The sequence below is a fragment of the Rhinoderma darwinii genome, chromosome 2, assembly GCF_050947455.1.
Source record: "Rhinoderma darwinii isolate aRhiDar2 chromosome 2, aRhiDar2.hap1, whole genome shotgun sequence".
NCBI lineage: Eukaryota > Metazoa > Chordata > Amphibia > Anura > Rhinodermatidae > Rhinoderma > Rhinoderma darwinii.
This window is the reverse complement of record NC_134688.1, coordinates 134,297,673-134,369,761: the sequence shown is the minus strand read 5'-3', so window position 1 is coordinate 134,369,761 and position 72,089 is coordinate 134,297,673. Positions and strand designations below refer to the sequence as shown.

At 42.3% G+C, this 72,089-nt stretch overlaps 1 protein-coding gene across 1 annotated transcript; it reads right to left on the bottom strand.

Annotated features, from left to right (window-relative positions):
* Positions 1–17,653: 17,653 nt before the first annotated feature.
* LOC142741756 (protein FAM200C-like) lies at positions 17,654–61,698 on the bottom strand. The gene is made up of 2 exons (XM_075851093.1): positions 59,912–61,698; positions 17,654–18,362 (listed from the first exon to the last, which is right to left on the bottom strand). The coding sequence occupies exons 1-2, from the start codon at positions 61,696–61,698 to the stop codon at positions 17,654–17,656; spliced, it is 2,496 nt and encodes an 831-aa protein (XP_075707208.1).
* Between the last annotated feature and the right edge of the window lie 10,391 nt (positions 61,699–72,089).

Sequence of the window (72,089 nt, the reverse complement as noted above, 5' to 3'; positions counted from 1 at the left end):
AGTTCCCGGTAAGTGTGAACGTCTTTTTTTTTACAGGTTACTCTATATTGTGATCGGTAGTCACTGTCCAGGGTGCTGAAACAGTTACTGCCGATCAGTTAACTCTTTCAGCACCCTGAAGAGTGAGTATTTACTGACGTCGCCTAGCAACGCTGCCGTAATGACGGGTGCACACATGTAGCCACCCGTCATTACGGGGGCCTCATGCACACGACCGTAAAAACACCCGTTATTAAGGGTCGTAATTACGACCCGAAATAGCGGGCCCATAGACTTCTGTTAGCCACGGGTACCTTCCCGTTTTCTCACGGGAAGGTGCCCGTGCCGTTAAAAAGATAGAACATGTTCTATTTTTTTATTTTACGGGTCGTGCTTGTAATTACGACTCGTAATTACGAGCACGGCCGGCCACGGGCAGCCGGCCGCTTTTACGAGCCGTGCTGTAATTATAAGGGCATGTTCACACAACAGCGTCCGTTACGGCTGAAATTACGGGGATGTTTCCGCCTGAAAACATCCCCGTAATTTCAGCCGTTACGGCATATGCAGGCGCTTGAACGCCGCGTCCATTACGGACGTAATTGGCGCTGCTATTCATTGGAGTCAATGAATAACGGCTCCAATTACGGCCAAAGAAGTGACAGGTCACTTCTTTGACGCGGGCGTCTATTTACGCGCCGTCATTTGACAGCGGCGCGTAAATTACGCCTCGTGTGAACAGACAAACGTCTGCCCATTGCTTTCAATGGGCAGATGTTTGTCAGCGCTATCGAGGCGCTATTTTTGGACGTAATTCGGGGCAAAAACATACCCTGTGTTCACACGCACTAATTACGGATGTAATTCGGGATTTTTTGCCCCGAATTACGCCCGAAAATAGCGCCTCGATAGCGCTGACAAACATCTGCCCATTGAAAGCAATGGGCAGACGTTAGTCTGTTCACACGAGGCGTAATTTACGTGCCGCTGTCAAATGACGGCGCGTAAATAGACGCCCGCGTCAAAGAAGTGACCTGTCACTTCTTTGGCCGTAATTTGAGCCGTTATTCATTGACTCCAATGAATAGCAGCGCCAATTACGTCCGTAATGGACGCGGCGTTCAAGCGCCTGCACATGCCGTTACGGCTGAAATTACGGGGATGTTTTCAGGCGGAAACATCCCCGTAATTTCAGCCGTTACAGACGCTGTCGTGTGAACATACCCTAAATTTTATAGCAGCACATGTTCTATTTTTTTAACGGCACGGGCACCTTCCCGTGAGAAAACGGGAAGGTACCCGTGGGTAACAGAAGTCTATGAGCCCGTTATTGCGGGTCGTAATTACGACCCGCAATAACGGGTGTTTTTACGGTCGTGTGCATAATGGGAGCACGGCTTGGAAAAACGACCGGCTGCCTGTGGCCGGCCGTGCTCCTCTCCTGAAATACTCTGTGCTGCCTTAAACTCTGTGGACAGGTCAGGATCCTGTTTCTTTTAAATGCTGCTAGGGAACCCGCTCGATCCACTATATAAGGCTGCGCTACAGTGCAGCATTTAAAAGAAACAGGATCCTGACCTGTCCACAGAGTTTAAGGCAGCACAGAGTATTTCAGGAGATGAGCGTGCAGATTCAGTGCTGCTGTGAACTCTGCTCTTACCATTACGTAGCTCTCAGTCTGTTACCTCTCCTCCACTACTGTCCTCAATAACACCTTCATGATTGGCAAGTCACCACGTAACGGTAAGAGCAGAGTTCACAGCAGCACAGAGTATTTCAGGAGATAAGCGTGCGGATCTTGTGCGCAGTGGTGACTTGCCAATCAAGTGAAGGTGTTCTTGAGGACAGGAGTGGAGGAGAGGTAACAGACTGAGAGCTACGTAATGGTAAGAGCAGAGTTCACAGCAGCACAGAATATTTCAGGAGAGGAGCGTGCAGATTCTGTGCTGTTGTGAACTTTGCTCTTACCATTACGTAGCTCAGTCTGTTACCTATCCTCCACTCCTGTCCTCAATAACACCTTCACATGATTGGCAAGTCACCACCCCGCACAAGATCCGCAAGCTCATCTCCTGAAATACTCTGTGCTGCTGTGAACTCTGCTCTTACCATTACGTGGTGACTTGCCAATCATGTGAAGGTGTTCTTGAGGACAGGAGTGGAGGAGAGGTAACAGACTGAGAGCTACGTAATGGTAAGAGCAGAGTTCACAGCAGCACTGAATCTGCACGCTCATCTCCTGAAATACTCTGTGCTGCCTTAAACTCTATGGACAGGTCAGGATCCTGTTTCTTTTAAATCCTGCACTATAGCGCAGCCTTATATAGTGGATCGAGCGGGTTCCCCAGCAGCATTTAAAAGAAACAGTGTGTGTGTTTGGGTATGTGTCTTTGTCTGTTTTTGTTTTTATATGTGTGTTTGTGTTTATGTGTGTTTGTGTATATATGGGTGTGTTTGTGTATATATGGGTGTGTATATATGGGTGTATGTGTATATGTTTGTGGGTAGATGTTTGTGTGTGTGTGTTTTTGTATATGTGTGTGTTTGTGTATATGTGTGTGTTTGTGTATATATGGGTGTGTTTGTGTATATATATGGGTGTATTTGTATATATGATTGTGTGTAGATGTTTGTGTGTGTGTTTTTGTATATGTGTGTGTTTGTGTATATGGGTGTGTGTTTATGTGTGTGTGTTGTGTATATATGGGTGTTTGTTTATATGTGTGTATATGTGTGTGTTTGTGTATATGTGTGTGTTTGTGTATGGTTGTTTGTGTGTGTGTGCGTGTATATATGTGTGTAGGTGAGTAGAAGTATTGTTATTGTTCACATTGATAACTGTTTTTTTATGTTGTTGCAGATTTTGATGTACCGATTGGACTACATCTTCGATTTGTTGGACTACTGCGTAGATCTACGTTTTTTCAAATTTTAATAAAATGGTTAACGAGGGTTTTGTTGGGGATTTCTTATTTCAATAAAAAAGAATTGTCTTTGTGGTTTTTTTTAAAACTTTATTAGTGCCTAGATAATGGCAGTTGGCTGATTGACAGCGTCCATTATTAAGGCGGTACTTAGTGTTAGCCGGTGCAGAGGCTAGCACTAACCACCAATTATTACCCCGGTACCCACCACCACCAGGGGTGCCGGGAAGAGCTTGGTACGATCCAGTACCCGACCATCTGTTGTGATGGTCGGGTACTGGGGCGGCCGTAGGCTGGTATTATGAGGCTGGGAAGGGCCAAAAACAGTGGACCTTCCCACCCTTGTAATGCTAGGCTGCTGCTGCTGTGTTGTATCGGGCTGGTTATAAAAATGGGGGGGACCCCACGTCGTTTTGTTTTTTTAATTTAACAATAGACGTTGGGTCCCCCACATTTTTAATAACCAGCCATATACAAGGCAGTCTGGCATTACATGGGTGGGAAGGGCCACTGGTTTTGTCCATTCCCAGGCTAATAAGGGTATGTTCACACGCTGAGAGGCAGTTACGTGTGAAAAGACAGACTGTTAACAGCTGCCTCGTTTCACACGTAAAAGCTCCTCGTAATTTACGAGGCGTCTGAGACGCTCGTAAACCTTAAGCCGTGCTTCATTGATTTCAATGAAGAACGGCTCAAATTACGTGGCAAAGAAGTGCCCTGCACTTCTTTGCCGAGGCAGTAAATTTACGCGTCGTCGTTTGACAGCTGTCAAACGACGACGCGTAAATAACAGGTCGTCTGCACAGTACGTCGGCAAACCCATTCAAATGAATGGGCAGATGTTTGCCGACGTATTGCAGCCCTATTTTCAGACGTAAAACGAGGCATAATACATAATAATTTGGCCGTGTGAACATACCCTAACACTGTGTTGTATGTGGCTGGTTATGATAAATTGGGTGGAACCCCATGTCTTTTTAAAAAAAAAAATAAAAAAATAAAAAAAAAATGACGTGGGGGTCCCCCCCACTTTTATAACCAGCCAGATACAACACAGCAGCAGCAGCCTAGCATTACAAGGGTGGGAAGGTCCAGTGTTTTTGGCCCTTCCCAGCCTCATAATACCAGCCTGCGGCCAGCCCAGAGCCCATCACAACAGATGGTCGGGTACTGGATCGTACCTGGCTCTTCCCGGCACCCCTGGTGGTGGTGGGTACCGGGGTAATAATGGTGGTTAGTGTTAGCCTCTGCACCGGCTAACACTAAGCCTCGCCTTAGTAATGCATGTTGTCACTCAGACAGCGGCCATTACTAAAGTGGTAGTAATAAAATTTGAAAAGAAAAAGACAAAGATATAGATAAAATATTTTATTGAAATAAAGCACCCCCAACACAACCCTCATTAACCATTTTATTGTAGAAAAAAAAACCGTCATCGAAGTAGTCCTCGAAACCGACGTAGTCCAAACACCAAACCTGTAAAAAAAAAAAAAATTAAATAAAACATGTCGTAGGCTTAGATTCAGTTTAATGTGTGATACTGACTGTTATACCATGTATAGAAGCCTGCCACGAAGTTGACTTAGATACAGGGCGCCAGCAGACAGTATCATACATGGCCATACAGACATATATACAAACAAACATACATGCAAACATACATACATATATACAAACATACACACATGCAAACTATCATACATACATGCATACACACACACATGAAACCATACATACAAACATGCAAAGATACATACATATATACAAGCATGCACAAATATACATGCAAACATAAATACATGCAAACATAATTACATACATGCACATATATATAAACATACATGCAAAAATAAAAACATGCAAACATACATGACAACATACATACATACATGTATACATACATGACAACATACATGACAACATACATACATACATACAGTTCATTAGTTCAGTTATTTCTGTCCCCCTTTTCATAATATTCAGAGAATCTCTAGTGACTGGTATAGTGCCAAGGGATTGGCGCGGGGCAAATGTGGTGCCTATTTTCAAAAAGGGCTCTAGGTCTTCCCCGGGTAATTATAGACCAGTAAGCTTAACATCCATCGTGGGGAAAATGTTTGAGGGGCTATTGAGGGACTATATACAGGATTATGTGACAATAAATAGCATTATAAGTGACAGCCAGCACGGTTTTACTAAGGACAGAATTTGTCAAACTAACCTAATCTGTTTTTATGAAGAGGTGAGCAGAAGTCTAGACAGAGGGGCCGCTGTGGATTTAGTGTTTTTGGACTTTGCAAAGGCATTTGACACTGTCCCCCATAGACGCCTAATGGGTAAATTAAGGACTATAGGTTTAGAAAATATAGTTTGTAATTGGATTGAGAATTGGCTCAAGGACCGTATCCAGAGAGTTGTGGTCAATGATTCCTTCTCTGAATGGTCACCGGTTATAAGTGGTGTACCCCAGGGTTCAGTGCTGGGACCACTATTATTCAACTTATTTATTAATGATATAGAGGAAGGGATTAATAGCACTATTTCTAGTTTTGCAGATGACACCAAGCTATGTAATATAGTTCAGACTATGGAAGATGTTTGTGAATTGCAGGCAGATTTAAACAAACTAAGTGTTTGGGCGTCCACTTGGCAAATGAAGTTTAATGTAGATAAATGTAAAGTTATGCATCTGGGTACCAACAACCTGCATGCATCATATGTCCTAGGGGGCGCTACACTGGCGGATTCACTTGTTGAGAAGGATCTGGGTGTACTTGTAAATCATAAACTCAATAACAGCATGCAGTGTCAATCAGCTGCTTCAAAGGCCAGCAGGATATTGTCGTGTATTAAAAGAGGCATGGACTCGCGGGACAGGGATGTAATATTACCACTTTACAAAGCATTAGTGAGGCCTCATCTAGAATATGCAGTCCAGTTCTGGGCTCCAGTTCATAGAAAGGATGCCCTGGAGTTGGAAAAAATACAAAGAAGAGCAACGAAGCTAATAAGGGGCATGGAGAATTTAAGTTATGAGGAAAGATTGAAAGAATTAAACTTATTTAGCCTTGCAAAAAGACGACTAAGGGGGGACATGATTAACTTATATAAATATATTAATGGCACATACAAAAAATATGGTGAAATCCTGTTCCATGTAAAACCCCCTCAAAAAACAAGGGGGCACTCCCTCCGTCTGGAGAAAAAAAGGTTCAAGCTGCAGAGGCGACAAGGTTTCTTTACAGTAAGAACGGTGAATTTATGGAATAGCCTACCGCAGGAGCTGGTCGCAGCAGGGACAGTAGATGGCTTTAAAAAAGGGTTAGATAATTTCCTAGAACAAAAAAATATTAGCTCCTATGTGTAGAAATTTTTCCTTCCCTTTTCCCTTCCCTTGGTTGAACTTGATGGACATGTGTCTTTTTTCAGCCGTACTAACTATGTAACTATGTATGTAACTATGTAACATGACAACATACATAAATGCAAACATACATACATACATGCAAATATATACATGCAAATATACATACAAACATGCACATATATACATACATGACGACATACATACATACATGCAAACATACTTACATACATTCATGCAAACATACATACATGCAAATATATACATGCAAATATACATGCACATATATACATACATGCCAACATACATACATACATACATACATGCAAACATACATACATGCAAATATACATACATGACAACATACATACATGACAACATACATACATGACAACATACATACATACATGCAAACATACATTCATGCAAACATACATTTATGCAAACATACATTCATGCAAACATACATTCATGCAAACATACATACAAACATACATTCATGCAAACATACATACATACATACAAACATACACACATGCAAACATACATACATGCAAATATATACATGCACATATACATACAAACATGCATGCACATATATACATACATACATGACAACATACATACATACATACATACATACATGACAACATACATACATGCAAACATACATTCATGCAAACATACATTCATACATTCATGCAAACATACATACATACATGCAAACATACATGCAAATATATACATGCAAATATACATACACACATGCACATATATACATACATGCCAACATACATGCATGCCAAAAAAAATAATAATACGTTCATACTTACTTTCCTCCTGTCCGGCCTCCAGCGATGACGTTTCATCCATGTCGCCGCTGCAGCCTGTGATTGGCTGCAGAGGCGGTCACGTGGGATGAAGCGTCATCCTGACGTGCGTGACCGCCACTACAGCCTGTGATTGGCTGCAGCGGCGAAAGGGATGAAACGTCATCGCTGGAGGCCGGACAGGAGGAAAGTAAGTACGAACGTATAATTTTTATTTTTTTATTACATTTAAATTGTATTTTCCGCGCGCCGAGCATGTACTGTCAAGGTTGCTGAAAGAGTTAGTGCAGCCCATTAACTCTATCAGCACCCGAGACAGTAGCATGCTCGGCGCACGTAAGTGACAGGTTCGGTCCGAACTAGTTCGGTCCGAATCGAACTTTTTTGTGAAATTCGGCGAACTAGCCGAACCGAACTTTTGAAAAGTTCGCTCATCTCTAATCCTAAACATTCATCCTATCCTTATAAATGTAAATTGTAATATTTATGTAGGTTGTGAAGTATATGTCTCTGTATAGAACATCTCATAGCCAGAACATCATATACATTTTTTTCTCAACTAGCCGAAAGCTTTCCAAGAACCCTTTAAATCTTATCATTCAAATATTAGCCAGTTAATAGATTATACTGGAAATACAGCTCCTTATCCATATGTTCCATATCAAGAAACAATTTAGAATATATTTAGAACTATGATTGGTCATTTATAACTAGGAATCAGTATGCTGCAATACCAGGAGCCTTACTCCCCATTCTTGCAGAAATTTTCCTTTCCCTCCATCGTCCACAGGCTTTATGGCTTAACATTGTGGAGACATTGCTTGCATCACTTGATTAAAGGACACTAATCTTGTCATTTTCATGCAAGAATGTACTTGAAAATCATTAGCTATAATCTAATACAGTTGAACAGGTTCATCTCTGCAAACATCAAACATGTGTAAAACCCAGAATACTGAAATGCTGCTTCTTCTCTGCTAACCGTCAGGGCTGAACACTTCTTGACATTTCTCAGTTTGTGCATGCTCCAAGTCCGTACACTGCAATATGTACTGCAGATTTAAATACATTACACTACACGCCAAAGGTAAATTGTCACAGATTATTCTGTGCTCTTCTTTAAAAGCAGCAGGGTATGAATCACATAGACATCTGTCAGTCCCCTTTGTGTTCTTCCCCTGCTATTAGCCATAGCTACTGATATTTTTTGTTGTTATTATTAAACTGAACATACATTTTTTTATATTACTTTAAAAAGAAAAGTTTATTGTTCAGGATTAGAAAAAAATATCTGCTTTTTCCCCCCAGAATCAGCAGCCCATTGGTAATACATGGTAATAGTACAGTATGCAGCTTTTATTTCCTTTTCCCCTGCAGGAATTAAACATAATTTGCAGATTAAGATAAAATGTATATTTGTATATAACATTTATATAGAAAAAACATAGAAATAGTAGAAGTATATGAAATAAACTTTTGTAAATTGACTACTAAACTACATCACCCATGGTGCTGTGTGAAACCATTTATTAGGTCATGATTCCTTTGTAAAGTAGAAAACAATCGACATAGGACCTGCACCACTTTTTTCCTGACACATTTTAATGAGTTGGCAACAGACGGCGGAGCTTCAGCGTCACACACTGTGTGACTCAATTTCAATTATTAATTTCCCTACGATGGTTACTGGTTGATATGGCACTGATGGGAAAGCCAATGTGCTTACAGAGTAAGGCCTTATTCACACGACAGTGAAAAAAAATGTCCATTAAAAACTGATCAACTGTCAATTTTTCATGGCCATTTTGCATCAGTTTGTCTCAAAATTTTCATCCATTTCCAGTCCATCTGTCCGTTTTTAATGGCTGTTTGACATCCATTTTACATCAGTTTTTCATGGCCGTTAAAAAAACGGATGAATTTCATTGGTCAGGTTTTTTTTTGTCCCAGGTCCCTGAAAACACCCAAAGGAAGGTCACATGTTCACCTAGACACTATTTACAGCCCCCCCCCGTATATGGTGCCACACAGCTCCTGTATATGATGTCACACACCTCCCTGTATATGGTGCCACACACCTCCTGCATATGGTGCCACACAGCCACCCTGTATATGGTGCCACACACCTCCCTGTATATGGTGCCACACACCTCCTGTATATGATGCCACACAGCCGCCCCGTATGTGGTGCCACACCTCCCTGTATATGATGCCACACACCTCCCTGTATATGATGCCACACACCTCCCTGTATATGGTGCCACACACCTCCCTGTATATGATGCCACACAGCCGCCCTGTAGATCATGCCACACACCTCACTGTATATGATGCTACATGATGCCATATGATGCCTTTAGATCATGGCACAGAGCCTCCCTGTAGATAATGCCACACACCTCACTGTATATGATGCCACACACCTCACTGTATATGATGCCACACAGTCTCCCTGTAGATCATGCCACATAGCTTCCCTGTAGATCATGCCACACAGCTTCCCTGTAGATCATGCCACACAGCTTCCCTGTAGATCATGCCACACAGCTTCCCTGTAGATCATGCCACACAGCTTCCCTATAGATCATGCCACACACCTCACTGTATATGATGCCACACAGACCTCCTGTAGTTGATGCCACACAGACCTCCTGTAGTTGATACCACACAGACTCCCTGTATAAGCGACACAGACCCCCTGAAGTTGCTGCCACACACCTCCCTGTATATGATGCCAGACAGCCTCCTTGTAGATCATGCCACACTGACCCCCTGTATATTGCGACACAGACCCCCTGTAATTGATGCCACACACCTCCCTGTATATGATTGCCTTCATACTCAATACAACAATGCCATAAATACTCACTGTTGCAGCGCCGTCTCTCATCTTCTTCAGGTGTGGTCACTCGTCTGCACGGGATCTGTCAAGGCAGCGCGACGGCGCGATGACGTCATCGAGGCGCCTTCAAACCGGTGAAGACGAGTGACCACACCTGAAGAGGTCAGCGCTGCAACAGTGAGTATGCCAACGATAGCCAGCAAGGGAACTAGTAGTTCCCTTGCCAATCCCCATGTAACAGATCCGTTTTTAACGGTTGTTACATGTATTGACAGCCGTTAAAAACGGATCCATTGACTTCTATGGGGGCCATCAGGCCGTTAAAACGGCCCAAAAATAGGACATGTACTATTTTTTGACGGCCATTATTCACGGGCCGTTAAAAAAACGGCCGTGTGAATGCACCCATAGAATATCATTGTTCTGAAAACGGCCATGTGAAGGCCGTTAAAAGGACGGCCATCACACGGCCGTTTTTCACTGTCGTGTGAATAATGCCTAAGGGCTTGTCCACATGTAATGTAATTGCTGCGTATTTTCCGGCCAGAATTGCGGAAGGAAAATATGTAGCAGAATACAGTAGCAGCAAAGTGAGTGAAACTTAACAAATCTCATCCACACGCTGCGGAAAACTTCAGAGCAGAAATTCACCTGCGGTGCATATTTTTCGTACCGCAGCATGTCATTTCCTTCTGCGGAAAGTGGACTGAAGTAAAAAACGCAGAAAATGATGTGTTTTTTCTGCAGCTGATTTTCTGCTAGTTTTTACGGAATTGCTGCAGAAATTTTATGCAGCAATTCCGTTACGTGTGGGCAAGCCCTTACCACATCAGCTCTTAAACATGCCCAGTTCAGGGACACCCGCTATCCTCCCCTGTTGTGCATCTTGCCTCTGCCTCTGCTGTGCGTGTCCTGCCATTCCCCTCATCATGATCCTCCTCCTATACAAGTTAGTCGTATTGTTATGGGGGTCTGGGTTCTGTAGTTTTTAGGGAGTCTGTTCTGGGGTCTGTAACTATATATGGGATCTGTGTACACAAGGAAGCTTTGTGCTGCGTCCTGAGCTATTTTTCCTATCAAACCTAAAGGAACTGCTGATGGAGGCTTCAAATAGAGTCTATATTGGCAATATGAGCATAGCCTTATTTTGTTAACATTTATAATTAATTCTTTGGGTGGTACTCAGATGCAACATCTTTTCACTAGGGGGTTCTTGGCTTGAAAAGGTTTAGAAACACTGGTGTAGAGTTTTCATTAGGGAATTATATTTCTATATAAAATATATACATATTCAGGAAGATAACAAAATAACCAAAATACTGTTTTGTTTTTTTAACATAAAGTCTCAATTATTTTGAGGCAAATATTCAATTACAATCATATATAATTATAATTTCTCCACTCAATTCTAGTAAATTTGCCACCAGAGTGGCCTTATTCACACAGTACAGTTTTGGTGCTGTTTTTGTAGAATACCTTTGTTTATACTTTTCTGCTATTGAGATCCTCTCTTGGTTTTGTCTGGAAAACAAAAATACCATCAAATCTGCCCTGTGTTAAATAGAAAATGAAAGACCAGTTAGCTCTCTTGACGTAAATTTTTCTTAAATACTTTTCTTCTCCATGAAATAATAATGCTGTAGCTTCTTTTCTTAGAACTTATGTTGTGCTATTCGAATGTTATTCCTCATGGAAATGTATGAATAAATTGACAACTAGGTGTAACCATTCCCCTTGTCAATGTGGTGTGTCCCGATATTATCCATTCAGTGCTGACTGTGAAAGACTGTGTAGACACATACCTGGTGGTAACATCCAATTAGCAATTTATTGTTATGAACTTAGATTTGATGGATAACAGATGGATCATGCGTGTCAGAAAGACGCAGGACCCACTTTCACTGAACTCGTCAGTCCCACGGACCTGGACACGGGATTCAGCGAACTATACAGCTGCTCTGTATACAGGATACAAGGTAGCTGATTCTCAAAAAGTAATTTTTACCAAAAACTAATTTGAAAGTTGCACTAAACATACTGACTGACATTATATATGTATATATAAACATATATATATATATATATATATATATATACATATATATATATATTCAGGTAGAAAAAAGCAGCACTTCGTAGTATAATAGCGGGTGCTATGCGGTCCTGACCTCGATCCGAACGGTCCTATAGATAATATGCAAAAATGATCGCAGCACTCCAAAGGTTGATATCAAATAAAGATGTGGTTTATTGCTCCATGTCCAATAACAAGCTATGTTTTAGTCCTCTCACAGGACCTTTCTCAAGCTTGAGAGATCATTTTTGCATATATATATATATATATATGTACTCCGTGTACACTTCCGTGTTTCCGTTTCCGAGCGCCGCGCCTGGTAATCACTGTCCAACGGTAGTCACTGTCCAGGGTGCTGAAAGAGTTAAGTGCTGGATAGAGAGAAGGGGCTGCACTGATCAGCAGTAACACTTTCAGCACCTTGGTCAGTGACTACCGCTGGACAGTGAGTACCATGAACAGCGCTCACAATCTAGCGTTCTCACAGGCTGCAGCGGTCACATGGAATGCCGCGTCATCCAGGGACGTCGGACTGGATGTCAAAAGTGGGACCCGTCACCAAGACATCGGCCGGGATACGTATGAACTGCTTTTTCTTTCTATCGCTGCAGATGCTCTGTCCAAAAGGGCTGCCCCTTCTCTCTATCCATCACTGGTAGAGAGAAGGGGCTGCCGATTAGTGCAGTGCAATATCTCTTCTGTACTTCTGCCCGGCCGGGCGTTGCTAGGCAACGGCTCCGTCACACACGGATGGCACACGGATGCCTTCTATGTGCCTTCAGGTTTTTTAACGGACCCATTGACTTGTATGGGCCTCACGGTCACGGAATCTTGGACCAAAGTATGACATGCTCTACTTTTGTCGGAACGGAACAACGTTCTTCTTTAACGTAATGTAAACAATCATTAATTTTACAGTTGTTACTATTATTACTTTCCTGTTTTACATATTTTCAAAATAGAATCATAATCTATATGTACTGTAACACAGAGTGTTGGAATCATAGGTACGAGGTCAAATACAATGTTAGACACTTAGCCTTTTTATGTACTTCTTGTGTACTGTACTATATTGTATAGTAAAGTTGTTATAAGCAAATATATATATATATATATATATATATATATATATATATATATATATAAAATGCTTTTTCTTTCTTGTATGGTTTAATTCTGCATATTAGAAAAATAAACTAAGATTTGTTAGCAGAAGACATAATAGAAATTGCAAACGTTTCTTGGAATTATAAAAAAATTAAAATCACAGGTACCACATAGTTACAATGAGCAGTGACAAATTAGAAACTCAGCCCTATTACACTGACCAACGCACTCTTCCATATCTGTATAATGTTTTTATGCAATATACACTAATTTATTGATTGATATACAGTAGAGTTTAAGTGTTCATATATTATATTTTTTCCAACTTATTTGTTTTGCCTCATGGTCTGCTCATGGTCTGCTTCTGTCCGACGTTAATGCTTACAGTATCACACTACAAAATACATAACACATCAATTACAGTTGCATTAGCAGCTATTTATGATGCATTAAAAATACAAAAGCATAATAAAACAGAGACACAGCCATTGTTCCTTTCTCTAGTCAGCAATTTTAATCGCATTAGTAACTAATTAAGAAAAAACGAAGGAAGCCTTAAAACATCTATATCCTTACAACTATAGCATTTGTCTTTGAGTGATGACAGAGTGTGCTTTAAGGAAAGGCAAACGTTTTGTTAAATGTACGATCGAAATTTCATACATATATGTTAATGTTTAGTTTGTTTTATTTTTCAAGAGAAATTTATTTTATGCCGTCTTAAATGGATATTACATTTTAGTAAATTAATCTATTCATTGTATGAAGAAAAGCTATACAATTTAGCAAAATTGCCATAGTCGTGGACAGAGCTCTACTAGCACTCTGCCTGGGACTCTTGCTCTGCTCCTGACATTACTGTCCATATATGGATAGTGATGTCTGGAGCAGAGCTGAAGTCCCAGGCAGAGCGCTAGTAAAAGCTCTGCTCCGGTACTCCAGCTCTGGGCAAGCCCCTGATATCACTGTCCATATATGGCTAGTGACGTCAGGGACAACCCCAGAGCCGTCTTAAATGGATATTACATTTTAGTAAATAAATCTATTCATTGTATGAAGAAAAGCTATACGATTTAGCAAAATTGTTTCTGCATCAATTAGTCACAGATTTCTGTTTTCTGTCATTCAATCAGTTTTGTTACTGTTTACTTCCAGGTAGGGTGTGTACCATTTGCACCCAAAAATACCGGTCAGGCTTACATGAATAAAAAGGGTGTGTGGTTTGAGGCAGGGGACATCACACAAAGTGGGTTTTGCCACTTAAGTCTGGATATTATTTATTATTTGTCAAGACTTTTTATATTTTTTAAGATCTAAAAACAGAAGCTTAAATATCAAGGATTTATTTTTGCCAGTCATGATAATAGGTCATCATTTCACAGCATAGACACATCCAGTGGAAAAAATGTATGCAATAAATGAAGACAATTTGCTGTTGCTAGCAAAAATGACTTTATATAATAAGGAATTGAAAGCTGGTTTCTTTAAAACCTTTGTTGGGCAACCTTATGTTATAGAGCAGAGCAATCCATATATAGCCACATATAGCCACATGGAAGAGGGTAAGGTTCCTGTAATCACACTCCTCACTGCTCTGCCATGGAATCTTCCCAACAAGGGTTTAAACAAAAAAAAGACAACATTTTCTTATTTTTTATTATCCTCTTGTAGGCCAAGGCTCTGACAAAATAATAGGCTCCAGTGCTCCACAGAAGACAACCACATTTGGAGCTGACTTTGGTGCCAAGCACTTGTCACTAGGGTCTATTTCTTATAGGTTGAGTAACAAATAACCTATTAGACCTTATTGATCAAACCCTGTCTGCCCTGTTACGTACTATTACATTGCAGGAACTATTATCAACATATGTCTCATGGGACTGTAGAGTATAAGGGCTAAGTCACCAGCAAGTGCGGTTTTTATTATTGAACTCCCCAGTAGCAATAGAAACTCCAATCAATATTAAATAGAACACAAGAGGAAACGGAGTCAGAAACTATTAAATAATATAAATTGCCAATGGCATAGAAAAATACAAATTTTATTGGACAATACAGGTAACATGGTTAAAATCAGACTACAAATCAAAAGAAAATGTATATCTCCAATAGTATAGGAGGGGAACTCAGGTCATAGTAAAGCAAAGTAGCACTACAGATACATCTATAGGTAATTCTGAGTAGTTACAATATAATAAATGCAAGAAAGAGATTAGCTGCAAACATGCACAGTGTTGCTACATATATGTCGAGAAGCAGGTAAAGAAAGGTAAACAGCAAGACAGAAAAAGTTTCTGTGAGATCAAGCCTGTTATCTAAGTCTACATAGAGCGTTTACACTGAACCCATCTAAAGTGCAAACACTGAGTGTATTGGTAGATATACCACGTTGTGTTTACAGGTATTAAAGTTTTGCAAGCAAATCAATGCTGGTACTGACCCATATGGTTCCACGGCTGTAGTAACTCCCAGGTGTGGAGAGACCCCAACGCGCGTTTCGCGTAGATGGCTTTCTCAAGGGGCGTTCTTAAACATTTAAGTTACCCCCCTTAAATACAATAGGTCACAGAATCAGCTGATCTCGTCAGCCAATAAGAGAAATAGATTCAGCCATGCATATCAGAACTAAGGCATCGCGAGACTCAAGTCCTGAGCCGTCGAGACCCGACCACGCATGCGCGGCTCCGGAAACCGCGCACGCGCAGACGCGTACAATCAACAGTCCAGTCAAGGTCCGGCGATGACGAAGACGACACGCATGGATGAAGAGCAAGATGAAGTAGGGAAAAGAGAGACTAGATGCAAGAGAGATAATGTGCCTGTGTAAGTTCTAAAAAATAAAGATGATATCGCAACAACTTAAATATCGGCAGTAATCCACCATTTACATACATCAAAATATAATTAGAAGAGGTACTATAATTAGATCACTCTATTATTACAGCAAAGTCGGTACATACATAACCCACTACTCCAAAACAAGAAATAATAAAAGTACAGGTGTAATATAACATATAATAACTCATAATAAATGAGCTGAAAAAATCTGGTAATAATAATTTGTGAATAAATATGACAATAGTAACAACCAAAACACACATCACATGGTATCAAAACAAAAATAACAATAGTAAGATGCTAGCAATTAAATAAATATATAGCAGCAATAGATGAGATACCAATATTTATACAAAATTAAAAATAAAAATAAATATAAAAAAAGGGGGGGGAGGTTTGGAGTAGAAAAAATTAGATAGGTACTACTATAAAATAAATAGATTTTAACGTAGGCAAGACAGTTCATACAATGTGTTGTACAAAAAATATCACTGAATAAAATATAATTATCAAAGAAAATAAATGGGCATTACTAACATAACAACACCATATAAATGATGTGTTACGTCATATCTAGTGTTATAAACAGTCAAATAGAAAAGTAAAAATAATAATAGAAAAATAAAAAAGAATAATTAATAAAACATAAAATGGTGGAGGATCTCTTGAATATGAATCCAGTCTCTCAAAATCTCGAAAAGGCAATCACAGACGGTCTAGGGCAGACATGATCAGCAACAGAGGAAATAACTAAATAGAACAAGAACATATATTAGTGGACATACAGTTAAAACAAATTAAAATACAAATACAAATAGGCAGGAATTCATAGAAAGGGTACAAAACTTAATGTCTCATTCAGACCAACAGGGGCCATAGTACCTAGGGTGACTATCCACTTGCATTCCCTCTGAGCCAACAGTTTTTTGACATCTCCACCTCTAATCCCAGAGACAACTCTATCAATACCCCATGCCTTAAATGATTTGGAATCACAGGCATGGTGTATTTTAAAGTGTCTGGGGATGGTTTTAAGCAGTGTGAGGTCATCTACGTCTTTCGCAGCTACTATATCACGCACGTGTTCTCGTATTCTAACACGTAGTTGTCTTGAAGTCAAGCCCACGTAAACTTTTTGGCAGGCACAAGTAGCGTAATAAATAACATTCACTGTGCTACAGGAGATGTAATGTCGAATCTTAAATTCCCTGTTATCAATCATTGACACAAATTTAGTAGTACGGACCAGATTCTTACAAGACAGGCAGTCACCACAAGGGTAACAACCATGTCTGGGGGTACTTGATGTAAATGGGTTGCACTGTTTTGGTACATAATGACTTCTCACCAGCATATCTTTCAAATTCATACTCCGTCGAGCTGTCATTAAGGGTTTTTTTGATAGATTTCCTGCCAATGCGGGTTCCAAATGCAGGATTGGCCAGTGTTTTTCTAATACCGATCTCATCAGTTGCCATTGATTGTTGTATGTAGTGATGTATCGGATATTAGTATCATCATTTTTCTTTTTCTTTGTTCCCAAAGAGTGTAAAATTGAGTTCCGGCTCGTAGATTGTGCTCGTCTATAGCCCCTCTTAATGCTTCTGTGACTATACCCCCTATCCAAAAATCTTTCTTTCAAATCCAAAGATTGTGTCTCAAATTTTTGTTCTGATGAGCAAATACGTCGCATTCTTAGGAACTGACCAGTGGGGACGGCACCAATCGTCGACTGGCTGTGGGCAGAGGTGGCATGAAGTAGGGAATTAACCGACGTCTTTTTTCTGAACACATCGGTTTGGAGATATCCTGGAGATATCCTGTGTTATCAACCTCAATGCTGATGTCCAGAAAATCAACCCTGTGTTGATCATACACATAGGTTAGTTTTATGTTCATATCATTGATGTTAAGACACTGCATGAAGTGTGTAAGTTGTGTCTCCGTCCCCTGCCAAACAAATAGGACATCATCAATATATCTCATCCAGGACAGCACATGGTCAACGGCGTGGGCGCCGTCATCATGGAAAACCTGCCTCTCCCAAAAACCGAGAAACAGGTTTGCGTATGACGGCGCACACGCTGCCCCCATGGCCGTACCTTGTTTTTGTACATAGAACGCATCTTTAAAGACAAAGAAGTTATGTGTCAGGATGTATTCCAGTAATTCCACAACCAGTCGACAGGTGGGGCCGTCCCAACTGCTCGTCCCCAAGAAGAAACGTACTGCATTTAAACCATCCTTGTGCCGTATACTCGTGTACAGCGACTCAATGTCTGCTGTCACCAAGATCATATCAGCATCTAAATTGATACCATCAATTCTTTTTAGAACATCTGTTGTATCTTTGACGTAAGATGGTAAGCATTCAACCAATGGTTTTAGATAATGGTCAATGAACCTGCAGATGGGATCGCAGAGTCCTCCTATCCCTGACACTATCGGGCGTCCCGGGGGGTCTGTCATGTCTTTATGCACTTTAGGCAAGAAATACAGGGTTGGAATTCTTGGATATTGTATCATTAGTCCAGATAGTATATTTTTCGGGATAATGTTTCTTTAAAACCTTTGTTGGGCAACCTTATGTTATAGAGCAGAGCAATCCATATATAGCCACATATAGCCACATGGAAGAGGGTAAGGTTCCTGTAATCACACTCCTCACTGCTCTGCCATGGAATCTTCCCAACAAGGGTTTAAACAAAAAAAAGACAACATTTTCTTATTTTTTATTATCCTCTTGTAGGCCAAGGCTCTGACAAAATAATAGGCTCCAGTGCTCCACAGAAGACAACCACATTTGGAGCTGACTTTGGTGCCAAGCACTTGTCACTAGGGTCTATTTCTTATAGGTTGAGTAACAAATAACCTATTAGACCTTATTGATCAAACCCTGTCTGCCCTGTTACGTACTATTACATTGCAGGAACTATGCAGTTCCCACAAACTTACTACGTGATATACTATTAAGTACAGTTGTGGGAACTGCATAGTTCCTACCAGTGCCGGTTCCAAGTTTATGTGGGCCCTTGGGTGACAAAGACTTAGTAGGCCCCTTTGTGGCGGAACTCACGGCAGCAGTAAAATGGCAGAAAACGTCACTTTGGGCCCCCATATAGACATTAGGCCATCTTTATGACCCCATATAAAAGTTAGGCCCCCAATTTATACCACCATAAATGTAGTGCCCTCTGTAGATAGTGCCACACAGCCCCCCTCCCAGGTAGCATCACACAGCCCCTCTTCCTGGTAGTGCCACACAGCCCCCCTCCCAGGTAGCGCCACACAGTCCCCACCTCCCAGGTAATGCCACACAGCCCCCTCCTCCCAGGTAGTGCCACACAGCCCCCTCCTCCCAGGTAGTGCAACACAGCCCCCTCCTCACAGGTAGTGCCACACAGCCCCCCTCCCTGGTAGTACCACACAGCCCTCCTCCCTGGTAGTGTCATGCAGAAACCCTCCCTCGTAGTACCACACAGTCTCCCTCCCTGTAGTGCCTTTCGGGTTACCTCTAGGAGTGGAATCCCCAGCCAGAGCATTGCGGAAGCTCTGGCTGGGGATTCCGCTTCAGGAGAAACCCCTGACATCACTGTCCATATATGGACAGTGTTGTCAGGGGCAACCCAGAGCCATAGTAATGTCTGGAGCAGAGCTAAAGTCCCAGGCAGATCGCCAGTAAAAGCTCTGCTCCGGTACTCCAGCTCTGGGGAAGCCCCTGACATCACTGTCCATATATGGCTAGTGATGTTAGGGACTTCCCCAGAGACGGAGTCCCGGAGCAGATCCACCAGCGCTCTGCCTGGGACACTGCTTTGCTCCTGACAACAATGTCCGCAAATGGACAGTGACGTCAGGAGCTTTCCCAGAGATGGAAACTCGGTGCAGATTTGCTTGTAGCGCTCTGCCTGGGACTCCTTCTCTCACTCTGACATCACTGTCCATATGTGGACAGTGATGTCAGGGGTTTCCACAGAGACGGAGTCCCGGAGCGGAGCCGCTAGCATTCTGACTGGGACTCTTTCTCTCCTCCCGACATCACTGTCCATATATGGACAGTGATACCATGACGACGGCAGTGACAACACCCTGCAGCCGAGTGGGCCCCCCCAAGTGTAGACACTTGCCCGGATTCGCTGGCTGTTGGCGCCGGCCCTGGTTCCTAAGACGTAATAGTACGTAACAGGTACATATAAGGTCTAATAGGTTCTTTGTTAATCAACCTATTAGAAATAAGTGAGGGTGCGGGCGCTTTTGGGTGCTGGCTCTATTATACAGGAAACATCCTGCTCTAACATCCCGGATTGGAGAGAACGCCGGTCGTAGCTGTTTAATCCCTTAGGGTTTAGCCCTCTAGCGCCCCATTGGCACCCTTCCTCCACGACATGATCGAGGGTGCCAATTAGATTCCATGGCGGGGGCGTGGCTTAGGCATGGCGGTGTGATGACGCGTGTGTATGCAGCTCCGGACTCACCCCGCCGAAAATCGCCCGACAGGGCATACATACCAGCCGCCCGACTCAGCATGACCAGGGGGAAACATCGCGGGCACCCCCCGGACACCTCGGGCACCCCATCTATTGGCCGATTTCTCCTGTCCACGCAGGACGGCACTCCACAGTGGTCCTCCTCGTCTCCTCCTGGAGGCCGCATCCAGCCTCCGTCGTCGCGTGGGCACACCCCGCCTTCCTCCCCCTCCGGCCAGCTACAAACCGGCGCCTGCACAAGAGGCCCTGGAGGAGAGATGCTGACGTTTGCGTTTGCAGGTAAGTAGCTACATCGACTTACCTGCTAATGCCGATGCTGCTGCAGAATCAACTGAAGCCTCTGGTGCCGATGTGTCCTCGCTCGTCTGACACGATGCAGGACCTGTGAGTGAAATCACAGCGTGATCTGGCAGAAGCTGGGCGTTCTGAAGAGAAGTGGATGATACTTCTCGTCAGAGCGCCCAGCTAGTAAAAGTATTAAAACTGCCCCGATGTACGCACATAATACACGCCCACTTGGACTTTTACTTTTAAACACACCCACTTGGACTTTTGCAAGCCTCATTTGCATAACTACAAAAATGGTCATAACTTGGCCAAAAATGCTCGTTTTTTTAAAATAAAAACGTTACTGTAATCTACATTGCAGCGCCTATCTGCTGCAATAGCAGATAGGGGTTGCAAAATCTGGTGACAGCCTCTTTAAATAGTTTCAAAAAATACATCTTGTCCTGCAAAACAAACAAGCATGTAGATGTAACGTTGATGAAAAATAAAAAAGGTATACTACCGTTCAAAAGTTTAGGGTCACTTAGAAATGTCCTTATTTTGGCAAGAAAAGCACAGTTTTTTTCAATGAAGATAACATTAAATTAATCAGAAATACACTCTATACATTGTTAATGTGCTAAATGACTATTCTAGCTGCAAACGTCTGGTTTTTAATGCAATATCTACATAGGTGTATAGAGGCCCATTTCCAGCAACCATCACTCCAGTGTTCTAATGGTACATTGTGTTTGCTAACTGTGTTAGAAGGCTATTGGATGATTAGAAAACACTTGAAAACCCTTGTGCAATTATGTTAGCACCGCTGTAAACAGTTTTGCTGTTTGGAGGAGCTATAAAACTGACCTTCCTTTGAGAAGTGCGAGGCCCCGCTGCACAACTGAGCAACAAGACAAGTCTCTAGTTTGAGAAATAGATGCCTCACAGGTCCTCAACTGGCCGCTTCATTAAATAGTACCCGCAAAACGCCAAAGTCAACTTCTACAGTGAAGAGGCGACTCCGGGATGCTGGCCTTCAGGGCAGAGTGGCAAAGAAAAAGCCATATCTGAGACTGGCTAATAAAAGGAAAAGATTAATATGGGCAAAAGCACACAGACATTGGGCAGAGGAAGATTGGAAAAAAGTGTTATGGACAGACGAATCGAAGTTTGAGGTGTTTGGATCACGCAGAAGAACATTTGTGAGACGCAGAACAACTGAAAAGGTGCTGGAAGAGTGCCTGACGCCATCTGTCAAGCATGGTGGAGGTAATGTGATGTTCTGGGGTTGCTTTGGTGCTGGTAAAGTGGGAGATTTGTACAAGGTAAAAGGGATTTTGAATAAGGAAGGCTATCACTCCATTTTGCAACGCCATGCCATACCATGTGGACAGCGCTTGATTGGAGCCAATTTCATCCTACAACAGGACAAAGACCCAAAGCACACCTCCAAATTATGCAAGAACTATTTAGGGAAGAAGCAGGCAGCTGGTATTCTATCTGTAATGGAGTGGCCAGCGCAGTCACCAGATCTCAACCCCATAGAGCTGTTGTGGGAGCAGCTTGACCGTATGGTACGCACAAAGTGCCCATCAAGCCAATCCAACTTGTGGGAGGGCCTTCTGGAAGCATGGGGTGAAATTTCTCCCGATTACCTCAGCAAATTAAAAGCTAGAATGCCAAAGGTCTGCAATGCTGTAATTGCTGCAAATGGAGCATTCTTTGACGAAAGCAAAGTTTGAAAGAGAAAATTATTATTTGAAATAAAAATCATTATTTCTAACCTTGTCAATGTCTTGACTATATTTTCCAGTCATCTTGCAACTCATTTGATAAATATAAGTGTGAGTTTTCATGGAAAACACAAAATTGTCTGGGTGACCCCAAACTTTTGAACGGTAGTGTATGTCTTTTGAAATTCAGAGATAAAAGAACATTAATAAAAAAGCTGCATCCTATATCAAAACTAGGCCACCTCCCTTAAGGGAAAGTACGGAATGCAGGGACCAGGAACAGGAACACACTAGGAGACCATTGCATAGACAAACTAGGGAAACAACAACAACAACGCTCAGGCATCAAAGCAGGGGGATGGACCCCTCTTATAGTCCAGGGTACTCACGTACTGATGTTCATGAAAGTCCGGTGCGTGCACTGCTCCTATAAGAGTGGGCACGAGCGTGCGCGCGAATACCCTACGGGATCCGGCTGAGGTGAGTGGAAGCGAGCGCTGGCGTCTCCTGAGGAGGAGGCTGGGGCAAGCTCTTGCCGACTCGTGGCTGCGGCTGTCAGGGGGAGATTGGAGCTGACAGCCTGCAGCCACAGTCATGACACTGTGCTTCATAAGTAAGTTTGAAAAGTGGGAGATTGTAATTTATTAAGTTAATCCAAACTCGCAACGTAGGGATCTTGGGGTGTTTCCAGTTTAATAGGATATTTTAGTTTTTTTTGCATAAAACAATAAAAGCATCATAAGAGATCTGGTAGACACAACAGCAATAAGGTCTTCCACCAAGAGAAGCAGACAGACCTTGTTTCTAATATACGGGGAAGTCCAACTTTAACACAATAAACTTCATCACATCAGTCAAAAAATCATAGTTAACTGGACACTCCCAAAACATGTGGATAAAGGAGCCATCCCCTCTCTGACAGCACGGACAAACCTGAAGAAGGATGGATGTCTACCCATCTTAAACAATTTAGATGGAGAATAGTAAATTTGATGAAATTATTTATTTGAATGAGACAATCTGTAGCCAGTAACAAGGGATCAACTATTGCATCCAACATCTGTGTATGATCATCAGTCAATATAGAGGGTATAATCGGAGACCATCTGTCCAAGGCTCTATCAATTTTATTAGAGGTGGCACGCAGAAGTTGTTTGTAAAGTGTAGACATAGGCCTGATCAATGCCACCTGTGACACCCAGTCCTCCACCGGAGATGTACACATCCTGACATTATAGCCTGCAAATTGTGACCAGAGAGTGTGTCTAAGTTGGAAGTATTGAAATTTAAGATGAGTTGGAATCTTGTGTTTTGCCCTAAATTGGGCAAATTGGCAAGCTTGTCCTCTATCACCATATCACCCAGAGTCATTATTCCTAGGTTCACCCATTCACCAGGTTTAGGAAGTCATCTTATGTGTGTGTCAGAAGTGGATTATACCAGAGCGGCATTCTATGTCACCAGGATACCTACTCAGAGCGGAATAGCATAATTGACCTCTGCCAAACCCTCAAGGTAGTTCGCATTGGGAATGAAAGTAGGTTCCCCGGGGGAGAGGCCTATCTATATAAGGAGTAAACTAGGGCCTTATATGATACTCATATAGGATCCATAACAAACCAAAAAAGACCCAAATGGGAACATGAAAACCAGAAGAATTTTCATATGCAAAAAATATATTTTATTTAGATTTCTTAAAACAACAACATGAATGTCACATACATGTAAATGTAAATATAAAAGAAACGTATCAAAATAATTATGTCAACATAGAGCAAAGTACACAACTGCAATTAATAAGCAAGGATAAATAGAAACTAACTTTTTATACACAGCACGATGGTACCAAATAATGCAACGATATCAATACCCAAAAACACCGAAAAAGGCCATACTTACAAATGGAAACAGCCAGGTCAGAAATGCTGATGAAAGGGCGAGCAGGTGCTTTAAATAATAATAGCCACTCCCACTAGTCTTGAGTGGAGTGGTGTGTGGTGCATGGGATGTGTAGTAAGAAATAATAAATGAATAGTGTGTGTGCAAGTGTAATACTATAAGTGAAATATAGGGGGCAGTAATGAGTGAAGTGCCTCAATAGAAATAAATGGATAATGGGGTGCGAGTGAGTGAAACATGGAGGGATAGTGTGTACGTCATGAGGCACAACGTGTATAGCCAGGTAGAAGCCTATTTGTGACGCCTTGATAATTCATAGAGCGGGCTACCCTGCTTGCTATGCCAAACAACAACACACCATGCTCTCCCAGCATCAAAGACCCGGCTGTGTCCAAGAGAAGCGAATATACATAATAATGAAAAATACCTGGGGTATTTTTAATCATTTTGGCCAAAAGGACGCAAGCTCGCAATCCACGACAAGGATCCCCAGACTTGCGAGTCCCTATGTAAAGGATCTGCCAGGTACTACGTCTGTGTATACTCCCGGGATTAATCAGTCGACACCTGAGGCCAGACCTCTTAGACTGACACCGGCTCCCACCAACCAGGGTGGCAGGCTCAGGAGTGGGAGAGCCTATCGCGGCCTGGTCAGTCGGAGTTAGCTCCGCCCCCTGTCCATTTATACCTGCCGTGTTCTCTTCCTCAGTGCTTGTTATTCTTCTTGGATTCCTGGCCCCACTGCTGCCTTGCTCCAGCCTGCTTCTGCCGTGCTTCTGCCTTACTTCAGTTCCGCTATCCTGCTTCGCTTTGCCCCTGGCTTGCTTCCTGCTCCGTGCTCTCGTTGGTATACTCCACTACATCCTGATCCTGACTGTCTCATTCACCGCTCCGTTTCCTCGCGGCGTTCCGTGGCTACTGCCCCTTCCCTTGCGTGTTCCCTGTTTGTACTCCCTTGCACTTAGACAGCGTAGGGACCGCCGCCAAGTTGTACCCCGTCGACTAGGGCGGGTCGTTGCAAGTAGGCAGGGACAGGGCGATGGGTAGATTAGGGATCACTTGTTCCCTTTACCTCCTTCCTGCCATTACATAATAACAAGCCCATACCTAGTCTACCATTTCTCCTACGCTGACGCTATCATGGACCCCCTTGAGACCCTGACCCAGCAGATGCAGGGCCTCTCCCTACAGGTCCAGGCCCTGGCTCAGAGGGTCAACCAGGGTGACGCTGCCTTAGTAGTACCCCTCACCTCACCTCTAGAACCCGACCTCAAGTTACCTGACCGGTTCTCAGGGGACCGTAAGACTTTTCTCTCCTTCCGGGAGAGTTGCAGACTTTATTTCCGCCTAAAACCTCACTCCTCAGGTTCCAAGAACCAGCGGGTGGGTATCATTATATCCCGACTCCAGGAAGGGCCCCAAGAGTGGGCCTTCTCCTTGGTTCCTGACGCCCCTGAACTTTCCTCCGTTGATCGTTTTTTCTCTGCCCTCGGACTCATTTACGACGAGACTGACAGGACTGCCTTAGCCGAGAGTCAGCTGGTGACCTTACGTCAGGGTAGGAGACCTGTTGAGGAATACTGTTCTGATTTTAGAAAGTGGTGCGTAGCTTCTCGGTGGAACGACCCGGCCCTAAGTTGCCAGTTTAGGTTATGATTATCTGACGCCCTGAAGGATCTGCTGGTTAGCTACCCCTCTTCTGACTCCCTAGACCAGGTTATGGCCCTAGCAGTACGACTTGACCGACGTCTCAGGGAACGTCAGCTTGAACGTTTCAATGTGCTCCCCTCTGACTTCCCTGCGATTCCCCCCGAGGTCCCGTCTCCTCGCTCTTCCACGGAGCACGCGGAGGTACCTATGCAACTCGGGGCCTCCATGTCCCCTCGACAACGTAGAGAGTTTCGCAGGAAGAATGGTCTCTGCTTCTATTTTGGGGACGACAAGCATCTACTGAACACCTGTTCTAGGCGCAAGAATAAACAGCCGGAAAACTTCCGCGCCTAAGTGATCATCGGGGAGGTCACTTGGGCGCACAGGTATTTCCCGTTAATATGAAACGCAATAAAATTTTGCTTCCCTTTCAGGTCTCGTTTGCTGGCCGGTCTGCCACTGGCAGTGCCTTCGTGGATTCTGGCTCATCTGCTAATATCATGTCTGTGGAATTTGCTATGTCTCTAAAAATGCCTTTTATTGATTTGCCTTATCCTATCCCGGTAGTGGGTATCGACTCCACTCCTCTTGCTAATGGTTATTTTACTCAGCATACTCCTGTTTTTGAACTCCTTGTTGGCTCCATGCATTTGGAGCAGTGCTCTGTACTGGTGATGCAGGGATTATCGTCCGATCTGGTATTAGGTCTTCCCTGGTTGCAGCTGCATAATCCCACGTTTGATTGGAATACTGGGGATCTCACCAAATGGGGTAGTGAATGCCTGATGTCATGTCTTTCGGTTAACTCTATTTCTCCCCGGGAGGAGGTAAACACGCTTCCTGAGTTTGTTCAGGACTTCGCTGATGTGTTTTCTAAGGAGGCCTCCGAGGTGTTGCCCCCTCATAGAGATTACGATTGCGCCATCGATTTGGTGCCTGGTGCCAAGCTTCCTAAGGGTAGGATATTTAATCTTTCATGTCCTGAATGTAAAGCTATGAGGGAGTATATCCAAGAATGCCTGGCCAAGGGTTTCATTCGCCCCTCGACTTCTCCTGTAGGTGCTGGCTTCTTCTTCGTGGGGAAGAAGGATGGTGGTCTTAGGCCGTGCATTGATTATCGGAACCTGAATAAGGTCACCGTAAGGAACCAGTATCCCCTTCCTTTGATTCCGGATCTTTTTAATCAGGTTCAGGGGGCCCAATAGTTTTCTAAGTTCGATCTACGGGGGGCATATAACCTTATCCGCATCAAAGAGGGGGATGAGTGGAAAACTGCGTTCAACACACCCGAAGGTCATTTCGAATACCTGGTCATGCCCTTTGGGTTGTGTAATGCCCCTGCCGTCTTCCAGAATTTTATTAATGAAATTCTGAGAGATTACCTGGGTAATTTTCTTGTAGTGTACCTTGATGACATACTGGTGTTTTCCAAGGACTGGTCCTCCCACGTGGAGCATGTCAGGAAGGTCCTCCAGGTCCTCCGGGAAAATAATCTGTTTGCGAAGACCGAAAAATGTGTGTTTGGGGTACTGGAGATACCATTTTTAGGTCAAATCCTCACTCCTCATGAATTCCGCATGGACCCTGCCAAGGTTCAGGCTGTGGCGGAATGGGTCCAACCTGCCTCCCTGAAGGCGCTACAGTGTTTTTTGGAGTTCGCTAACTATTACAGGAGATTTATTGCCAACTTCTCGGTCGTCGCTAAGCCTCTTACGGACCTTACTCGCAAGGGTGCCGATGTCCTCCATTGGCCCCCTGAGGCCGTCCAGGCTTTTGAGACCCTCAAGAAGTGCTTTATCTCGGCCCCCGTGCTGATTCAGCCCAACCAAAGGGAGCCATTTATTGTGGAGGTTGACGCATCCGAGGTGGGAGTGGGGGCCGTCTTGTCCCAGGGTACCAGCTCCCTCACCCATCTCCGCCCCTGTGCTTACTTCTCTAGGAAGTTTTCGCCCACGGAGAGTAACTATGATATTGGCAACCGCGAACTTTTAGCCATTAAATGGGCTTTTGAAGAGTGGCGTCACTTCCTGGAGGGGGCCAGACACCAGGTAACGGTCCTTACTGACCACAAGAATCTGGTTTTCCTAGAATCTGCCCGGAGGCTTAATCCTAGACAAGCTCGTTGGGCACTATTCTTTACCAGATTTAATTTCTTGGTTACCTATAGGGCTGGGTCCAAAAATATTAAGGCTGATGCACTGTCACGTAGTTTCATGGCCAATCCTCCTTCCGAGAAGGATCCTGCTTGTATTTTACCCCCTGGTATAATCGTTTCTGCCACTGATTCTGATTTAGCTTCTGACATCGCGGCTGATCAAGGTTCAGCTCCCGGGAACCTCCCTGGGGACAAATTGTTTGTCCCCCTGCAATACCGGCTAAGGGTACTCAGGGAAAACCATGACTCCGCACTATCTGGTCATCCTGGCATCTTGGGTACCAAACACCTCATTTTTAGAAACTATTGGTGGCCTGGGTTGCCTAAAGACGTTAGGGCTTACGTCGCCGCTTGTGAGGTTTGTGCTATGTCCAAGACCCCTAGGTCCCGACCTGCGGGCTTACTACGTTCCTTGCCCATTCCCCAGAGACCTTGGACCCATATCTCCATGGATTTTATCACCGATTTGCCTCCATCTCAGGGCAAGTCGGTGGTGTGGGTGGTAGTAGACCGCTTCAGCAAGATGTGCCACTTTGTGCCCCTTAAGAAACTACCTAACGCCAAGACGTTAGCTTCTTTGTTTGTTAAACACATTCTGCGTCTCCATGGGGCCCCAGTCAATATCGTTTATGACAGAGGGGTACAATTTGTTTCCTTATTTTGGAGAGCCTTTTGTAAAAAGTTGGAGATTGATCTGTCCTTCTCCTCCGCCTTCCATCCCGAAACTAATGGCCAAACGGAAAGGACTAACCAATCCCTGGAACAATATTTAAGGTGTTTCATCTCTGACTGTCAATTTGATTGGGTCTCATTCCTTCCCCTCGCCGAATTTTCCCTGAATAACCGGGTCAGTAACTCGTCAGGGGTCTCCCCGTTTTTCTGTAATTTCGGGTTTAACCCAAGGTTCTCCTCCGTTTCTCCTGGTTGTTCCAATAATCCCGAGGTAGAGGACGTTCATCGGGAACTGTGCACAGTCTGGGCCCAGGTTCAGAAGAACCTAGAGGCGTCCCAGAGCGTACAAAAGATTCAGGCTGATAGTAGACGTTCTGCTAACCCCCGGTTTGTCGTCGGGGATCTGGTCTGGTTGTCGTCCAGGAACTTGCGCCTTAAGGTCCCGTCCAGGAAGTTTGCTCCCCGATTTATTGGACCTTATAAGATCATTGAAGTCCTCAACCCTGTATCATTCCGTCTGGAGCTGCCCCCATCCTTTCGCATACATGACGTCTTCCATGCCTCCCTCCTTAAACGCTGCTCCCCATCCTGGTCCCCCTCGAGGAAACCTCCTGTTCCCGTTCTCACCCCTGAGGGGGTGGAATTCGAGGTGGCCAAGATTATGGACAGTAGGATGATCCAGGGCTCCCTCCAGTACCTGGTCCATTGGAGAGGATACGGGCCGGAGGAGAGGACTTGGGTACCTGCTCGTGATGTTCACGCTGGGGTATTGATCAGGAGGTTCCACCTTCTCTTCCCCACTAAACCGGGTCCTCTTAGTACGGGTCCGGTGGCCCCTCATAAAAGGGGGAGTACTGTAAAGGATCTGCCAGGTACTACGTCTGTGTATACTCCCGGGATTAATCAGTCGACACCTGAGGCCAGGCCTCTTAGACTGACACCGGCTCCCACCAACCAGGGTGGCATGCTCAGGAGTGGGAGAGACTATCGTGGCCTGGTCAGTCGGATTTAGCTCCGCCCCCTGTCCATTTATACCTGCCGTGTTCTCTTCCTCAGTGCTTGTTATTCTTCTTGGATTCCTGGCCCCACTGCTGTCTTGCTCCAGCCTGCTTCTGCCATGCTTCTGCCTTGCTTCAGTTCCGCTATCCTGCTTCGCTTTGCCCCTGGCTTTCTTCCTGCTCCGTGCTCTCGTTGGTATACTCCACTACATCCTGATCCTGACTGTCTCATTCACCGCTCCGTTTCCTCGCGGCGTTCCGTGGCTACTGCCCCTTCCCTTGCGTGTTCCCTGTTTGTACTCCCTTGCACTTAGACAGCGTAGGGACCGCCGCCAAGTTGTACCCCGTCGCCTAGGGCGGGTCGTTGCAAGTAGGCAGGGACAGGGCGGTGGGTAGATTAGGGCTCACTTGTTCCCTTCACCTCCTTCCTGCCATTACACCCTAACTCCTAAACTGGAACAGAACGTTCCTGATGCACAAACAGAACCGATAAAAACACAGGGACATATATGTCCCTGTGTTTTTATCGGTTCTGATATCAATACCCAAAGGAAGGGAAAAGGCACGGTATATGTCCGATACTATAACAATAAAGAGCTAGACCAGTAGTCTGTGTCGGACATGTGACTGAGACTATGTATAAGAAAAAACATTCCAAAAATAGACGGTAAGTACTAAATGTGATAGCATCAATGTAATGTATCGGACATCTATTTAGGCATCATATATGAGTAGAAATAAAGCAAACAATGATTTTTAGCTGCAGACAAAAGTCAGTGAAAGTGTAACTTACTTAATCAATGTGACTCAGTGGTTTCTCAGAGTGTACTGCGCCTCGACGCACATTTCACTTGGTATTCCTCAGGAGGCGTGGCTACAAGGATACAGAGGGAGAGGATATAGGGGATTATGGCCAATAAGAAATGACTAGAGGTATTATCAGGTGACAGGTATTTGTACTAATTGTATCGGTGAATGAATGTTGTGAAGAATCACATGACCTTGTGTGAAGCTTGGCCCAAACCATCGCCGCGCATGACGGATCCCAAATCCGGCCACATGACCCCGATGGGAGGAACAAAATTTCAGCCATCAGGATCAGGTGGTCGAAATGGGAACCGGCAGGCGCACTACGGTGGCCGGCATATTGTTAAAGAATATATATACATCTATACACATGATCATAAAATAGTATTATAATTTGTGTTGTGAAAGAAAAACATGATTATTAAAAGACATAATATATCATATAGGCCATATATGATCCCAGTATGGTCGCCTCTAGATCTGTATCTCATTTATATTTAATTGGCAGTTCTATCTGCATGATAAAGGAATGAAGCTATGCTTTCTATCACTGGGGCAAAGATTTCATTTGGTACCCCTCTCCAACAAAGTAAAGCATTTTTCTACATACCCAAGCAAAGTAAGTAGATCCTAATAGCAATGAACTATTACCAGTCAAGCAGTAGTGCTGATACACTGGTTCCAAACAGTTAGATGTGTTCATAGTTTTGCCAATGCAAGTGCAGTTCACATAAAGGGAACCTGTCAATATATTTATGCTGCCCTAAGCATGGGTAGCAGAATTTCTTGACAGGTGCCCTGATTCTATTAAACTATGTTTTACTCTAAGGCGCTGCAGCATTTTGGAGAAGCCATACTTTTAACACGGGCCTGCGGCCAGTGCTAAGCCCTGCGCTTGACAAAAAGTGCCCTCTGAATGGTTCTCCCCTGGCTTCTCCTCACCGAGCTAAACTTGTTTGACAGGTCAGCCCCTATTTATGTATAGAGAGAGATCTGTCAATCATGCGGAGCTGCCCGTAGTTAGGGCAGCCTAAACGTGCCTTTGGGTTCTCTTTAAAACAGTGCTAAGGCTATCTTCCACAATGCAAGCCACGTTTGCTGCCAAAATACTATATATCTTCTTTATTGTTAACTCTTTCTGCTGGTGCCTGTGTTGTCTTCTTCTATCACTGCCAATGCCCAAGCCTCGACCCCTAGCTAATTATTTTTTTACACAACATAATTAAACATTTTATTATTATTACAAATTTAAGATTTGTTTTGACACTCTGAGACATAACCGGACATCAAACAGTGAAAGTAATTATAGAAACCCCATAAGTGTTTGCAATATGCTGAATGTATATGTGTCTGCTACCTTCATTGTGTCATATAATTTCCAGTGCAAGCTACAGTATTTTATACTACATTTGACAACCAACTTCTAACCAATGTAATAGTCAGACACAGAAGTTCAATGGTATGTATGAGCATGCTCTTAGAACGATATGTGATCTACAGCTTTTAAAGAGATAAGGTCATTTTACACAGGCCAATTATCGGGCAAATGAGCATTCACAGAATTCTCATTCCCGATCATTGCTCTGTGTAAACAAGGCAACAATCAGCCGACGAACCAGCAAACGCTCGTTCCTTGGCTGATTGAATTGATTATGCAGCCGTAAATATTATCGTCGGATAAAAATTTATTGGGATGAGCGATTGCAGTAACGAGGGCTCGACCCCAAGCATAGCACCTTGTGAAAGGAGCAAACGAGCACCGATCAATGAGCTGTCTTGTTGATCGGCGCACGTTTAACAAATTTCTGTCTTAGTGTATTTAAAAAAATAAATATACTACTCCCATCCTGTCAACCCACTTATATCCAGAGATGTCTGACAATGCGGCCGTCCTGTTTCACAGCCACCACTAGAGTGCACTCGCAAGCTCAGTGCAGCCTTAAGGAGCCAGAGCACACACATGTGTGAGATTGAGCTGATTGCTCCCAGATCACCCTGGACTATAAGAAGATCTCTGCCCCTCCCTGCATTGCCTGAGCTTTGTTGTTGTTACCCTAGTCTGTCTTTGCAAATGGTCTCCTATGTGTTTTCCAGTTCCCAGTGTTTCCCGTTCCTGCTATCTGTAACCTGTATCCCGTGCCATCCTGGTCCAAATGCCGTATTGAGTTGGAGTCATGCTGTGCTGAGTAGCACGCAAGTCCTGCTACACCACACCTGGTGCCTGCCTGCTGCCTAGTCCCAGCTGAGCCTGTCTTGCTACTGTCTTAGCTACCACAGGTACACCTATACAAAATATAGACTGTGACCTGTGTCCTGTTGGCCAGCTGCCATACCGTTAAGGTGGTACGGGCCAGTGGGTCCACGTACCCAACGTGACAGTTACTATTTACTAGCATTTAGTAAATACCTGACAACTACAGATTGGGAAAACATTTATAAATGCTAAACTGAATCTTTTCAGCATTCATCAGTGAAGATTTGTAATCAACGTGATTCTTTTCTAGAAACGACACCACTCTTGTCCAAGAGCTTTGTCTGGTATTGCAGCCCAGTCTTATTTATTATTTTCACTTATTTCCTGTTAATTATATCTGGCACCAACATATTCTGCAATGCTGCACAGAGATTGTCATTAATCATATCAGTCCTTGGCTCACAATCTAGATTTTCTTATCTCAAGCACACACATACACACTAGGGCCAATTTCATAGGAAGTCAATGAGTAAGTTCTTATAGTGTGGGAGGAAACTGGAGTACAGTACCTGGAGGAAACCCATAGAAACATTAGGAGAACATACAAACTACATAACTTGAATAGAGCAAAGCTACAATATCAGATACAACCCAAGGACAAAGAATGACCCTTTTTTTCTAATCTCGTACAACCCCTTTGAAACTATAGATTTTTTTTTACTAAACAATTTAGGCTCTGTTCACATATCATTTTTGTTCACTGTGTTCAGGAAAATATCCGCCAGGAAAGCTCTTGGAGCATATACACACATATATTAGGGCATGTTTGAAGACTGTCCTTATGGCATGTGCTGGGCCGGTATGCATAGTAATACCTTTTTTATGCTGTATGGAGTAGCATAGTCGATTATGCTATTCCATGCATAGGCATACAGCATTGTTTTATATATGTTTTTTGCAATGGTCCTGTGGGTGACATATGCCACTGTGTGTCTATACAATGGCATATACGGTAGAGCCTTCCGTCGGAGGTATGCATAGAGAAATACTCACAACATATACTTCCGATGGAAGGCTTAAACTTAATGTGAACAGAGCCTTGCCGTACTTTTATCAAGCTGTATTATTAGTGCAAAGAACAGACTGGAACATAAAGAACGTGATTTCATGTTAAATTAAATAAACAAATTGTTAATATTTGAAAAGAAGGAATAAAATCTTAGCTGCTAACATTAAAAAGAAAGGCTTGAAGTAGGAATAACGTTATTATTTTTTTTCAAAAGATAAAATTGGGCACAAAATATGGTTTTGTAATCATCTTTCGTTTACTATAATGACCTAGTTTATAAGAAATTTTCACATGCAGCTGCTACTAAATCTTCTTAAAAATGTAATAGTATTTTAATGTTCGGAGAAGGGGTTTTAAGATAATTTTGTAAATGCTCTATTTTGATGCTAAAGCTATTTTGTATCAGTATGTTATGTTTTGTGTTTTTTTTTATCACGTAAAATTTAATGGTCTAAATTTAACACTTAAAGACTATCTCCTCATTTGTATGGGTTTGTTAGAATATAATTTATCTCTAATGTAGATTAGTTTCAGCAAATTTATATCTACTCTCACTTTATGACAAATGCCAAAAGCACAATAACCAGAGAAAATATTCTTTCCTTGACTTCATTGGTTACATTAAATGTTATTATTATTCAATAAATAATAATCTATATGTTTCACTCCATAATCAATATTTTTCACCTATCCAGAGAATAGGGGATAAATATCTGATCGGAGGGGGTCTGACTGCTGGAACCGGCACCGATCTTAAGAGCGGGATTACCTGGATGAAACAGTACAGAGCATGCTCGGCCACCGCTAAGGTCACTTTCTTTGGGGTCTCCAGCAAAAGCGTTCGGCTTTCTCTGGCAACCCCAGATCTCAGGATCGGTGGGGGCCCAAGTAGTTGGACCCTCACCGATCAGATATTTATCACCTTTCCTGTGGATAGGTGATAAATATGAATTATAGGAAAACCTTTTAACCCTTTCGCTGCCCCAGCAAATTTCACGCTTTTCACATACAAAAAAAATGCATTTTTAAAATAAAAAATCATATTATACTCCAAAACATGTATAGTTTATGAAAGCAGACACCTTACACATTGTAAACATGCCATCAAGTACTTTACACTTATGGTTGCCTTAATGCGATTTTAAGTGTAAGGCCTCATTTACACGAGCGTAATATACGCGCGTGCGACGCGCGTGCTTTTCACGCGTGTCGTACGCACCTATATTACTCTATGGGGCAGTGCAGACGATGCGTGAATTTTGAGCAGCGCGAGTGCGTTGCGTAAAACTCACGACATGTTCTATAATCATGCGTTTTTCGCGCATCACGCACCCATTGAAGTCAATGGGTGCGTGAAAACCACGAAGGTAGCACGGAAGCACTTCCGTGCAAACTGCGTTATTCGCGCAAGAGCTGTCAAACTGAATGTAAACAGAAAAGCACCACGTGCTTTTCTGTTTACAAACATCCGAACGGAGTGTCTTAGACATGAGCGAACCGAACTTTACCGGGTTCGGCCGAACTCGTTTTGACCGAACCCGGCAGGAGACAGTCACTGTGCAGGGTGCTGAAAGAGTTAAACTGGTTCAGCACCCTGGACAGTGACTTCCGATTCCAATATACGTGAACGTGTAAAAAAAAAAAAAGTTCTGACTTACCGATAACTCCCGGCTTCTTCCTCCAGTCTGACCTCCCGGGATGACAATTCAGTCCAAGTGACAGCTGCAGCCAATCACAAGCCAAGCACAGGCTGCAGCGGTCACATGGACTGTTGCGTCATCCCGGGAGGTGGGGCCAGATGTCAAGAGAGGCGCGTCACCAAGGACGCGTCACCAAGGACTCGTCACCAAGGCAACGGCCGGGAAGTTCTCGGTAAGTACGAACCTCTTTTTTTTTAAACAGGTTACTCGATATGGTGATCAGAATGCACTGTCGAGGGTGCTGAAAGAGTTACTGCCGATCAGTTAACTCTTTCAGCACCATGGACAGTGACTGACGTGGACTAGCCTCATCTCTATGATGGCGGCTGCATGAAAATCTCATGAAAGAATAAAGTAACGTTAAAACCAAGCACCCCATTGTTTTTCTTGTTTTTCTTGTGAAATTCTCGATAAGTTTGATGTGTCACATGACCCTCTTCCCATTGAAAAAACTAAAGTTGGATACAAAATGGCCCACTTCAAAATGGCCGCCATGGTCAACACCCAGCTTGAAAAGTTTCCCCCCTCCCATATACTAATGTGCCACAAACAGGAAGTTAATATCACCAAGGAGTAGCTGGGGACAAAATCAGGTCACAACAGTAAGGCAAACGTAGATACTAACTAAAGTAATGGTTAAGCCAGGTAGGGAAACAAACATCAATAACTGGCACTGGGGTCAGTGTGCTGGCGGTTTAAATGAGGCACCTAGAATTCTGACTGGTTGACGGATGTGCATGCCGCGTGACATCCCTGCCAGCTCTACCGCAATATTCCTTACGGCGGTTGGCAGGCGGATACAATCGCTGGATTGTAGCATGGTAAGTATGTTACAGGGGTTTTCTTATGGATATACAATTATCATTTATACAGTATGTGTATAGTATGTAAGCTCTAACAAAGTAAAACATAGGTTAATAGTCAATGCCCTATTTTTTTTTTTTTAATAATGGTATATTTTGCACTAATAAAATTGGTGAGGATAGCTGGAGCAATTTGAGATGCAACTATTTAACTTGTGCAATATCTGCCAGAACCAGGTGTTAGCTGAATATTAAATGTGAGCCAATGAGTTTAAACAGAGGGGTTGGTAAGCAGAGGTGATGTCGGAGTTGACGCCAGCGGGCCCCACCCTCTTGTAGGCATCTGGAGCAGTAGACAGACATCAGAGGAAAGCCGACCTCGAGAAGGAAAAAGCAGTGAAACGCAAAGGAAAGGGTGGAGCAAGAATGAAGAGTGGAGAGGAGACAAATAGGGGAGTGCATTGGAAAGTGCAGGAACAATTTGTTAAAAAAAAAAAAAGAGCAGGAAGAAGAAAAATGAAGAGATTGTAGCGAAGCAGGAGAATCCTGTGGCAGATCCCAAGCGGCCAGTAGAGTAAATGAGACTGCAGTACGTCAGACCCAAGAGAAGTTGACATTTGCGTGCTGGCAAGGGTGGGCCGCAATAAGCTTTCCTATTTACTTTGGCAACAAGCAGGCCACAAAGCAGTGGATATACCAGCCCCTGCCTTTACAGCGCAGGTGGTCACAAGTCCCATAAAGAGCTCTGTTTCCCAGCTTGGCTGCCTGCCAGGTGGCTGGATCACCACAGCTCTGTTTGTCTGTGGCTATCCCTGCAGAAAATCTATACTGTATAGTTATTTGCCTTCTGGATTACAAATAACCAAACCATTATCTATGGATAAAAAACTCTTACTGCCCTTGTGAATTACAAATGGAGTTATAGGGTTGAGCCCACACCATTGAGAGCCCCACACATTCATGATTTTTGTCTTGGATCGCAGACTGTGTGTACCCAAACCTATGACAGCTTCGCCAACTTTTGCCATTACTGCATTTGTGGTTTAGTGAAACGGCAGCAGAGACTGACATTTGCCCCTTCTGCCTGCATAGCAGTGCTTGCATAGGTATATACAGTACATATGCACACTGCCAAAACTATAGCTGTACTTTTTCAGGGGTACTGTGGCTGTAGATTTCAAAAAACATATCCCTCCACACTTTACATTACTTAAATAAATAAAGATTCTTATATTTCTTCATATGACCTTCAGATTTAATTCACAATACAATGTCCCCTTCTGGTTTATATCCTCAAGCTTTCCCATGATGCAAACATGCTTGCATATATAGGCTCCATCATTTTATTTCTATCAGAATATTGTCATTAGGAGTTTAAAAAAAATTGATCCCCTTTACCACAAGAGGTGTTTTGTGTATCCTAAGTTTTTTGCGCTTCCTAGACCCTCTGATAATACTACCCCTTACAATATCAGAGGATCTGTAAGACCAACCCATATGCCAAAGTTATCATTTCTATGCTATATCCTGTCCTGAATGCACTCTACCTCATACAAAACTGAAAGTTATGGACCAATGGGAGGGTGACTTTGGATTTACCATATCCATCATTAGATGACAACATATATGTGCCATGATAACTAGAGACAGTGAGTGTCCTTCACAAAGACTTCTGAAAAATGATTCAATAGAGCATATTATGTAGCCATGTATATACAAAAAGTATGTCTAAATGTATCAAATACTTCCATGGTTGTGAACTATCAGAGGATAGTTGGCATACTTAGGGGTCTTGTCCTTTTGTTAGAGATCTTTGCATTCCTTGCTTTTGTCTATCATTTAATCTTTAGTTTCCTCTTTCGTCCTCTGTTATGTTGTTGACACTTTTCCTGGTACTATTAATAAAACACACATGTTTATGCAATACCTTACCATGGATGACAGAATCCATATTTCCACAAATTTGTATTCATCTGCTCTATCTTTCCCGGGCCTTGAGATACTCCTCTTTGCCTATAGCCCCATTGTGAACCTGTTCCTTAATACTTGCACTGTCATGTATACTGTTTATTACTTTGTCAGGCCTACAGTACCATGATTCTGTGGTATACTATTTTGTTTATTTTTTTATATTTTTCCTAGACATATATTGATTGTATATATTTATTTGCTGAGTCCCCTGTGTGGAATATTTCTTGTGATGTACTCCGATACATTGTTTGTGTTTATTCCTCTTCTGAGAAACTGCCTGTGGCACGGTTATTGGGCATAAGGTCAGAACTGTTATGGGGCATTTGACCCTAGCTAGAATGACACATCTTTCCCCACATTGTATTTTACTCTCATGGCTGTTGAGCTCTATTATATGATTTAGGGGCTTTACTGTAAGCAGAGACCTATTGTGATGAGTGATTACTAAATCGCCAATCTAGAGTTCAATTAGTCTGTCTGTCAGTCATGTGAAATAGTAGGAACTGGTTTATATCTATTGTGATGTTGTCAATCCAGATGGCACCAGGATGTGTGGCCAATGCATGTGCTAGTGACTGTGACTCTCCCCAAAGAGTTTAAAAGTGCTACAACCATACCTATCCTCAGCTAACTCCAGAGGGAGAGTTCAGGAGAGAGTTCTAGAAGCCAGAAACACAGTTGGTCTAGTCAGAGACAGGTGGTCTAACAATCTTTTAAAGAGGCTCTGTCACCACATTATAAGTGGCCTATCTTCTACATAATGTGATTGGCGCTGTAATGTAGATTACGGCAGTGTTTTTTATTTGGAAAAACTATCAATTTTGACAGAGTTATGACCTATTTTAGATTTATGCCAATGACTTTCTTAATGCCCAACTGGACGTTTTTAAGCTTTTGACCAAGTGGGCACCCAGGACCCCAGCGCTGCAAGGCAATAGTGTTAGCCACTGAGCCGCTGTGCTCAGTATGGGATCATCAAGAAGTTTATGGAGAGAGGTTCCATTGCTGTGAAGTAGACTTCACGGCACCCAAGAAAGTCCTGCAAGTGCCAGGACCTTCTCCTAAAGAGGATTTATTTACGAGATCGGTTCAACACCAGTGCAGAGTTTGCCACAGGAATGGCAGAAGGCAGGTTTGAGTGCATCTACAAGCACAGTGAGGCAAAGGCTTTTGGAGGCCGGCCTGGTGTCAAGAACGGCAGCAAAGAAGCCACTTCTATCCAAGAAAAGCATCAAGGACAGACTGACATTCTGCACATAGTACAAGTACAGGGATTTGACTGCAGAGGGCTGGGGTAAAGTTATTTTCTCTGAAGAAGCCCCTTAAGACTGTTTGGGACATCTGGAAGAATGATTGTCTGGAGAAGAAAAGGTGAGTGCTACCATGACGTACCTTTTCACATCCCTTCCCTTTTCCCATCCCTTGGTTGAACTTGATGGACATGTGTCTTTTTCAACCGTACTAACTATGTAACTATGTAACTATGACACTTGTGTCATGCCAACAGTAAAGCATCCTGAGATAATTCATGTGTGGGGTTGCGTTTCATCCAAGGGAGTGGGCTTACTCACAATTATACCTAAGAACACTTCCATGAACAGTGGCATAACTAGAAAGCCCCCCCTTATAAATAGTGCTCCCTGTAGAATGTGCCATACAGCCCCCCTATAGACAGTGCTATATAGCCCCGCCTATAGACAGTGTCACACCCCATTTGCAGATAGTGCCCCCACCTCCCCCTTGTAGATAGTGCCATACAGCCCCCTGTAGATATTGCCATAAAGCTGTATTTAGCGCTATACAGCTCCCACTGTATATAGTGCCACATAGCCCCCCTCCATTGTATATAGTGCCACACAGAATCCCTTAGTAGATAGTGCCACATACAGACCCCTGTAGATTGCGCCACACTCATCCCCCTGTAGATAGAGCCACAGCCCTCCCCCTTGTAAATAGTGTCATATAGTTACCCATGTGTACAGTGCCACACAGCTCCCCCTTGTGTATAGTGCCACACAGCCCTCCTTTGTGTATAGTGCCACACAGCTCACCCTTGAGTATAGTGCCACACAGCCCCCCTTGTGTATAGTGCCATAAGACAATGGTGCATAGAGAGAAAGTTGTATCAGCCAGAGAGAAGTCACTCAAACATGGAAAGGTGGGTTTGGAGGCAGGACTATATGACTCTTCAGGATAGCGGCACCGCCCCATGACCCTTTAGTGAGTAATTAGCATATAGCGTGTGCCGTTTTAAAAATGGATTTAAAAGATGTTGCTGCATCTGAAAAAAACATACAAACGAATGTTTTGAAATATTGTCAGGTCGTGTATTACCGCATGGTGGCGGTACAAGGGGTTGAAATTACCAGACAGGTTCCCATGAAATATACAATGAATTGAGAACAATTCCATCTGCCCTGCAATTTTGTTATTATAAATATATCCTATATAATTACAGATCCAGAACCAAGCTCTGACATATATACAGTACCACGACCTAGCTCAGTACATAAATACAGCACTAGAACCAAGCTCTGACATATATACAGCACCAGAACCAAGCTCAGTACATAAATACAGCACTAGAACAAAGCTCATAAATATATACAGCACCAGAACCAAGCTCAGTACATAAATACAGCACTAGAACAAAGCTCAGTACTTATATACAATACAGAACCAAGCTCAGTGTTACGTCCATGGCCGGGGGTCGCCGTTCTAACTCACCCCCTGACGTTCCCAGCCATGGACATCTCTCTGCTAGGCGTCCTCCTCCTCCTGGCAGACGCTGGCACTCTCTTCCGGGTCCTCGTGCTGTTTCCCGCAGGGCGCTCGCGCCCGCGCGTGCACGGCCTTAAAGGGCCAGTACGCGTCCAGCTGTCAAAAATCAATTATCAGCCCAAATGGCTGCTGGACTATAAAAAGGGGCTCTGCCCACTGGTCCTTTGCCTGAGCGGTATTGTATACCCTAGTTTGTCTTGCTAAAGGTCTCCCAGTGTTTTCCAGTTCCCAGCGTTACCCGTTCCTGCTGCCTGTACCCTGTATCCTGTGCTATTGTCACCTGCTGTGAAAGCCAAGTCGTGTCTTCCCGCTGCATCCGTGGCGTCACCTGTTGTGAAAGCCTAGTCGTGTTCCTGCCACTGTCTACATTGCCTCAGGTACCCGTTCAGAACTATAGACATTGTTTTGTACCTTGTTGGCCAGCTGCTACCCCGCTACGTGGTATGGCCCAGTGGGTCCACAACCCGCGCCGTGACACTCGGTACATAAATACATCGCCAGAACCAAGCTCAGTACATTTATACATCCCCAGAATTAAGCTCATTACATATATACAGCACTAAAACCAATCTCATACGTATATACAGCACCAGAACAAAGCTCAGTACTTACATACAGCATCAGAACCATGATCAGTACATATATACAACACCAGAACCAAGCTCAGTACTTACATACAGCATCAGAACCAAAATCAGTACATATATACAACACCAGAGCAAATACAGCTCAAGTTAGTGCAACCCCTGCCGTATAGGTTTGTACGATGTAAAACTACAGCTCCCAGCATGGCCCGAACAATGATGAGGTTATGCTGGGAGATGCTGTTTCACCCAAAAAAAAATCATACCACCATCATCTCACTGTTGATCATACAGTGACTACACTACTGATTAGAGACAGATTAACATTTACATTAAGTGACTCACCGGTAACGTCTCAGATTCTAGTTATTTTCTTCTCCCTCTGGTCCAGACATCTATGATGGATTTCTACCGGCCATGATCCATTATTGCAGTTTTCCGATCAGATGCCTTCAGCTTCTCACTTTTAAAACATTTCTGCACCTATAAACGAAGTTAAAACTCTCAGCACCTCTAAATATAATAAAGCGCCATACACTGCACCTCTAACTATAATAGCGCCATACACTGTGTCCCTGATCATAAGAGTACCATACACTGTGTCACACACACACACATACACACACACACACACACACACACACACACACACCGTGTCCCCTGTAGATAGTGCCCCCATAGAGCCTCTGTAGATAGTGCCCTACATAGAAGCCCCTGTAGATAGTGTCCCACATACAACCCTCTGTAGATAGTGCCCACATATGGACTCCAGAGCTGCAAGGCAATAGTGCTAACCACTGAGCCCCCGTGCTGCCCTACATATGGCTTCCCCTATAGATAGTGTTTCACGTATAGTCCACCTCTGTAGATAGTGTCTCACATATAGCACCCCCTGTATATAGTGTCCCACATATAGCCCACCCCTGTAGACAGTGTCCTACATATAGGCTCCCTGTAGCTAGTACCCCACAGGTAACCCACCACTGTATATAGTGTCCCACATATAGCCCACCCCTATAGAAAGTGCCCTAAAAATAGCTCCCCTATAGATAGAGCTCTACATATAGCCCACCGTTGTATATAGTGCCCCACATATAGACCCCCTGTAGATAGTGACCCACATCCCAACATATAGACCCCCCTTTAGATAGTAGCCCACATCCCCACATATAGACCCCCTTATATAGTGGCCCACATCCACACATATAGATGACACCCCCCTATAGATATAGCCCCAACTATAGATAATGCCACTCACAGTTTTATTTAAAAAAACTGAAAACTTGACATACTCACGTGATCCCGTTCCCACGCCGTCCGATGACAATACAGACCTGCTCTCTTCTGAGCAGTTCTGCTGGAGCTGAACAACGCGTCGTTCAAAGGCGCTGATTGGCATGGCAGAATTACTTGCCCCGTCAATCAGCGCCTTTCAAGCACGGAAGCGGTGCGATGACGTCATCGCGCCGCTAGCTTTGTTAAAGGGCGCTGATTGGTGGGGTAAGTCATTTTGCCCCACCAATCAGCATCATTGTAAGGTGCTGAATAGTCGGAGCATGCCCGGCCATTCAGTGCTAATGCATGTATTTGCACCTGCGTGCTATAGACGCAGGTATAATTACTGCAAGACGGGGTGGCTGTCGCTAGCACCGGGGCCCACTCCGGTGCTAGTGACACCTACGGGCATGAGAGGGCCCCTGTGTCACCCGTCCCATACATGTTAGAGGCTCAGCGGCGCGGGCCCCATAGTAGCTGCGCTACTGCTGTAGCAGCCATAACGGCTACTTGCGGTGCCTCCGGGCATATGGGGGGGGGGCATGTCGGCCGGCAGCACAGGCCCCCTCAAGCCACGGGCCCCATAGCAGCCGCTGTGGCTGCTACCGCGGTAGTTACTCCACTGTCCATGAATAAAGAATGGTGTCTAAACATCCTCCAAGACCAACTTCTCCCAACAATTCAGGAGCAATTTGGTGACAAACAATGCCATTTCCAGCATGATAGAGCACCATGTCACAAGGAAAAAGTGCTATCTAATTGGCTCTGTGAACAAAATAAATTGAAATTTTGGGTCCGTGGCCCGGAAACTCCCCAGATCTCAATCCCATTGAGAACCTCTGGTCAATCCTCAAAAAGCGGGTGGACACACAAAAACAGAGACATTGTGATAAACGCCAAGTACTGATTAAACAAGAATGGGTTGCCGTCAGTCAAGATTTGGCCCAGAAGCTGATATCCAGCATGCCATGGTCAAATGTAGACGTGTTGAAAAAGAGGGGTCAACACTGTAAACATTGAGTATTTGCATAAACATTATGTATTTGTCAATAGAAGTTAAAAACTTATGAAATGCTTAAAAATTCTACTTCAGTATACCATGGAAACATCTGACTAAAATATCCAAAAACACTGAAGCAGCAAACTTTGTGAAAAACAAAATTTGTGTCAGTCTGAAAACTTTTGGCCAGGGCTGTATACTGTGTAGTATATTTTACAGTTTATTGTTAACATTCTTCATTCATCTTCTGCTTTATTACCTTTGTGTTAAATGTTGTTAAAAATTCATATTTTAAAAAAGCACTGATGAATAATGCAGGAGAAACACAGGAAGCGTGTGGAGAAATATTTTAAGAGATATTTTGCAAATGCCAAGTTGAGAAACACAATATAACGTTTATCCATGAGGATCCGCATTTTGTTAAATGCTCTCATAATATGTATGGCTAGTAATGCTATACACTAAACATTTTTTTGCAGCATCTATCCAGTTGTGTACTATAAAACATATGTATCAGGTTGACTGTAATGTTATAAACCTGGGTCCCTTAGCATATGCATCAAATATCAATTCATCACACTGACTTATTAACATGTTGCTGGTTCCCTAAACATCTGTTTATTACATATAAGTGTATTTTATAGGAGTATTGGTAAGTGTTATAAATGTAAAACTGCTTCTGATGTAAAAAAAATTATGATCTAAATCAAATGTTTTTTTATTTAGGCATGATCTGTTTACTTTCACACAAATTATTAAAATTATTTTAGATCTTACTTATTCAAATAATTTAGAGCTTATTTTAGATATTAATTATCTTTAAATAATTTTCAGCTACTTACATTTTTTTTCCTAGAATCATAAATTATAACCTATCCACAGGATAAGTCATAATTTTCTGGTCGCTGGGGTACCCACCACTGGGACCCCCACTGATCATGAGAACGGGGACCTGAACCCCCAGCTTGACCGCAGTGAGTAGGAAATTGAATGGAGCAGCGGTCGAGCATGGGCTTTACCACTCCATTCTTAGTCTATGGGAAAGACGGAAAGCGTTTAATACAGCGCTCGGCTGTTTCCTTCATTTTCATAAACAGTGAATGGAGCTGCAGCGCATATCCTTGACTGCTGCTCTGTTCAAGCTCCTCCTTACCGTGTGGGTTGTAGTGAGGTGGATCTGGGGGTTCGGGTGGGGCCCCCAGCGATAAGAAAATTATCACCTATCCTGTGGATAGGTGATCATTTATGATTCTAAGAAAACCTCTTTAAAAAAGTAGATGTAAAATAAAAAAATTTTTAGGATAACACATAAAAATGTCTTTAGTGGTCAAAGAATTTCTTTAATTCACAGATGGCATGAACCCTTTTATACACAGATATAACGTATAATACTAATATATGACTTGGATGAATAAATATTATTGTCTTTCTAAAAATCCTGAGAGAACTTTTAAAATTTGATAGCAAGGAATTAAATTATTACTAATTACATACTGTAAATTGCAAAAGGTCATACAAGAAAAGGCATTTGGAAACTATAATCTTGCAGCAGTAGTCATCTTGCATTGCTCTTTGTGTAACATATATTTGGAGCATAACAGGGATGAGACTCATTCTGATATTGACTCAGCCACTTGTAGTCTCCTGGATTCCTTATCCCTTCTGAGTACTTCACTTGTCAGACTAATGTCAGACTACATTTTCTTATACATCATGTATTGTATCCAATTCCCACATTTGCACTTCCTCCTTCATTGACTGTAGAACAGGCAGAGGTATGTGAGGGGTGAAAGAAGAATGGCAAGGCTCATTCACAATGAGCGTAGAGGAGTAGACCATTTAATAAAAAGGGTGAGGAATGGAGCATTAAAAAAGTTATAAATGTTTTTCACTGAACACTTGGTCAGTCTAGTGGTTTCTGTCCTGCAAAGGCAGGGGTGGAATTAATTCAGTTCTCCTCAGTTCGCCTTAACTGATTTTTAACATACCAACTGGTTTACAGAACCAGAAAAAAAAGAGATGCCAACCCCATTCACTCCTGGTTTCAATTGTATATGCATTATTAGGAGGCACATACACTTGAACATTTTTTCAGGCACTGACAGGTGCAAGAAAGATGTGCTAGGGACCATGCCCCGCTATTTGACACCTTTCTGTGAAGAGATGGCGCAATGATATATTTTTTGAGAGATGCTATCTGTGGCACTTATTTTGAAGGAGCACTATTTTTGGCACTATGGTTAGGGGCAGTACAGTGTGTGTCACTATTTTTAGGGGGCACTATGTGGGGCAAAGTTATTTTTGTGGGAACAGTGTGCGGCTCTATTTTCAGGGGGTAGCACAGTGTGTGCCATTGTTATTTTTCAGGCCACTATGTGTGGCACTTATTTTCAGTGGCACAGTATGTAACAGAATAATATTGAGGGGGGACTGAGTGTGGCACTATTAGGAATTTGTGTTAGAAAAGAAAGTGGAGATGTGCAAAAACCAAAGGAGCCAAGAAATCTGGGCTGCAAAATCTGCAGAAATGGGTGGTGTCCCGGAGTAGTCGTTATGGTGGTCTGAGATGGAATGGAGAATGGAGTATGTTGCTTCTGTGCAACCAATTATGAGGCACACTGTATAGGTGGGGCTGCATTTATTGCTTTTGTTCCTTCTAATTGTCTGTCCATTATCTTTTGATCACACACTGTTTTATGTACTTCAAATGGAACAACCAAGCAAGATTCATTGCAAATTCATAACCAGGCACATTTTTTTTTTAGCTCGTTTTTAACCTTGAGCTTAAATCTCCTGTAAGGGGGAAAAGATCTACAAGTAATGCTGGAATAGACCGACCAGTTGGGCAATAATAAAGTGTTAATTTCCCCAGCATTGGAAGGGTTATACTTGCTCCCATCAATTGCACACAGATAATGGAGCCAAGTGGTGGTTCTATACCTGAAGCTGTCAATGCAACAGAATAATATCCATGTCACTGACAACAGTGTCATTTAGCAGGTCAATTGGTCAAAGTGCCCAAGGGTTAGTAATGTATTGTACATGCCAATCCACCCCTTACAACTAGACATATTTCTTTTTATTCAGTAACAACGCTGTGTAACTATGCTTTAAGTCAACTTCTGTAATGGAGAATAACTACAGAACATTGATTCTTCTAGAAATATGTTATTTTTTGTTGTTGTTTCCTTGAAGTAGGTTCTACATTTACATCATGCTGGCCACATGAATATCCTGTGACTTTGTTTTAAAAATATTGAACTTATTACTTCTTATAACCATTTTATATGTGGACTATGGGAGGTTGAAAGTCAGCTGTCCAGGACATTTCAACATATTCCTTATTGACAATTCTGCTTTTAAATCACAAAACATCTTTTAGTTTAGAAAACCAACAGAACATATATTCCTAAGAGAGGGTGAGTTAAGCCCTGAGCAATACGTCAGACCTGTAACTGTAACAGTCATGTAATGTTACTTTATAGTTCTTTCACCACTTGAGGGCATGACCTTATGTCATTCTTAATGCCACTTGAACACTCTAGCTATTTTGTCCTTTATTGTATAAATATTTTATGAAAACTATGAATTATACACATAATAACAAATAAATTAACAACCATGTTTTGTTCGTTTTGTTTTCCTGTCATGTTGCATTGAACCTCACCAGTAAATACTGTGAAAACGAACAATTAAACTTCTGATTTATTTTTAATCAAAACAATTTGCGATTGTACAATTATAATTATAATTATAATTTTTAGGGCAATGTAACTCATTATCAAATAAAGACAACTGGAAAATTACATGCTGCACATTTTGGAAATGTTTCATTATTCTAAAATTGATTTAATCAGTAATATCTTAAATTAAACTACTTCTCGTTGTATACCATGTGGCCAGGTTTAATGGCTGTTGGACAGCGTGGACAACGAGAATAAGGTGTCATGCACATGGCGGAGCAGTGTGCACAAAGCCCGTACTGAGGCACAAGGAGTACCTATAGCTCTGTGCTGTATATGGTGTACTTAGAAGCACACTTCCATATGAATCCAACACAAAATAAATCTTTGTATGCCTCTGTATGAAATCAGAGGCATACACAGGTACAATATGGCCCCATAGAGTTCTATGTGTTCTAAATTGCGATTCCTTGCAACTAGGCTTGTACAGAGACGTAATATGGGACTGCGCACGAGACCTTATAACACTCAATGGGCCTTATGTATAAACACTAGTGGAGACATCAAGTAACGTACTAACCAATCATAGCTTCTTTTTTTCATAGCAAGCCTGAAAGCAGTAATCAGATTGGTTGATATGGGCAACATCTCCAGGTTTTTGTCTACACTAGTTATTGTGCATGAACCTGCATATTGCATCCAGTGTAACAAATTTAACTATTTTGACTTGTATGCTGTATTTTTATTCATATTGGATTATATGTTATTATAGAACATATAAAAGTTTTTTTCTATATGGAAGAACACCTGTATAACTGCAAAGAAATTATCTACACTGATAGTGTTCTCACTAAAACCTGAAAAGGCAGTGACTCAGCAGGGACGTTGCATTTTATCTTCAGGTCATAAAACCGTCCATGAAGGATATTATTTTAGAGTGATTTAGATTTTTAATTTGTTTTGAACAATAGTTCCACAGCCACTGGCAATTAACTATTATTATTTCATAATGAAGCAAAGTTTCTTTTTAAGTGCTTTAGTCTTCCAGGTCCTTCAGTAGTAACAGTAAATGTATAAAAGATTAAACACCACAATAGCTAATTATTGCAATGTATTATTAATGTTTACATGTTTTGAACAGATTAAATCAAATTCTAAAATGTACAGTAGTTATCAAATGAATTCTGAATATATGAACGGCCCTGTTAACTCAATAACTAAGCTAAACTCAAAAAATATGAATTCAAATAATAGATTTAAATGATATATTATTGGATTATTTTGGAATTGATATTTAAATTAATATGAATAAAACATGATAACAGTACCAATTTAAATAATAACACTTGGTACATTTATTGCAATATAAAAAGTCCTATGAGGGAAATGTTTACCAGCATAACCATAATTATCTTCACAAGGTGAGTCAAGGGTTTAGTACATTCTGTGTACATGGAGAAAAAGGATGCTTACTATTATTCACTACCTCAGAAATGAGTCCAGGCTCACTGCTCTTTGAGTCAATACAAGACAGACTAACATGTCTCTCTAATGGAAATAAGATATCGATCAGATTCTAATGCTCGCAAGTCATGTCTTCCAACAGTCCATGCACTAAAAACCCTTAAAGTAATAATGCTAAAAATGAAAAGTAAATAAAGAGGATTTGGACAAATTTGTAAAATCAATTTAAGCAATGAGAATAACTCGAATCTTAAAACAAACATACATTTTTGGATACTTTTTTCAGATCACTTAGATCTCTTTGTATTGAACATATAGTGTACATTTCTGAAGATGAATGACTAAGTGAAAGTACTAAAGCCACATCCAGCAATAAATAACTGCAGACTTGAAAATACTGCTCTTCTTTGCACTTTAAAATTTTAGAATCTCACTCAGAGGGTATTGGTAGTGGTCAGATGTAATCTTAACACCTTAGTGACCAGCCTATTTTAAGCCCTAATGAACAAGCTATTTTTTACGTTTTTCCATCGTCTTATTCAATGACCTATAACTTTTTTTTTTTTGCGTCAACCTAGCTGTATAAGGTCTTGTTTTTTGCAGGACAAGTTGTATTTTTTTAATAGCAGAATTTTGGGGTACATATAATTCATTGATTAACTTTTAATTAACTTTTTTATTTTGGGGGGAATAGAAAAAAAAACAGCAATTTTGCCACACTTTTTTCGTCCTAAATTTACATAGATTTTGTATGTTTTACTACTTTTACACAGTACAAACACTTTTTTTTTTCCATATTATTTGTTTTTGTGTCTCCATATTTCAAGAGCCATAACTTTTTTATTTTTCCGCCGATGCAGCTGTATCAGGGCTTTGTTTTTGAGAGACGACTTGTAGCAGGATTCACAGAAAACAGCAATTCTTGCATTGTTTTTTATTTAATTTTTTTCGGCAATCACCATGCAGGTTAAATAATGTAATAACTTTATTGTTGGGGTTGTTATGGATGCGGGGATACCAAATCTGTGTAATATTTTTCCTTTTTTTAGTATTTTTTAAAATAAAGCATCTTGTAAAAGGGAAAAGTGGGTTTTTCATTTTTTTTTTACTTATTTTTTTATTAACTTTATTAAACTTTTTTTTTACTTCTTTATTAGTCCCACTAGGGGACTTCACTATACGATCATCCGATCACTTTTATAATACACTGCAATACTTCTGTATTGCAGTGTATTACTGCCTGTCCATACTAAAGGGACAGACATCTGCTAGGCCATGCCTTTATTAGGCCCCCGGTTGCCATAGAAGACACCGGCACTCTGCGATCACACGCAGGGTGCTGGTGGGGTGAGAGAGGGGTTAAACGGGTGAGATCGATACTGATATTGAGGGTAGCTGAGAGCAGGGAGATTTAACGGCTCCCTTCTCTATTTATTTATTCTGATACAGCGCCGTAAAAAGGCAATTGCATCGGAATAAAGCCCGTTAGTGGCCGCCATAAAAACACTAATGGGCAGTCACTTATGGTTAATAAGACAGTTTATATCTCCATAAAAAAATCTAAAAAAATAATGAAAAACTTGTTGTGAAAATGAAAGATTGAAATTTATTTTAAGAATATTTTTGTTTGTTTCTAAGACCTATTGTCAGGATTAGAATCATTCATATCTAGAGATAAACTAAACCCAGACAGTTCGAAGATACTCCAACTAACAAACTTGACATTATAAAAGCCTTATTTCCCCATTTTACAAAATAGAGGCTTATAAACGTATCCCTATTTTAGTATCCATTGTCTTGAATGGTGGAAATATGATTCCTCAACAATCAGCGAATTTGCAAACATCTGACATCGGGGTTGCCGTGTGCTGAGGTGCATAGTGCAAAAAGTCACTGATGCTCTGCTGACTCTATAACTGCAGAGTTCCAAACCTCCTGTGTCATTAACATCAGCACAAAAACTATGCGCCGGGAGCATCATGGCATGGGTTTTCATGGCCGAGTAGCTGCATGCAAGCCGAACACCACCAAACACAAAGCCAAGCGTCGGATAGAGTGGTGTAAAGCACGCCGTCCTGGGCATTGAAGCAGTTTTCTGTTCCAGCATGACTGTGCCCCAGTGCACAAAGCAAGGTCCATAAAGCCATGGTTTAAAGAGTTTGGTGTGAAGGACCTTGGATGAACTAGAACGAAGATTGCATTCCAGGCCCTCTTGTCCAACATCAGTGTCTGACCTCACAAACCCTCTTCTGGATGAGTGGGAAAAAACTCCCACAGACGCACTCCAAAATCTTGTAGAAAGTTTTGCCAAAAGAGTGAAAGCTCTTTTAGCTGCAAAGGGTAACTAATGCCTTATTAATGCCTATGGATTTAGAATGGGATGCCATTAAAGGCTCTTGTAGGTGTAATGTGTAAGTGTCCCAATACTCAGTGATGTTTATTGCATGGCATTTTAATTTATGACACTTGCTCTTTAGCAACAGGCTGGAAACTGTCGCAATCTCAGTACAGTACAAATTTATACAATTTTACAGCAAGTCTCAGTCAACGTATGGTTTCATTTCACTGTGTTTTCTCATCCTGGCAAGTCTCTGATCATGTACAGTACATCTGAATGTTTAATCAAGGTTCATGCTGGAAAATAATCTCTCACCAGGACAGTGGCTTTTAGCACTGTCATCCAGCAGTGTAATGTCTATGCATACTGAGCATCCCAACTGGCTCTGTTTGGCCGATCAGTTATATAGGATGCTCAATTTGCATAAATAGTGTAGGTTCTGCTTGACTTTTTTAGGGTATCTATTAGATATTCTACGTTAAAGTTGTCTGTCCCACCCTTACCCCCATCCTCGTTTAGTTTAACTTTAAGAAAATAAAGAATGCTTTTCCGATTATTCACCATTATTTCTCCCTGAAGTTATTTTCTGTTAATTAAGAATATTGATTGTGGATTGGCCATTAACAATGCATCTGTTAATCAGACTAAGAAGCCAGTGAAGCCATGAACTCGCTGACAATTTAGCCAAGACTGACATTGAGCAATCCTGTCATTTGCTACATTGTCACGTGAATGGTTTTCTTTGTGCTTTATGGTTTAGAATAAAGCCAATTTTTTTTATCCTACATGACATTTTGCTGGCTACCGAAATTTAATTTCCTGTTTAGGTGTTGACACGTTAATCTTATGTTTATATTAGCTGACGGCAGATTATGTACAAACCTTTTCCATATGCTAGTATGAAAGCACCTAGTGTAATTTGCCTGGGATTTCCTTCCAACAAGACTGTGATGTCTAAAAGATTAAATGAGTTTGGTATGAAAGATCCTTCAGTATTACATGTAAAAAAGTGCAACTGAACGCTAAATCAGACTTTCGATATCTAACAATACCTTCATAATAAAATAAACTCTATAATCTACTTAGTTTAACTTCAGCGCTGTACCCATGTCACAGATCATTGGACTCCTGCTATGGCCAAACCAGCGATTGGTTGTTGCAATCCAATGACAGGAAAGCAGACAACACATATTCATGCATCGATGACAACAAAATGACATGACATGAAATTTACCAATGACATGGGAATAACCCTGTATATGAAGGAAAGGTCAGGATATTAAGATTTCATTTTTAGGACCGCTTACCTATAAGAAGATGTTGTTTGATGTGGAAAAAACCTTCTATTCTTTGTATTAATATTCTTTTTCTTAGAATAGTTTTCTTACAGAATTGTCAGTGTTTGTCACACTAATGTAACAGCAGGGAAGCAATTTCCCCGTTATTTGCTTTTGAATTTTCAAATAAAAGAGATTTCTCTAACAAAATTAATGTATTTTTTTCTATACAATTTGTTCCCCCTATAGGACACTCCTCTTGACAAGCAGGAGGCAGTCAAACAGCCGCATGTTTGGATACTTTAAAACTCCATGTTCCCTGCATGGCACAGTGTGTTTGCCATATACAGTTGCCAGAAGGAGGCATGTGACATTTTCCAACTGTTTGTCCATTTAGCCACGTACTCTAGAGATGTCAATTGTTCCATGAATCAAGTACACGGCCTCCCAGCCAAAAGGTTCCTGAGATGGTCTAACCAATAAGCTGCCTGGCAGACTGGGAGGCTCGGCCAGCGATGAAATTGGCAAGCTGTTTAAATCCTGGTTGTCTTCTTTCCCTGGCAAGTTATTGTATATTTTACCTTGTTTGCGTTCCTAACTGTTTTCTATATATTTAACCCGTTTATCTTTTAACTTCTCTATTGACCCTTTATTGCCTGAACTGTATTTGAGCCTACACTACCTGACCCTCTATTTTCCTGCTGTTTTGTCACTAGTAGTTTTTCTTGGTTTGACATGGTAAGGTCTCAGTTCCTACATTTTGGATTTCGATTTTCAAGTTATCATTTCCTTAACTTCTTGGTATCGACTTAGCTTGTTTAAGGTATATGGTTGCCCCTGCTTGCTCTGCCAGTAGGTGACTTCTTTATAGACATAATCGCCAGCAGCAAAAACCAGACCCCTGTACGGGGTGAAAGGGTGAAAATCTGGGAATTCTAAAGATACCACTAACCAGAGTAGCCTTTGCTGTTCATATTCATGTGAATTAAGAGTGGTCTTTTCGAAGTGCTCCAATTTTTTCCAATTTGTGTATCAATGGTCTGTTGAACTAGGACATCTTGTCGCGTGGCACCTGGATATATTTCATGAACTACTATAAGGGAAATGTGCTGCTGATTTGGTCTATTGGATTAACATATTTATGTGGAGATATTTATAAAAAATGACATAGCAGTTAGCTGTTATCGCTTGAGGAAGGTGCTGCTAGTAATACACTTAGCATGCAAAAGTCGCTGTAAAAAAATTCAGCCAATCAGATGAATGCCTGACCATGTAATACATGGACAGGAACAATCCACCAGATCAAGGGGCACTCTTTGGGGGTAGCTCCTTTTTAACGACCCCCCCCCCCTTTGTTATCTTTGAGCTCGTGGGCCACCAATGCAAAATCTGTAACAGTGCCTCTATAATACTGGTGCCTTTTTATGCGGTAGAGGGACCTTTTGCCCCGCAAACATCATGACCTAAATGAAACTAGCTCAGCCCCTGTCCATATGCCGTAATAGTGCATATGGAAAAGTGTTGTCTTCATGATACAACCCCTTTAAACCATGGAAACCTTTGCTGATGGGATTGGTAGAGGAGTGTCAAATCAAGGGATGTTTTGGGGAAAAAATATTAAATACTGTGTAGTACATATAGTTGTAAGTAAGTAAAAAACAGAATCAACTGAACTTACAGTATGTGGATAAGGGGAAATGGACATTACAATCTCACGTGATACAGTATCGAAATATATTATTCGATAAAATATGTTGTTTGGCATATCAATGCCTCTGCAAGTCAACTATTGTTATGGAAAAGTGTAAGATTTTCCTGGAAATAATACCACTTTGATTGCAGCAAAACAAGAGGACCTGTAGATTTAGAATTGATATTAACATAGTGATTTAACCCATTAAATACCAAGCCTATTTTGGCAAATGCAGGATTTTTTTTCGTTTTTGCGTCGCCACAATCCTACAACCATAACCTATTATTTCTTCACCAACATAGTCAGCCGAGGGCTTATTTTTTGTGGGATGAGTTACTGAATATATTTCAATGGCAATGGTACACATAACTTATTGATTAACATTTTATAAACTCTTTATGGTAACAAATAGAAAAAAACATCAATTACGTAATTGTTTGTTGAGCTTTAAATTTAGTCATTCATGCCGCACGGTGAACAAACATGTTACTTTTGTTCTATGAGTCGGTGTGATTATGGAAATATCAAATACGTATACTTTTTTTTATATTTTACTAACCCTGTTAGTAAAATACTGTTTTTTTCCAACACTTTTTATCGCCGCATTCCAAGAGCTACAACTTTCTATTTTTCTGTCGATGTAGTCATATGTGGGCTTGTTTTTTGCAAGATGAGATGTAGTTTATATTGCTCCCATTTTGGTGTTCTTGGGACTTACTGATTAACTCTTATTAATTTTTTTGGGGGTGGAAAAAAAAAAATTCCACCTACGTTTTTTGCATTTTCATTGTACGGTGTACACATTGAGGTTTAAATAACCTTTCAACTTTACTGTTTGGGTTCTTACGATCACAAAGATAACATATATATGTATTTTGCATTTTTTTACACTTTAACCCAGGGGTCTCAAACTCGGCCGGGTAAGTGGGCCGCATATAGAAAAAATGGGAAGTTGACGGGCCGCATTACTTTCAAATTTGATACAATACAAAATTATTGTTAATCAATTAGTTATTTGAACTACTATAACAATATTACTATTACACTAGGTTTAAAATTTGAGATATTTCCCCACATGCTTATTTCAACAATCCAGTTTTCCAGTTCAAGTGTCGCTAAATGCAGTCCGGCAGCTCAGTTGGCAGCGTTTGGCAGACAGACATGTCAAGATTGGGCAGCCCCTTTTTAGATAGTGCCACAGTGCCCTCGGTGGATGCTGTCGCAGTGCCCTCTGTGGATGCTGTCGCAGTGCCCTCTGTGGATGCTGCCACTGTGCCCTCTGTGGATGCTGCCACTGTGCCCTCTGTGAATGCTGCCGCTGTGCCCTCTGTGGATGCTGCCGCTGTACCCTCTGTGGATGCTGCCTCAGTGCCCTCCGTAGATGCTGCCACAGAGTTCTCTGTAGATGCTGCCTCCGAGTCCTCTGTAGATGTTGCTGCCACAGAGTCCTCTGTAGATGCTGCCACAGTGCCCTCTGTAGATAATGCAACACACCCCTAGATAATTCCACAGTGCCCTCTGTAGATGCTGCCACAGTGCCCTTTGTAGATGCTGCCACAGTGCCCTCTGTAGATACTGCCACAGTGCCCTCTGTAGATGCTGCCACAGTGCCCTCTGTAGATGCTGCCACAATGCCCTCTGTAGATGCTGCCGCAGTGCCCTCTGCAGATGCTGCCACAGTGCCCTCCGCAAATGCTGCCACAGTGATGTCAGGGGCTTGCCCAGAGCTGGAGTCCTGGAGCAGAGCCGCTACTAGCAATCTGCCTGGGATTCCAGCTCTGCTCCTGACATCACTGTCCATATATGGACATGGATGTCAGGGGTAACCCCAGAGCTGGAGTCCCGGGAAGAGCACTAGTAGTCTCTTCCTGGGACTCCAGCTGTGCTCCTGACATCACTGGGACTCCTGCTCTGGGAAGACCCTGACATCATTGTCGATGTATGGACAGCGAGGTCAGAGACTTCCTCAGAGTCCCAGAGCAGAGCCTATACTAGCGCTCTGCCTGGGACTCCGGCTCTGGGGAAGCCCCAGACATCGCTGTTCATATGTCAACAGCGATGTCAGGGAATTCCAGAGTCCCGGAGCAGAGCAGATACTAGCGCTCTGCATGGGACTCTGGCTCTGGGGAAGCCCCAGACATCGCTGTTCATATGTGGATAGCGATGTCAGGGAATTCCAGAGTCCCGGAGCAGAGCCTGTACTAGCGCTGGGTAGGAAGACAGACAGGTTAGCCCTAATCTACCCGCTACTCAGTCCCTGCCTACTTGCACGGCCCGTCCTAGGCGACGGCGTACAACTGGGCGACGGTCCCTACGCTCAATATGTGCACGACAGACAAACAGACAAGGGTACACAGAAGCTAAGGGAAATGGGGCAGTTGCCCACGGCAACACCGTGAGCAACAAGAGTAGTGAACAAGCCGAGTCAAACCAGGAGTGTACGAGGTACCAAACGCAGAGCAGGAGAGTAGTCAGTAAAGCAGGTTCAATATGAAGCAGAGGACAATAGTACAAACAGCAGCAGCAGAGCCAGGAAACAGACAGAATCACAGGAAAAGGAGGAGCAGGAAATGAAGGTATAAATAGACAGAGGGCGGGAGCTCCGTCTGGCCAGGCTGTGGTAGGCTCTCCCACTTCTCAGCCTCCCAGCCCGAGTGGTACATGATCGAGTCACTCTATCAGACTTAGGAGCAGGTGCAGACTGATTAACCACGGGCGTCGACACAGAAGCTGTGTCTGGCAGATCCTTTACAAGCACTCTGCCCGGGACTCCACTCTGGGGAAGACCCTGACACACTGTCCATAAATGGACAGCGATGTCAGGGAATTCCACAGAGTCCCGGAGCAGAGCCTATACTAGCGCTCTGCCTGGGACTCCGCTCAGGGGAAGCCCCCGACATCGTGTATCCAAACATCGACACCGATGTCAGGGAATTCGACAGGGTACCGGAGCAGAGCCTGTACTAGCGCTCTGCCCGGGACTCCGCTCTGGGGAAGACCCTGACACACTGTCCATATATGGACAGCGATGTCAGGAAATTCCACAGAGTCCCGGAGCAGAGCCTATACTAGTGCTCTGCCTGGGACTCTGCTCAGGGGAAGACCCTGACACACTGTCCATATATGGACAGCGATGTCAGAGAATTCCACAGTGTCCCAGAGCAGAGCCTGTACTAGCGCTCTGCACGGAACTCCGGCTCTGGGGAAGCCCCAGACATCGTGTGTCCAAACATGGACACCGATGTCAGGGAATTCGACAGAGTCCCGGAGCAGAGCCAATACTAGCGCTCTGCCCGGGACTCCGCTCTGGGGAAGACCCTGACACACTGTCCATATATGGACAGCGATGTCAGGGAATTCCACAGAGTCCCGGAGCAGAGCCTGTACTAGCGCTCTGCACGGGACTCTGCTCTGGGGAAGCCCCAGACATCGCTGTTCATATGTGGACAGCGATGTCAGGGAATTCCAGAGTCTCGGAGCAGAGCCGATACTAGCGACTCTGTGTCCCGCGGGCCGCAGATGATAGCCCCAGGGGCCGCATGCGGCCCGTGGGCCGCGTGCTTGAGACCCCTGCTTTAACCAAATTAACAGATAATTTTTTTTACAAAGTATTATTGTTGTAACGACGGGGGTAGGGAAACGAACAAGTGAGCCCTAATCTACCCGCCACTCTGTCCCTGCCTACTTGCAACGACCCGCCCTAGGCGACGGGGTACAACTGGGCGGCGGTCCCTACGCTCAGTAAGTGCATGAGACAAACATACAAGGGAATACAAAGCAAAGGGAAAGGGGCAGTTGCCCACGGCAACACCGTGAGCAACAGAGTGGAACACGAGCCAAGTCAAACCAGGAGAGCACGAGGTACCAAACGCAGAGCAGAACAGTAGTCAGTAAGCCAGGGTCAGCATGGAGCAGGATCAAATAGTTAGGAGCTGTAGCTGGGCCAGGAAACCACACGGAAAGAATCACAAGAAAGGAGGAACAGGAAAGGCAGGTATAAATAGACAGAGGGCGGGAGCTAGCTCCGTCTGGCCAGGCTGCGTTAGGCTCTCCCACTCCTAAGCCTGCCATCCTGAGTGGTGGAAGATGGAGTCAGTCTCAGAGACGTAGATTCAGGTGTAGATTGATTACCTATGGGAGTTAACCCCGAAGCTGTGCCTGGCAGATCCTTTACAATTGTTTCATTTGTTTTAATAAACTTTATTTTACAATAATTCCTATTTTTTTTTAGACTCACAAGAGAAATTTAGAAAGAGATCTTCTGGTTGCTTTTATAATATTTTGGTATACTCAGTATGCTATAGCATTATTGCCTGTTAGTGCGGCATGCAATAGGTATGCAGCAATGGCAGGCCTGAAGGCCTTATTTAGGCCCCCGGCTGCCATGTCAACCCATTGGCAGACCTTAATCGCGTTTGCAAACTTCCAATGGGTGACAAAGGGAGCCCCTCTCTCTGTCAAACCACTTAAATGGCGCAATCACTATTGACCGCATCATTTATGGGGTTAATTGTCCGGAATCAGAGTTATATCCTATCTTCCATGCTGAGCAGTCGGGCACAGCCTCTGTGATCTCACTGGCATGACTTCTGTGATCTCACATGAACACATTCTGTGTCCACATGATAACTATGATGTAACTTTACTTGTTAGGCTTCGCTTATATCTGCATCAGGGCTCTAAAACAAATGAAAACCATATGTTTCCGTTTGCATCACCATTGATTTCAACGGTGATGGATACGGTGCAAATGGTTTCCGTTTGTCTCCATTGTGCAAGGGTTCTGTCATTTGGACGGAATCAATACCGTAGTCGTGGTCAAAATGACTAAACCCTTGCACAATGGAGACAAACGGAAACAAATTGCACCAGATCCATCACCATTGAAATCAACAGTGATGCAAACGGAAACCTACGGTTTCCATTTGTTTCAGTCAGGGTTCCGTTCTGATGGAAAGCTCTGACGGAACGCCAGAACGGAGCCCTGCCGCAGGTGTGAACAAAGCCTTAGCTTAATATAAGCCAATCTATTATGTACAGTTACGCCACAGTAGCTTAAGGATAGAAAGAAAAAACAAATAAAGTGACCCTTTATGTTAATTTTGTGTGGATAAACATGTTCAGCTATGCTAATAATGAAAACAGAAATGTGGCAATATATACTTTGCATAATAAGTCATTTAAAAAAAATCTAAAGCCATATATATATATCAGTGGTTCTTAACCTTGTTGGAGGTACTGACCCCCACCAGTTTCATATGCGCATTCACCGAACCCTTCTTAATTGGAAAAATAAAATTCAAAACATAGGTATATATTTTACTGGTGCACAAAATGAACCGTGCATCAACATCAGTGTTCTAAGAACAAAACCATTAAAACATGATTTTCACACAAAAACAAAAACATAATAATGAATATTTACTGGAAATCAGTGTGACTTCTGCTGTTGCCTTTCAGAGACCAGTTCAGAAATGCGCGGCTTCACCTTGGCAAGTGCCACTCTCATGTCATTTTCGCAACAAAGTCTGTTCCTTTTCTTCGTTTTTATGTCCAGCATCCTCGAAAAGGATTGCTCGCAAAGATATGTTGTAACAAACGGTATGAAAATCTCCAGAGCTTTCTTAGCAATAACAGGGTACGTTACCATTTGTTGACACCAAAACGTTGAGAGCGTTGTTGTTCTGAAGAGTTGCTGTTGAACCTGGCTCTGCTGAATTTCAATGATTTCATCGAGGTATTTATCATTGACATCTGTTGTCTCAACACTAAACGTGAACGGCTGTCTCACCCATGCTGGATATGACTCTCTTGTAGGGACGTATCCGTCGAGAGACTTTGCAAGCTCATCTAAGTGCGTGGCAATTGCTTGCTTCAGTTCCGCGGGTACAGAAATGTCTCCGATTCCAGATACATCTTCGATCTTACTTACACAGTCGTCCAGCAGGGGAAAGTTTGCGAAGTTATCGTTCTCTGTTCGTCGTTTCCATAACGATAGCTTTTTTTGAAAAGCCTTCAGGTTTTCTTCCGCTTCGATGATGTTGACTCCACCGCCCTGCATCTGTTGATTGAGATGATTGAGAGCTGCGAAGATATCAGCCATGTACGCTAAAATGAGAATGAACTCAGAATTTTTTAAGCTATCTGCATGACGATGTTGGTGCTCTTGCAAAAACAGGGCTAATTCCACACGTACGGCAAAAACACGATTCAGCACCTGTCCCCGGGATAACCACCGAACGTTAGAATGGTACAGAAGTACCTCGAATTCAGAGCCCATTTCTTTACACAGCTCACTGAAGATGCGGTGCCTCAGAGCACTATTTCGCACATAGTTCACGCATTCCACTACAATTTTTAATACTTCTGCCAGTTTTGGAGGCAAGGTTTTTGTTGCCAACGCATGCCTGTGCAGAATACAATGCGTAACAATGATGTGTGGTGCATCGGCTTTCACTAGCGCACCAAAACCAGACTTTCTTCCCAGCATGACTGGAGCTCCGTCCGAACAAACTGCAGAAACCATATCCCACAAAAGATTGTTGTCTTTGAAGAAGTCATCCACAAGTTTCTTCATATCGGCTGCCTTAGTTGTTGTCGTAAGAGGTTTACAAAATAAAAAATCTTCCTTTATCACGTCGTCTTTCACATAGCGCACAAATACAGCAAGCTGGCTTAGATTGGAAACGTCTGTGGTCTCGTCGAGTTGAAGGCTGAATTTTGCCGGGCTTGAAATCAGATCTGCAACTACTTGAGCCAAGATGTCTTTGCTCATGTCCTCTATTCTGTCGCTAACGGTGTCATTTGAAAGAGGAATTTGGGATAGCTTAACTTCAGCCGCTTTTCCCAGCATGATATTCGCCATCTTCAACACAGCTGGTTTTATGAGTGTTTCACCAATGGTGTGTGGTTTGCCCTGCTTTGCGATCAGGTAAGCAACTTCGTACGATGCTGTGAGGATCGGTTTGTTGATGGGTACAAAGCCGAGAACAGGCAGAGTAGCCTTTTCATCGAATCTGGCTCTCTTCACCTTGAATTCAGCGAGCGTTGTGTTCTTGTATTGTCCATCTCCATGCAGCTTAAGGAAGTGTTCTCTTAGTTTTGCCGGTGCTAGACTAGAATTGCTCAACCTAGCATTGCAAATCATGCAGTTAGGACGCTGACTCCCATCACGTTCCGTTATACATGTGAATCCATATTGTACATATTCGTCCGACCACTTTCTTTTTTTGCTCGACATAGTTAGTATGAAGGGATTAAAATATTAAGAAAGAAATCACACGACGTACCATCACGACAGTCACAATTCGACTACTAGGCCAAGCGATGTTGCGTGATCACCTGCAGCCAATGATGGCTAAGCGGGGCGTGTCATCACGAATCATATGAGTCGGGTGTCTGACTTGACCTCCGCCGAACCCCTGAGACTGACTCACCGAACCCCTGGGGTTCGATCGAACCCAGGTTAAGAACCACTGATATATAGATATATATATATATATATATATATATATATATATATATAAAATGGAAAAGCAGCAGCACTCAAAATGCAATTCCAAGATCGTCTCAGGTGCAAGCAGGTAATCCCGATCCAGGGGATATAGCTCAATATTGAAGAAAATCCCACAGCACTCTATAGGACCTTCTATAGGACCTCCACCCACACACATATTGTTGCATTTTCAATTTCATGACAATCATACAGATTTTGCATGTTTTAATAATATTTTTGTCATTTTGTATTCACTGTTGTCAAAAAGTGTCGGATTTGAATGTATATCAGTATGTTTTTTTATATATACTGTCTTAATGTTTACTCATTATGCTAATGAGACACTCACTATATATGGTTCACACAATGGAAACGTTGCAGATTGTGCTGGCTTAATAAACCACCATTTTTTTCACTAACACAGAGTGCTGTGGGATTTTCTTCAATATATATATACTGTGTATATATATATATATATATATATATATATATATATGCATATATACTGTATATATATATATATATATATATATATATATATATGTATATATATATATATATATATATATATATATATATATATATATATATATATATATATATATATAGATTCGTGATTAATATGGAAAAACAACTATACCGGCAAAACATTTGAGTAAAAAAATAAAGTTATCTATTTTTTTATTTCAAAGCATATGGTCTACTATACATGCTATTTCACCTATTTAGTTCCTATTTGGCATTAAAACACCATCAGATAATAGCATTGTTCAGTGAAGCACATTAAAGTTTTTGCAAATTACTTACTTCCAACTGGGTTCATTTTCTCCTTCAAGGATTGTTTCACAGGCTAAATGTTAGTAATGAATACATAAAAATACTGAAATTATATGTACAATAAATCATTATATGCCATGCTGTGTGGCATACACCATGTTTAATCCTCTATGTCCAGCTTTTTCTATGTCAAATATACTTTATAAAAATGTTGTAATTACAATATAGAAACTATAATAAAATTGAATTGTTAATTTACACATATGCAGTATGCGAATTAGCTTTGTTTTATTTATTCATTTTATTTATTCATTTTTTTGCGGATTATCTTTGCATTTTAGACAAAGGCCTCATGCACACGAACGTGTTTTTGCAGCCACAATTGACCTGCAGATCTGCTGGTGAATTGTGGTCCCATTTATTTTTATGGGCCCATGCAGACGACCATGGTTTCCAGGGTCCGGGCATTGCCCGGGAGCCTGGACCACATATAGATAGGACATGCCTTATTACGGAAGGTCCGGGCTCATTGAAATGAAAGTACACAGCCATGTGCCTGGCCTGTGATTTGTGTATGGCCCGCGGCAATATGGTTATGTGCATGAGACCATACTTATAGTATATCCTTTAACCCCTTAAATGGACACTATCTTTTAAAACAACTTATTCTTATCTAACTGCATACCTGATTAACTTACTGTTATAATTCATCAGTCGTTTTTTCTATGGAAATTCTGTTGGAAGTTGCTGCCACTCAGTGTCTCTCTTCCTTGAATCTTCTGTCAACCCCCTGTTGTCAAGCAAAATCATCTCTTGTTACAGAGCAGAGGAGACAGGCTGCAGAAAGTAGGGGTGTGTCTCTACACAACCTGCCCATAGTCATTGGAGAGGGGATCGGGAGCAGGAGGAGAGAGCAAAGTGAGAGAAACACAGATGCTGCAGCCCATAGAAGTCTATGGAGACGTGAGGGGAGCAGGGAAAGAAATATACAGATACTCTGCTCAAAGAAGTCTATGGAGAGAGGAGGGGGAGCAGGAAGAGGGAGCAGAAGCAGAGTGAGAGAGTAGGCACAAATACTGCTGCCCGTATAAGTCTATAAAGAGGGGAATGTGGAGAAGGAGGAGGAAACAGGCGCAGAGAGAGAGACACACACACACACAGACGCTGTTACCCATAGAAGTTTTTGGAGAGGGGAGGGGGAACAAGAGAAGGGAGAAGTAACAGTGAGAGAGAAAGGAGACACAGATGCTGCTGCCCATGGAAGTATATAGGGAGGGCAGAACAGGAGCAGAGAGAGACTATGGAGTCCATGGAGAGGGGAGAATGGAGAAGGGGGAGAGAGGAGACACAACTGCTGCTGCCGATAGAAATCATGGAGAAGGGGGGAGGGAGCATAACTAGAGAGAGAGACACAGACGATGTTGCCTAAAGAAGTCTATAGAGAGAAGAAGGGGAGCAGAAGGAGGGATCAGAAGCAGGGAGACAGAAGTGACACAGACTGTTGGTAAGTGTTGTATCTCACCCCAGTGCTTCATTTTCAGCTACACTGCTCATTAGTTCTGTATGATGTCCTCCATGCTGCTGCTGTTTTTTTCTGAGGGTACTGCAAAGAGATTATGGAGCAGGATGTTATTTTCTCTATGTGTGCTTTCTTTGGCAGACATAATAGCATTTAGGCTTCACCCACTAGCTCAAGGGGTTGTGTCACCACAAACATTTATAATATATCCACAGGATATTCCTGATAGATGCGGGTTTCCCTTTTTTTTTGGTGGGGGGGAATAGAAAAAAAAAAGAAATTTTTCCACTCTTTTTTGCGTCCTAAATTTACGCCGTTTACCGCGTGGTATAAATAACACAATAACTTTATTGAGCGGGTTGTTACGATTGCAACGATACCAAATTTGTATAGATTTTATATGTTTTACTACTTTTACACAGTAAAAACACTTTTTTTATCAAAATTATTTGTTTTTGTGTCTCAATATTTGAAGAGCCATAACTTTTTTATTGCTCCGCCAATGTAGCTGTATGAGGGCTTTTTTTTGCGGGAAAATGTGTAGTTTTTTTGCTACCATTTTGGAGTAGATGTGACTTTTTGATCACTTTTTAGCAAAATTTTTTTAAGTCAGGATTCATAGAAAACAGCAATTTTCCATAGTTTTTTATTTCATTTTTTACGGCGTTCACCGTGCGGGTTAAATAATGTAATAGCTTTATAGTTGGGGTCATTATGGAGGCGGAGATACCCAATATGCGTAACTTTTTAACTTTATTTTGGTTTTTTAATAGTAAAGCAGTTTGAAAGGGGAAAAAGTGTGTTTTTTTCATGTTTTTTCACTTTTTTTTTTATTGACTTTATGAAACTTTTTTTTTACTTTTTTACTAGTCACACTAGGGGACTTTAACCCCTTCACGACCAGCCCACGTAGATTAGCGGGCTGCAGTGCTGGGCCTTTGTCCTGCAGCCCGTTATTCTACGTGGTGTCAGAACAGAGTGCACAGAGCTCTCTCTATGCCCTGAGTCTCTCAGCACACGCTGCTACTAGCAGCCTTAGTGCTGGGAGAAGACATCAGGACCGGATTGGTGTCGGTCCTGATGACGTGATCACCATGATAAATCTATCAAGGTGTTCACAGCAAAGTTTGTTGCAGCAACAAACTTTCGTGCTGTTAGTCACAATGTTTCTCCTCCCTGTCAGATCGTTCTGAGACAGTGAGAGAGAAGAAGCACTGTGCCGAGCAGCTGCTGTGTGTCGTATAAAGACACACCAACTGTGAAAAACACACAAAAACCACCTCCACATAGATAGTTTAGTGTAGGCAGCTAGTTATAGTTTAGGTAGTCTGTTAGGTAGATAGTTTAGATAGTACTCAGATTAGGGCAATTAATTAATTAATCAATTAGGGCTTATAATGTATATATATATATATATACAGTGGAGGAAATAAGTATTTGATCCCTTGCTGATTTTGTAAGTTTGCCCACTGTCAAAGACATGAACAGTCTAGAATTTTTAGGCTAGGTTAATTTTACCAGTGAGAGATAGATTATATTTAAAAAAAAAACAGAAAATCACATTGTCAAAATTATATATATTTATTTGCATTTTGCACAGAGAAATAAGTATTTGATCCCTTTGGCAAACAAGACTTAATACTTGGTGGCAAAACCCTTGTTGGCAAGCAGAGCAGTCAGACGTTTCTTGTAGTTGATGATGAGGTTTGCACACATGTTAGATGGAATTTTGGCCCACTCCTCTTTGCAGATCATCTGTAAATCATTATTATTTCGAGGCTGTCGCTTGGCAACTCGGATCTTCAGCTCCCTCCATAAGTTTTCGATGGGATTAAGGTCTGGAGACTGGCTAGGCCACTCCATGACCTTAATGTGCTTCTTTTTGAGCCACTCCTTTGTTGCCTTGGCTGTATGTTTCGGGTCATTGTCGTGCTGGAAGACCCAGCCACGAGTCATTTTTAATGTCCTGGTGGAGGGAAGGAGGTTGTCACTCAGGATTTGACGGTACATGGCTCCATCCATTCTCCCGTTGATGCGGTGAAGTAGTCCTGTGCCCTTAGCAGAAAAACACCCCCAAAACATAATGTTTCCACCTCCATGCTTGACAGTGGGGACGGTGTTCTTTGGGTCATAGGCAGCATTTCTCTTCCTCCAAACACGGCGAGTTGAGTTAATGCCAAAGAGCTCAATTTTAGTCTCATCTGACCACAGCACCTTCTCCCAATCACTCTCAGAATCATCCAGATGTTAATTTGCAAACTTCAGACGGGCCTGTACATGTGCCTTCTTGAGCAGGTGGACCTTGCGGGCACTGCAGGATTTTAATCCATTACGGCGTAATGTGTTACCAATGGTTATCTTGGTGACTGTGGTCCCAGCTGCCTTGAGATCATTAACAAGTTCCCCCCGTGTAGTTTTCGGCTGAGCTCTCACCTTCCTCAGGATCAAGGATACCCCACGAGGTGAGATTTTGCATGGAGCCCCAGATCGATGTCGATTGACAGTCATTTTGTATGTCTTCCATTTTCTTACTATTGCACCAACAGTTGTCTCCTTCTCACCCAGCGTCTTACTTATGGTTTTGTAGCCCATTCCAGCCTTGTGCAGGTCTATGATCTTGTCCCTGACATCCTTAGCAAACTCTTTGGTCTTGCCCATGTTGTAGAGGTTAGAGACAGACTGATTAATTGAGTCTGTGGGCAGGAGTCTTTTATACAGGTGACCATTTAAGACAGTTGTCTTTAATGCAGGCACCATGTTGATTTGGAGCGTGTAACTGGTCTGGAGGAGGCTGCCCATTGTGTTGGATTGTCAATGCAACCCTCTTCTCCCACTCTTCACACACTGATAGCAACACTGCAGAAGAAATGCCTCCCGATCTGACCCCCTTAGACTTTTATCTTTGAGGTCATCTGAAGGCAATTGTCTATGCTGTGAAGATACGAGATGTGCAGCAACTGAAACTACGGATACTAGAAGCCTGTGCTAGCATTTCTTTTGCGGTGTTGCTATCAGTGTGTGAAGTGTGGGAGAAGAGGGTTGTATTGACAATCCAACACAATGGGCAGCACTTTGAACACATTTTATAAGTGGTCAGAAACTTGTAAATAACTCATGGAAGAATAAAGTAACGTTCAAAACAAGCACACCATTGTTTTTCTTGTGAAATTCTCGATTAATTTGATGTGTCACACGACCCTCTTCCCATTGAAAAAACTAAAGTTGGATACAAAATGTCCGACTTCAAAATGGCCGCCATGGTCAACACCCAGCTTGAAAAGTTTCCCCCCTCCCATATACTAATGTGCCACAAACAGGAAGATAATATCACCAACCATTCCCATTTTATTTAGGTGTATCCATATAAATGGCCCACACTGTATGTATATATATATATATATATATATATATATATATATACACACACACACACGTAATATATATTATATATAGACATATATTTGAAATGTAATACTAAAAATTAATAATTAGGGATGTTATATATCTATAATATCATATAGATATATATGTACATGTAATATATACGTATACACACATATACTTATATAAATCTCTTCATATATTTTACACGTCGGTAAATTCTAAATACATTGATTCATTCTTAGGGTTGTTCATAAATGTATTATTTATTAGGGTATTCATAATTTAGTTGTGATTTAATTAATTACATATATATCTATAATATGGTATAGATATACGCACACGTAATACATACATATATATATATATATATATATATATATATATATATACAAACATTCATATAAATTATTAATTTTATTAATTCTACATATCAAATAATTGATTGTTAGGGTCGTTCATAAATGTATTAATTATTAGTCATTCAACAATTGATTAGTTGTAAAGATTCAATTGATTATATATGCATACGTAATATATACATATACACACACATTTAGATAAAAGAATTTATTCCTATATTTTACAGTTCTATTAATTCTAGATACTAATTGATTAATTGTTAGGGTCGTTTATAAATTTATTGATCAATTAATTAGTGGACTTTTTCTTTGTTACTTTTATTAAAATTGTTACAAAAAAAGAAGTTAAAAAAAAATACGTAAAAAAATGGCACGCAAGTTATATACCGCTGAAGAGGCATTTGCTCTTGTCACGAAGGTTATGTGGACCCACTGGGCCGTACCGCCTTGTCTATAGATCTATAGGTACCTGTGGCAGCTCAGACAGCAGCAGGGCAGGCTCGGCTGTGTAGACTTGGATGCGGCAAATCATGACTTTGGCACAGCTCAGTGCTAGACCAGGAATGTATGGATTGCTAGGAACAGGAACTGGAAACAGGTATAGATACGGGGACAGGGACTGGAACAGGGAACACACCAGGAGGCCATCACATAGACAAAGTAGGGAACACAACAATGCTCAGGCATAGAACTAGGGGTCTGGATCCCTCTTATAGTCCAGGGTACTCACGGGTCAAAGTTCATCAACGAGGTCCGGTGCGCGCGCTGCCCGTTTAAGAGCAGGCACGAGCGTGTGCGTGCACCCTACGGTATCCGGCTGAGGTGAGTGGATGCGAGCGCTGGCATCTCCTGAGGAGGAGGCTGGGGCCAGCGCTTGCCGACTCGTGGCTGCGGCTGACAGGAGGAGGGTGGAGATGACAGCCCGCAGCCACGAACATTACAGCTTTCTTGGATTCTGATAGTGAATGGGGTCACTTTTGGGGGGTTTCCGCTGTTTTGGTCCCTCCAGGGAGTTGCAAATTCTACATGGCACCGAAACCCATTATAGCAAAATTTGAGCTCCAAAAGCCAAATGGTGCTCCTTCCCTTCTGAGGGCTGTAATATGTTCAAACATAGGTTTATGACCACATATTGGGTATTGCTGTAATCAGGATAAATGTCTTTACACATGTTGGGGTGCTTTTTCTCTTTTATTCCTTGCAAAAATTAAAAATGTCTATGTTTCTCCAGAAGAAATGTAGATTTTCATTTTCACAGACTAATTCCAATAAATTCAGAAAAAAACCTGTGGGGTTAAAATACTCACTATACAACTAGATAAATTCCTTGAGGGGTGTAGTTTCCAAAATGGGGTAACTTTTTGGGGTTTTCACTGTTTAGGCACCACAAGACTTCTTCAAACCTGACATGGAGCCTTAATTATATTGTAATAAAAAGGAGACTTCAAAATCCACTAGTTGCTCCTTTGTTTCTGAGGCCGGTGTTTCAGTCCAGTAGCCCACTAGGGCCACATGTGGGATATTTCTAAATACTGCAGAATCTAGGCAATAAATATTGAGTGCTTTTCTCATGTAAAACTTTCTGTGTTACAGAAATTTTTCTATTACAAATTAATTTCTGCAAAAAAAATTACATTTGTAAATTACACCTCTACTTTGCTTTAATTCCTGTGAAACGCATAAAGGGTTAAGAAACTTTCTTAATGCGGTTTTCGAATAATTTTAGGGGTGAAGTTTTTAAAATGGGGTGATTTATGGGAAGTTTCTAATATATAAGGCCCTCAAAGCCACTTCAGAAATGAACTGGTCCATGAAAAAATAGGTTTTGGAAATTTATTGAAAATGTGAGAAATTGTTGCTAAAGTTCTAAGCCTTGTAACGTTCTAGAAAAATTAAAAGACGTTCAAAAAACTATGCAAACATAAAGTAGACATATGGGAAATGTTAACTAATAACCATTTTGTATGGTATTAATATCTGATTTGCAAGAAGATACATTCAAATTTAGAAAAATGCAATTTTTTTTGCAAGTTTTCTCTAAATTTTGGTGTTTTTCACAAATAAATACTGCATTGCTTCTTTTGGACACAGCTGGGTCTTTGATGCTGGGAGAGTATGGTGTGCTGTTGTCTGGCATAGTAAGCAGGGTAGCCCGCTCTATGAATTATTAAGGCGTCACAAATAGGCTTCTACCTGGATATACACACTGCGCCTCATGACCTACACACTATCCCTCCATGCTTCACACACTGGCACCCCATTATTGATTTATTTTTATTTATTTATGCACTTTACTCATTACTGCCCCCTATATTTCACCCCTATTATTGTCACTTGCACATGCACTATTCATTTATTATTTTTTACTACACATTCCATGCACCACACACCACTTCCCTCAAGACTAGTGGGAGTGGCTATTAATATTTAAAGCACCTGCTCACTCTCCTTCATCAGTGTTTCTGACCTGTCTGTGTCCATTTGTAAGTATGGCCTTTTTCTGTGTTTTTGTGTTATATGTCCCCTTGTTTTTATCTGTTTGACAAATAAATACTGCATTTATTGACCAAATTTTTTCACAGACGTAAAGTACAATAAGTCACGAGAAAACAATCTCAGAATCGCTTGGATAGGTAAAAGCATTCCAAAACTATTACCACATAAACGAACACATGTCAGATTTGAAAAAATCGCCTACGTCCACAAGGCCAAAACAGGCTGTGTCCTGAAGGGATGCATTCTACTTAATGCTTGCATCCTCTGCCGCTTGACTGCACCCCACGCAGTCAAATTAGCTGCATATGAGGCGTAGAGAAGCATCAGAAGACGTAAGCATTAAAGGGACCCTCCGGTTTTAGCTAAATATGTAAAGTTTGCTGGGAAATACAGAGTTTACTTACCTGGTGCCATATATTTAGCTTGTTGTGCTACTGATCCACCGATTCTTGGACCCTGTCTTCCAAGATGGCTGCAGTGCTTCTCAGACTACATGATGTACACTGTGGTTCGGTAGACACTGTTCCCTGCTATCAGTTTGGCTAGCAAAACAAGCTAAACAGAGGGCACCAGATTTTTAATAGAAACTTTGTTTCAGTTATTTTCTTATCAGTATTTTCTAGGGGCTGTAAAGGATATGACAGACACAGCTTCTGTGTCGACGCCCATGGTTAGTCAGTCTGCACCTGCTCCTAAGTCTGATAGAGTGACTCCTTCTTCTACCACTCAGGCTGGGAGGCTGAGGAGTGGGAGAGCCTATCACAGCCTGGCCAGACGGAGCTGTCTATTTATACCTTCATTTCCTGCTTCTCCTTTGCCTGTGATTCTGTTTGTTTCCTGGCTCTGCTGCCCCTTTTCCCTTTGCTTCTTTGTACCCTTGTCTGTCTGTCGTGCACATAGTGAGAGTAGGGACCGTCACCCAGTTTCAACGGCCCGTCCTAGGCGACGGCGTACAACTGGGCGACGGTCCCTACTCTCACTATGTGCACGACAGACAAGGGTACAAAGAAGCTAAGGGAAAAGGGGCAGATGCCCTCGGCAACACCGTGAGCCACAAGAGTAGTGAACGAGCCGAGTCAAACCAGGAGTGTACGAGGTACCAAACGCAGAGCAAGAGAGTAGTCAGTAAAGCCAGGGTCAATATGAAGCAGAGGACAAATAGTACAAGCAGCAGCAGAGCCAGGAAATAAACAGAATCACAGGCAAAGGAGAAGCAGGAAATGAAGGTATAAATAGACAGAGGGCGGGAGCTAGCTCCGTCTGGCCAGGCTGTGATAGGCTCTCCCACTTCTCAGCCTCCCAACCTGAGTGGTAGAAGAAGGAGTCACTCCATCAGACTTAGGAGCAGGTGCAGACTGACTAACCACGGGCATCGACACAGAAGCTGTGTCTGGCAGATCCTTTACAGCCCCTGTATCTAATCCTATCCATAGTTCGTAGGGTCGTAGTGCTATAGATATGCTGTCTCCTATACACACACACACACACGCACACACACACACACACACACACACACATTCAGTGGCACAGTGTATAGTGCTATTATATTCAGGAGTACAGTGTATGATACTATTATATTCAGGGGTGCAGTGTATAGTACT

Excerpts from the sequence above, each read along its gene's own strand:
- LOC142741756 (XM_075851093.1), bottom strand. The coding sequence starts at position 61,698 with ATGTCGAGCAAAAAAAGAAAGTGGTCGGACGAATATGTACAATATGGA. Across the intron at positions 18,363-59,911 it reads TCTGAACTGGTCTCTGAAAG|GTTCATTGACCATTATCTAA; the intron begins GCAACAGCAGAA and ends TCCCATCTGCAG.